The sequence below is a fragment of the Manihot esculenta genome, chromosome 13, assembly GCF_001659605.2.
Source record: "Manihot esculenta cultivar AM560-2 chromosome 13, M.esculenta_v8, whole genome shotgun sequence".
Classification (NCBI taxonomy): domain Eukaryota; kingdom Viridiplantae; phylum Streptophyta; class Magnoliopsida; order Malpighiales; family Euphorbiaceae; genus Manihot; species Manihot esculenta.
Genome location: NC_035173.2, coordinates 29,841,627 through 29,913,715, shown reverse-complemented (window position 1 = coordinate 29,913,715; position 72,089 = coordinate 29,841,627). Strand labels below are relative to the sequence as shown.

Below are 72,089 nucleotides of genomic sequence, written 5' to 3'. Positions count from 1 at the left end.
AATTTATATAAAAAGGCAGAGAGTGGCCCACATCTATTAAAGTTAGAAGCATTTTCCCGTTTCTCTGACTAAATAAATTAAACCAAACCCTAAGTAGAATAAATTTTTCAAATTGATTTTCTAAAAAGTCTACACTATCATCTCCCATTGCAATTAAAATTAGTATGTTCATCATTTTTAGTAAATTGGACCTATGAAGAGATGGTAGAAGTGCGTGATCAAGGGTATTGGCTAAGAGTTGTCATCAAGTGGAGTAGTACATATTATCAGGTAAAAACTAATGCATAAACAGTAACACTAGTTAAAAAATAAAAACCCTTTCATGTTGTTTTTGAAATATGTGATGTTACCTTAAGTTGCATATATAAAGTTCATTTAATAAGACAATAACTGTGTGGTTGTGACTTTTCTTGTCATAGAAAAGATAATGGAGTTAAAGGGAATCTATTGAAGGACTTAGGTCTTTGTGTTTGTGTTTATGGCATACATATAGCATGTAGTCCCATTAATATTAGTTTTGTGAGTGCTTATTTTCAGTACAACAATGACATATTTTTAATAGATTACAATAATATAATGATGTCATTTTAATATTACAAGTGCATATTAGAGTTATGTGGTTGTTGTGTATTAGTAATGGCATGAAAATTATAGTTAATTATGGTTGTTACTTTGTTTTGTAATATGCAGGATCTAAAAAATAGATATACATATGGACCTAATGTTTCACTATAGGGAGAAATGTATTAAGAAAAATGGAAAACTTGTTTATGAGGGAGGGAATGTATATATATGTTAAAGAATATTTTGACCCAGATTATTTATCATTCTTGGAAATTAAAAACATTTATAAGGATTAGTTGAAATATCCAAGTAGGTAAAATGTGGATATATGAACCATTTAAGTCTTTAGATGATGATTTATTTATGTTAACTGATGATAGTGCACTTATAGTAGTTACACCTTATATTGGCAAAATTAAGAAAATTTATTTCTACTTTGAACATCTTGTTGATAAACCAAGTATTAGATATAAATTGTCCTCTATGCCAAGTATTGTTAGCAATGTAGACATTGGACAATTATTTGATAATTTTGACAAACAAGGTGACAATGTAGGGGAGATTAATGGGACATAGGGTTAGATGAACCTTTTTACTTTTGATACTTTTTGTAGAATACAATGTAGTGGGGTTAACTTGGAGAAAAAAAATTTATAATATTTTTTGTGAAACAGAAGATATTGGGGCTAGTGAAGGGGTAGAGAGGGAAGAGAGAAATGTAGAGGATAGTATCAATCTTGAAGCATACATAAATAGGGAGAATGTTGGGGCAAATATACTTAAATGGTTATTTTTTAAATGAGAAAAATGAAGCTAATAGGAGATAATAAATTAGAAAAGGAAAGCAACCAATATCTGCATAAAGGGGTGAAGATGTTAGTGATAAGGATGAGCAAATGCATAACAATGATAGTGATATAGCAGTGGGTGAAGAAATAAATGATAATGATATGGTTGATGAAAGTAATGACATTGATGGCAGTGAAAGCAACCAGAGTGATTATATTTCTTCTGATGATTCTGGAGATTTTGAATCAAATGATGAAGAATCAAATGAGGGTAGGGGTGAGTATATTAAAAAAAAGAGTAAAAGGCTAAGGTATGATAGTGATACAGATCAACCTTGGTTTAACAAGGGAATTGAGTTTTCTAATGCTATTGAATTCAGGAATCCATATCAAAATATTCAATGATAAGGGGTATAAAGTTCAAGTATATGAAAAATGAACCTCATAGAATCACAGCAGTATGCCATGACAAGTGTCCATTTTTTATATTTACTAGTAGAAGTAATAAAAATGACCCTCTACATGTTAGGAGTTTTAATAATATCCACAAATACTATAAGGTATTCAAGAATCTGAAGGTGAGTGCTAGATTTCTTGCAAATCATTTCAAGAATAAGGTTTATCAAAATACATACACAAAGGCGAGGGAGCTTAAACAATATGCAAAAGAAGAACTAAAGGTTTATGTTTCTTATTCCAAGTGCAAAAGAGCAAAGAAATTATTATTGAGAGAGATGGATGGAAGTTATAAGGAAGAATATTCATGTATACATATGCAGCTGAGATTGAAAGATCCCGTCTATGATCTATTTGCAAGGTTGAGTTAAATAAAGATGGCTTTCTTCAAGAAAAGAGGATATTTGAAAGAATATTTATTTATTTCAATGCATATAAGCAAGGGTGGCTGAATGGTTGAAGGCCTATAATTGGATTGGATGGCAACTCCTTAAAGGGCTTATACAAAGGGCAAAGGGCAAAGGGCAAATCTTATGTAGAGTGGGAAAGGATGAAAATAATCACATGTACACAATAGCATGGACAGTGTGTTTATCAGAAGATAAATACAATTGGAGGTGGATCTTGCTTTGCTTATCAATAATTCTTGATTTAGGAAATGGATCCACAATAACACTTGCAAGTGACATGCAAAATGTTAGTAAAAATTGTATTTGTTAATTTAAAATGTTTAATATTATAGTTTTAGCTTTTCTCTGATATGTTTAATTTTAATTTTATTTGATATAGAGGGATTAATTCCTGCTGTTTAATAAGTTTTGCCTCAATTGAGCATAAATTTTGTGTAAGGCACATCTATGCAAATTGGTGCAAAAGGTGGAGAGGTGAACTCAAAAAAAATTTTTTTGGTTGTGCATGAAGTTTTTATGAGGAAGAATTTAAGGATAATCTTAAGAAGCTTGTTGCACATGGAAAAGAATGCGTTGAAGATTTATTACAATATCCACCTCAAAGTTGGATTAGAGCTTATTTATAACGACCCGTAAATTGGACCGCTATCAGCGCTAGGATCCAGATCGGCTTAAGGCCGCCGGGACCCGTAGCAAGCCTGACATACAACCTGTAAACCTGTTTAATCCCATACATGATCCACAACATACATAAAAATTTAAACTTTTCTTTACATTCATTCACCAAACTCAACCTGTGCATGCACTATACATAACATGATCATAAATATTAACTCCCCTTTGGAGTCCCAACAGTACCCCAATGGGGTGACATCATATATATTGAGTTTGGTTACATAAGCATCATAAAACATAGATCATGTTTACAAAAGGGATTACTATACAAACTCGGTCAAGCACAATTTCTAAACCTCAATCTCAAAATCAACATATACATGACATAACTATTCATAACTTTTACATCATTATACAATTTATCATGTCCACATTCTATCTATCACATACACATGACTTCATTCATCTTGACTTCTCTGTCTAGCCCGTACCTGCAACCCTGGGGGATTAGGGAAAGGGGTGAGCTACAAGAGCCCAGTGAGCAGAATACTAAAACATTTAAAATACATGCGATCATGGAATGCATCACATCACAAGTAAATCACATCAAGGATAGTGTTGTCACCTATAGTCCTCTACATTCCAAAGTGCCGGGACGTAGAATGGGTCAACCGGTCTTTCTCTTAACATAACATATCATAATATTCCAATGTGCCGGAACGTAGAATGGGTCAACCGGACTTCCATACCATACCATATCATATCACATCGCATCATATCGAGGACTAAGGATCATCCAACATCCATCCACATCCATCATAGAATTTTGCAATGCAGCATATTCGTGAATTCTAATGCAAACAACCTAGGATATCACATGGCATTCATGATGCATGAACATGCTCAAACTTATAATTTATTTGCTTTAAAACATAAAGGTTTATTCTACTCACCTCAGCTAGCTCTGACAATGACTGAAGCAGCTGACTCACTGCTGGGGTCCTCGGTTCCTCGGGTCCGAACCTACACAGGTGGACTCAAATGAGGGACCAACATACTAGAACATGACTCTAAAAACATCCCCCAAAAACCCCCTAAAACACCTCAAAACAAACATGCAATACATGCAAAGGAAGGCTGAACAGGGCACTTTCGGCGGCAGGTTCGGCAGCCGAAAGTCCCTCCAGAGCCGAAAGTCAGGCAGGTTCGGCGGCACCTTCGGCGGCCGAAACTCCCAGACAGAGACGAAACTCATGCATGTTCGGCGGCACTTTCGGCGGCCGAAACTGCCCTCCAGAGACGAAAGTCCTCTTTTAGGGGCAGGCTTCGGCAGCCGAAAGGTTGGCCTCCCAGGCAGGTTCGGCGGCCGAAAGTCCTTCGGCTGCCGAACCTGGTTTCTGCCAAAAGGGCAGAAACTCGGCTCCTCATGCACATTTACCTCCCAAAACCTTCAATCAAGCATACAACTCATCCAAAACATGCATAGATACATACATCAGCTCCTAGGGGCTTCAAACTATCCTAAGCCCCATCTACAACACATCAAACATGCAAAACCAACATACATTGTTCATAAAACACATAAAACCTAACAAAGCTCAACTAACATAAACATACATTTCTACCCCATGAATCAACTTAAAACTTGTTTAAAACATATAGTGAGCTCAAGATCGGCCCTTACCTCTTGAAGATCGAGAGGAAAACGACCCTAGCTCAGAAATGGGAGAGATTGAGTTTCTTGAACCTCAAAGCTCCAAAACTTGCTTTATACTCGAAAATCTTCAAAACAAAGTGAAAACTTGTGAAAATCGTGAAAGATTTGAAGGAAGGAACTCAAAATCGGCGAGGGATGGAGGAGAGCTCACCTTGGCCGACAATGGGGAGAAAAACTCGCCCATTTCGGCTAAGGGACCCCTTTATAGGTGGCTGGCCAAGCCACATTCGGGAGCCGAACGTGCCTCCGCATGCATGCCATGTTCGGCGGCCGAACATAAGGTTTGGTGGTCGAACCTGGACTTCTCTCACTTATGCTTTCGGGGGCCTAAAGCCCTCCCGAAGCGTATGCATGTTCGGCAGCCGAACTTGAGGTTCGGCGGCCGAACTTGGGTCTTCCTCCAAGATTATTTTCATGCAAATACTCATTTTCTTTCTTGATTAAAAACATAAAACTCATTAAAACATTTTATGAAAACATGGTTTTACCCTTCTAGAGGTCTCCGACACCCGAGATTCCACCGGACGGTAGGAATTCCGATACCGGAGTCTAGCCGGGTATTACATTCTTCCCCCCTTAAGAACATTCGTCCCCGAATGTTCACCAAACAACACATAGCATAGCTTACACATAACATACATACAAAGCACATAAAACTTACTTTAGAAAAGATGGGGATATTGCTGGAGCATGGATTCCCGTGTCTCCCAGGTACACTCCTTAATATTGTGGTGATTCCAAAGGACTTTCACTATCGGGATTTTCTTGTGCCTTAGCTTTCTGATCTAGGTGTCTAGGATCCATACTGGCTGCTCAACATAAGTGAGATCTTCTTGGATCTCCATATCAGGCTCACTAAGAACCTTGCCCGGATCTGACACAAATTTCCTCAATATAGAAACATGGAAAACCGGATGGATTCTCTCCATTGAAGCAGGCAAGTCCAGCTTGTACGATACATTCCCAATCTTTTGCAAGACTTTAAAGGGTCCGATGTACCGTGGAGCCAGCTTACCTTTCTTCCCGAACCGAATCACCCCTTTCATTGGAGACACCTTGAGCAATACAAAATCCCCCTCCTGAAACTCTACCTGCCTTCTGCGGATATCTGCATAACTCTTCTGTCTGCTTGCAGCAGTCTTGATCCTTTCTCTGATTATGGGTACCACCCTGCTGGTGATCTCTACTAGCTCAGGCCCTGCCAAGGCCTTTTCTCCAACCTCTTCCCAGCAAACAGGTGATCTGCACTTCCATACAAAGCTTCATATGGAGCCATCCCGATGCTAGCATGATGGCTATTATTGTAGGCAAACTCCACCAAAGGTAGATGCTGCCTCCAAGAACCGCCAAAGTCCAGCACACACATTCTGAGCATATCCTCTATTGTCTGGATGGTCCTTTCTGATTGTCCGTCCGTCTGTGGATGGAAAGCAGTGCTAAAATTCAACCTGGTACCCATGGTATTCTGCAGACTCCGCCAAAACCTGGAGGTGAACTGAGGCCCTCTATCAGACACTATTGAAACAGGAACCCCATGCAGCCTGACGATCTCATCAACATACACCTGTGCCAACTTGTCCACAGAATAGCCACTCTTGACAGGAATGAAGTGAGCAGATTTGGTGAGTCTGTCCATAATCACCCATATGGAGTCCAATCTGTTGGACGCCGCCGGTAACCCCACTACGAAGTCCATAGCTATGTTCTCCCATTTCCACTCTGGAATAGGTAGTGGGTTAAGCATTCCAGCCGGCTTCTGATGTTCCAGCTTCACCCTCTGACACACTTCGCAGGCTGACACAAACTGTGCCACTTCTCTCTTCATAGCTGGCCACCAATAAACCTTCTTCAGATCTTGATACATCTTGGTGGCTCCGGGGTGAACGCTGTATCTTGCATTATGAGCCTCTCTTATAATGTCTCCTTTTAGCCCTATGTCGTCTTGTACACACAATCGGCTCCCATAGCGGAGGATCCCCTTGTTGTCGAATCTAAACTCACTATCCTTGCCTGACTGAACAGTCCTGGCAATCTTCACTAACTCTGGGTCCTCATGCTGTTTCTGAGCCACCTGCTCTAGAAACACGAGTGTCACTCTCATCTAGGCAATTAAAGCACCTGTACCAGACAACTCCAACTGTAGACCTTCATCAATGAGCTTGTAAAACTCCTTCACCACTGGTCTCCTCTCAGCCGTGATGTGGGATAGACTACCTAGTGACTTCCGGCTTAGGGCGTCTGCCACAACATTCGCCTTACCCGGATGGTACTGAATCTTACAATCATAATCACTCAGCAGCTCTACCCATCTTCTCTGTCTCAAGTTCAAATCTCTTTGACTCAGGATGTACTGCAGGCTCTTATGATCTGTGAAGATCTCACATTTAACCCCATAGAGGTAGTGCCTCCACATCTTGAGTGCAAAGATTACTGCTGCCATCTCTAGATCATGTGTGGGGTAATTCAACTCATGCTTCTTCAGCTGTCTAGAAGCATAAGCAATCACCCTTTCGTTCTGCATTAACACACAACCCAATCCCACTCGGGATGCATCACAGAAAACTGTGAAATCTTCATTGCTAGCTGGCAAAGCTAACACTGGCGCTGACGTTAACCTCTTCTTAAGCTCTTCAAAACTCTCTTCGCACTGGTCAGACCACACAAACTTCTGATTCTTCCTGGTTAGTCTAGTCAGAGGAGCTGCAATTTTTGAGAAGTCCTGAACGAACCTCCTGTAGTAACCTGCCAAACCCAAGAAACTTCTAATCTCTGTTACTGAAGTGGGTCTAGGCCAGTTAGCCACAGCTTCTATCTTCTTGGGGTCCACCTCTATTCCATTTTCCAACACCACATGCCCCAAGAATGAAATGCTCCTCAGCCAGAACTCACACTTGGAGAACTTGGCATACAAGCCATGTTCCCTCAAGGTCTGCAGAACTAACCTCAGATGATGGGCATGCTCCTCTGCATTCCTGGAATACACTAGGATATCATCTATGAAGACAATAACAAAGTGGTCCAGGTACTGGCTAAACACTCTGTTCATGAGATCCATGAATGCTGCAGGGGCGTTAGTTAACCCGAACGGCATCACAAGGAACTCAAAATGCCCATATCTGGTTTTGAAAGCTGTCTTTGGCACATCTTCCTCTCTTATCCTCAGCTGATGGTACCCAGATCTCAGATCTATTTTGGAGAAACAACCCGCTCCTGCTAGCTGGTCGAATAGATCATCGATCCTTAGCAATGGGTACTTATTCTTGGTGGTGACTTTGTTCAACTGCCTGTAGTCGATACAAAGTCTAAGGGATCCATCCTTCTTTCTCACAAATAGAACTGGAGCACCCCAAGGTGAGGTACTCGGTCGGATGAAGCCCTTTTCTACCAGCTCTTGCAACTGTTCTTTCAATTCCTTCAACTCAGCTGGAGCCATCCTGTTGAGAGGGATAGAGATCGGTCGGGTTCCAGGCATCAATTCTATCTCGAACTCTATCTCCCTAGCAGGTGGTAAACCTTGCAGCTCGTCTGGGAACACATCTAAGAACTCTCTGACCACTGGCACCGAGGCGGGCTCTCTAACCTGACTGCTAAGCTCTCTCACATGAGCCAAATACCCCTGACATCCCTTCCTAAGCAACCTACGAGCCTGAAGAGCTGATATCAGAACTCTAGGTGTACCCCTCCTGTCTCCCCTGAAGACAACCTCTGACCCATCCTGACCTCTGAACCTGACTACCTTGTCTCTGCAATCCAAGGTAGCACCATGGGTAGATAACCAGTCCATCCCTAGAATGACGTCAAAATCAGTCAAATTTAAAACCACCAGGTCGGCGGACAAGCATCTTCCCTCAACAAACACTGGACTGCACTAGCAGACTGACTCTGCCACTGATGGATCACACTTGGGTCCACTGACCCAGAGAGGGCACTCTAACCCAGAGACCATTAATCCTAACCTCTGAACGGCTCTCGGAGCAATAAAAGAATGAGATGCATCAGGGTCCATCAAGGCATACACATCTGAACAACCAATGACTAAGTTACCTGTCACCACGGTGTTAGATGCATCTGCCTCCTGTTGAGTCATCGTGAAGATCCGTGCTGGAGCTGATGGACCTTCACCTCTGAAACCCGCTGAAGAAGAGGCTGACCCTCTCCCTCTGCCTCTGCCACTGGCCTGAGTCGTGGCTGGAGCTGCTGGCTGCGCTACACTGCCTGAAGCTGTCTGCTGGGACTGAGCCATAGGTACTGTCCTAGGACACTCCCGAGCCACGTGTCCCTCTTGCCCGCATCTGAAGCAGGCTGCTGTCCTAGCCCGGCAAACTCCCTTGTGTGGCTTACCACACCTTGCACAAACTGCATTATCCGCACCAGAGCTTGAGCCACTCCCTAGTCCCAGACTAGACTTGATCTTATTCCAGAACTTATTCTTCTTTGGCTTCCTAGTGGTGTTACCCCACCTTTTGCTACCTGAAGCTGCTGCACTCAGAGAAGAAGAGCCTGGGGTCTTAGAACCAAAGGGCTGTGCCACTGACTGTTTAACTGTCCCCTAAATGATGGCACTGGCCTCCATCTTCCGGGCCATATCCACTATGGCATGGAAGCTCTCCTTATCTGCTGACTGGATCAAGGAGGAATATCTGGAGTGGAGTTTCATGATATACCTCCTTGACTTCTTCTGGTCTGAGTCAAGATTTTGCCCTGCAAATGGCAACAGCTCCAAGAATCTGTCTGTGAATTCATTCACACTCATATCATCAGTCTGCCTCAACTGCTCAAATTCGATCATCTTCAGCTCTCTTGAACTATTGGGGAAAGCCCATCCTGCAAACTCGTTTGCAAACTCTTCCCAAGACATGTTATCCACCCTCGGGTTCACATAATTCTTAAACCACTCTCGGGCCTTCTTACACTTAAGCATGAACCCAGCCATCTGAATGGCTCTACTGTCATCCGCTCCAATCTCATCTATAATCACCTTGACCCTTTCAAGATACACAAACGGGTCATCCCCTTTTTCATACTGAGGAGCGCCCAACTTCATGTAGTCGGTCATCTTGACCTTGCTCCCACCAGATGAGCTAGGCTTAGGTACCGGGGTTTCTGGAACTGTGAGTTCTGCTGGTGGAGGAGGAGGTGCAGCATTCCCTGGGGTAGGGTTTGCTGTACCTGGGTAGTAAGGTGGAGGTGGGTACATGGGGTACTATGGGTATGGTGGGTAGTAAGATGGGTATGGCATGTGAGAAGGGTAAGGATTAAAGCTGGGGTAATCCGATGTACCTCCCATCGAATACCCGGGGTTTTGTGAAAAGGGTGGGTAGTGAGGTGGCTGAACAAATCCCGAGGCCTGGGTGCCTCCTTGGGACTCTCCCATTCCCTCTTCCGACATGCTCACTCCTAAACTGCCATCCCTCCTCTGGTCCACATCCATCTCATCCCCCATATCAACTGACATTCCTCCCTGAACTGTTCCCCTTACTGATCTGCTTCTACCCAGATCCAAAGACCTTCTAGGGTCTCTTACTGCTCTTTCCCTGCTGGACCTACTTGACATCGCCCTAGGCAATGCAGGAGGACGGGCGCTCGTGCCCTCATCCTCAAGTGGTACTCCAGTCAATTGTGCAGATCGACGAGTTCCTCTCATCCTATTTCTGAAAAACAGTACACATTGCACAAACATTAGCATCATATGGTTCATGTGGGAACACATGAACCCGCATCACATACATCACATACAAAACATATCATTAATGCACATGCACATTATCATGGCATTTCACATCATCATACAAGACAGGACTCCACATCCTATCCTAGTGGACATGACCTTTCCTATTGTGCTTGACCTTCTCTGACATCTATAAGCCCAACACACTATAGGTCCGACCATATGAACCTAGGGCTCTGATACCATTCTGTAACGACCCGTAAATCGGACCGCTACCGGCGCTAGGATCCAGATCTGCTTAAGGCCGCCGGGACCGTAGCAAGCCTGACATACAACCTGTAAACCTGTTTAATCCCATACATGATCCACAACATACATAAAAATTTGAACTTTTCTTTACATTCATTCACCAAACTCAACCTGTGCATGCACTATACATAACATGATCATAAACATTAACTCCTCTTTGGAGTCCCAACAGTACCCCAATGGGGTGACATCATATATATTGAGTTTGGTTACATAAGCATCATAAAACATAGATCATGTTTACAAAAGGGATTACTATACAAACTTGGTCAAGCACAATTTCTAAACCTCAATCTCAAAATCAACATATACATGACATAACTATTCATAACTTTTACATCATTATACAATTTATCATGTCCACATTCTATCTATCACATACACATGACTTCATTCATCTTGACTTCTCTGTCTAGCCCGTACCTGCAACCCTGGGGGATTAGGGAAAGGGGTGAGCTACAAGAGCCCAGTGAGCAGAATACTAAAACATTTAAAATACATGCGATCATGGAATGCATCACATCACAAGTAAATCACATCAAGGATGGTGTTGTCACCTATAGTCCTCTACATTCCAAAGTGCCGGGACGTAGAATGGGTCAACCGGTCTTTCTCTTAACATAACATATCATAACATTCCAATGTGCCGGGACATAGAATGGGTCAACCGGTCTTTCTCTTACATAGTGCCGGGACGTAGAATGGGTCAACCGGACTTCCATACCATACCATATCATATCACATCGCATCATATTGAGGACTAAGGATCATCCAACATCCATCCACATCCATCATAGAATTTTGCAATGCAGCATATTCGTGAATTCTAATGCAAACAACCTAGGATATCACATGGCATTCATGATGCATGAACATGCTCAAACTTATAATTTATTTGCTTTAAAATATAAAGGTTTATTCTACTCACCTCAGCTAGCTCTGACAATGACTGAAGCAGCTGACTCACTGCTGGGGTCCTCGGTTCCTTGGGTCCGAACCTACATAGGTGGACTCAAATGAGGGACCAACATACTAGAACATGACTCTAAAAACATCCCCCAAAAACCCCTAAAACACCTCAAAACAAACATGCAAAACATGCAAAGGAAGGCTGAACAGGGCACTTTCGGCGGCAGGGTCGGCGGCCGAAAGTCCCTCCAGAGCCGAAAGTCAGGCAAGTTCGGCGGCACCTTTGGCGGCCGAAACTCCCAGACAGAGACGAAACTCATGCATGTTCGGCGGCACTTTCGGTGGCCGAAACTGCCCTCCAGAGACGAAAGTCCTCTTTCGGGGGCAGGCTTCGGCAGCCGAAAGGCTGGCCTCCCAGGCAGGTTCGACGGCCGAAAGTCCTTCGGCTGCCGAACTTGGTTTCTGCCAAAAGGGCAGAAACTCGGCTCCTCATGCACATTTGCCTCCCAAAACCTTCAATCAAGCCTACAACTCATCCAAAACATGCATAGATACATACATCAGCTCTTAGGGGCTTCAAACTATCCTAAGCCCCATCTACAACACATCAAACATGCAAAACCAACATACATTGTCCATAAAACACATAAAACCTAACAATGCTCAACTAACATAAACATACATTTCTACCCCATGAATCAACTTAAAACTTGTTTAAAACATATTGTGAGCTCAAGATCGGCCCTTACCTCTTGAAGATCGAGAGGAAAACGACCCTAGCTCGGAAATGGGAGAGATTGAGTTTCTTGAACCTCAAAGCTCCAAAACTTGCTTTATACTAGAAAATCTTCAAAACAAAGTGAAAACTTGTGAAAATCGTGAAAGATTTGAAGGAAGGAACTCAAAATCGGCGAGGGATGGCGGAGAAGTCACCTTGGCCGACAATGGGGAGAAAAGCTCGCCCATTTCGGCTAAGGGACCCATTTATAGGTGGCTGGGCAGGCCACATTCGGGAGCCGAACGTGCCTCCGTATGCATGCCATGTTCGGCGGCCGAACATAAGGTTCGGCAGCCGAACCTGGACTTCCCTCACTTATGCTTTCGGGGGCCTAAAGCCCTCCCGAAGCGCATGCATGTTCGGCGGCCGAACTTGAGGTTCGGCGGCCGAACCTGGGTCTTCCTCCAAGATTATTTTCATGCAAAAACTCATTTTCTTTCTTGATTAAAAACATAAAACTCATTAAAACATTTTATGAAAACATGGTTTTACCCTTCTAGAGGTCTCCGACACCCGAGATTCCACCGGACGGTAGGAATTCCGATACCGGAGTATAGCCGGGTATTATATTATTACAGCAGCAGATGCAAGTTAGACATGCTGAATAATAATGTTTTAAAAACTTTCAATTCATGGATAAAGGAAAAAATAGATAAACCAATCATATTAATGGTAGAGCAAATCAGAGTGCAAGTTATAAATAGAATTATTGAGAACAGAAAATGTGTCAATAAATAGATAAATGGATGGAGTCCAGACTGCATGAAAAAGTTTCAGACTATTATGAAGATATCTTCTCAGTGTGTAGTTACTTTCAATAGTGATGATGAATTTGAGATAACTCACAAGGGAGTGGCACACTGTTTTTTTGGATAGTGAAGTGTGCACTTGCAGAGCATAGAATTTGACAGGGATTCCATGCTCTCATACAATATGTGCTCTATATCATGAGAAGAAGTATCCAATCCAGTGTATTGCTCATTGGTATCATAAAGACACTTACATGAAGAACTACAAGTTGGCAATACAACCTGTTAGGGGAAATAAATATTAGAGAATTGATGAATATGAAGCAGTTGAACCACCTACAAATAAAAGACAGCTATTAAGACCCAAAAGGAAAAGAACTTAAAGCAAATATGAGCCAAACAAATTTAAGAAATAAGAAAAACTAACCAAGAACGGAATCAAGATGAGGTACAGTATTTGGACATTATAGAAGTATTTGTCCAACTAAACCAGCATGAGAGTAATAAAATGTAGCAGACTCATCACTTGACCATGATTCTAATAATGAACCAGTTTAAAGGATAAGCAAACACCAACTAAGGAGGAGGATTTCAGTATATTTCTTATAACTCATATATCTTTCAGTATATTTTTTACATCTATATCTATTAATTTGTATATTTTCTTTTACTATTGTCACATATTTCAGGTACATTATGAACAATAAGGTGCTTCTGGTTTCTAACACTAAAGAATTCTAACACTAAAGACAACCATGTAAGATATTATATTAACGTAAATTTTTTCCTTATAATACAATTGTTTATTTTCCTTCAACTTATTATGTTAACGTGAATTGACAAAGTAGGAAAAAGCTGCAAAGAATCTTAGGGGAAAGTACTTTAGGAGAACAAGAGGACTTGTTGGTGGTATGGGATGCTATGTTGATGAAAATACTGGTGAAATGATATATAAGGTATAATTTATTTAGTTATTCATTTGAACTTATTGAGTTTACATAATTTAATGACTATATGGGCATTTGTTTGGATGAATGTGCAGCAATCACATAATAGTTGCTACCAACCATAATACAGTCCTAGGGCCAAATGGTACTCCAACCAAGTTTATAAACAAATTCAATAAGGAGAATGTTGGCAAACAACTCATAAATTTAGGGTTTAAACCACTTGGGCTTAAGTGGAATAGAATACCTTGTGTGACTAGTAGACAGCTTGATGAGCAAAAAAAGAATCATAAAGGAAAATATATCAAAAAGGCAAGGAAGGATTGAATTTCAAGTGAAGAATGCTAACAAATTTTTTATATCTAGTTTTTAGCTGTGTTTGAAGTTTTTTTGATATATTGGTTATGTTTGACATATTTTATAGTAAATTATGGTTAATGGTTGTTGGTTTTGATAAATTTTTTATCTGAAGAGGATAGCCATAGATTTGATAGTTTTGTATTTTGAGTAATTTGTTATCTTATATGACTTGTTTTGATCATGGTGATTTAAGGTCGAACATCAAATATAATCATCATGATATGTACTTGTTGTAAATATTGAAAATATTCTTATGAATTATAATGTCATGGTTATGATTAAGATATTTCAGTTATATATTTAAAATGACATTTAAATTACTGCAATTATCTTAATTGAATTAGTTTATGCACACAAGAATTATAACTTTATAATCAACCAAATCCACGTAGAAGAATACAATTTGAATAATAAATATGACTTGATTCCATTCAACTTCATCAAAATATAGACTTTTTTAACAATTAACTGACCCATACCACTAAGCCATTTAATTGCAACAAATTTTTGGATCAAACCATACCATATACTCCCAAAACATATTACACAGTAATTTAGATAGACTTAGATAGAAATAGCCTGCTAATGTTATCCAATACGTATTACTAATACAAAACAGACAACATATTAATAATACAATAGCAAGCATTTTCTAATTCTATGAGTTGCTATCTTCTTCCTTCATGTGCTCTTTAACATTGAACACATTTGCCAACTCAGGTTTATAAGTACACAATACTATTACCATGCAATACACTCATCTCTGCAAGCTCACGTTGCAACTTATTCTTTTCATTCAACAGTTTGTTTATCACATCAGTAGCCCAAGCCTATGCTTCTGAATCGATCCACTTAAAGTACCATATTCTCTGCATTCTGTGTTCTACCACAATTGAACACAATGAACACCCAAACATTAAATATATAATTCTTACTCAAATCAAAGAGAAAATTTACAATTTGATAATTAACCAAAAATTTGTGAACTCGAAAAATTTTCTCCCGAATTCTTTTCCTTCCAAGTGGTTTAAATCTTTTACAGGTAATTGATAATGGTACCTTACAACTCCTCCTCCATCATATATGTTATAAACCCTCATTCTACCGGTTGCACTTGCTAATCGGATTGAATAATTCGATGAAGAAAAACATGCCATTTTAATTTATTGATCTCTTTTTGATCTGATACTTCTCTTCCAAACTCGTTAACAGACATATAAGTAATTTCAATTTTTTTTTTCAGATAAAAATAAGAAACACTTATTAGTTAGAAAATAATATTCATTTACCGTGTTATTAGTAACACTTAGTCACATGACACTAATAATGACTAATTTGATTAAATTTCTATTATATTAACATTAAATCAACTTATTTAATAAATTTGAGGGCAGATTAGATTCAAAAATTATTTAAGGGTCTAATTAAATTTTTAATATTTATTTAAAGCCTTAAACGGTCTTTGGCCTTTTATTAAACTCAAAAATTGCTGAATGAGCGAAAAAAAAAAAGTCAATGTCAACATACCCAACCTTAACCTACTTCAGAAAACAAAACAAAGAAAAAATTAAAAAACTCTACAACACTCTCAATTTCCGCTTGTTGCTTGCTTCCTCTCTCATCCTCGAACGTAATACAGTTCCCATCAAAGCCCTAAACTTGCTCCTCCCTCCTCAGCGGCTCAGCTGCGACTACCTTTTCCGATTACCAAATCTCATACAAAGCCGGATACTGTGCTTGCGGTATTCTGCCGGGAGTAACGGCATTGGGACTCGCGTCAACCGTCATCTCCCTCTCTCACTGCTTCAAAGAGAAAGCTTTGTTCTATCCGAAACATAAATTTCTCTTCTTTTCCATCTCTAATTCTGTAAGTGCATGGCGCGAAACCGATACATGAAATATTGGGATTCATTTCTTGGGCATCGGATTCTTTCGAAGCAATTTTATGTGGTGACATGAAAATTCAGTGGTTGGCTTCAATCTCAGACTTGTAGAGGCGTCGATTTCAAGTGGTCAGTTCTTATCTTTCATTTTGTGTTTCAACTTGGTGTTAGTTTTGAACATTTGAAATGTGATTGAATTGACCAATTTTTCATACATAGTTCGGTGCAGCTCTCTGGAAAGTTGGATGGCTCTAAAGTGAAAAAAGAAAAAAAAAAAGAAATAAAATGTAAAAGGGAAGAGGGATAATCATTTTAGGGTAATGGAAATTCCTCTTACATGTAATTGAAGAAAAAAGTTTGATCTATTCTTTGTATCTTGGCTATCTATCGAATTTCTTAAATTGGAAAATAGTTGGCGAGTAAGGTTATTCTTTCTGCACTCGGAAATGGAAACTGAAAATCAAATGGAATACATGGGTCAGTACAAAATGCTTCCTCCAGAATCTGGAACTTTTCAAGATCGTGAAGAGCTCATAAAATATGTTCGTGACTTCGGGGCTAGTCAAGGATATGTTGTAACCATTAAAAAGTCTAGGAAGGACAGGAGAGTTATCCTTGGTTGTGATAGAGGAGGTGTTTATCGCAATAGGCGCAAGATTGAAGAAAGCCAGCGTAAAAGGAAAGCATGTTCACGGCTTATAAATTGTCCATTTGAAGCAATTGGTAAAAAGGAAGACGATGTCTGGGTACTTACTATTAAAAGTGGAGACCACAACCATGAGCCTTTAAAAGACATGTCAGAGCATCCTTATAGCCGTCGATTTTCTGAAGAGGAGGTTAGGCAAATTAAAATGATGACTGAAGCTGGAGTAAAACCGCGACAAGTCCTGAAAGCACTTAAGCAAAGCAATCCTGAGTTGCAGTCGACACCAAGGCATTTGTACAACCTCAAAGCTAAGATCCGTCAAGGAAATATATCAGGTCAGATCCTGATCAAAGCTTTTCTATAATGAATTAGTCCTCCATCGGTTAGGAAAAGGGTACTTGATCATCTCACCTCCTTGCGCCCAACAAAATGGAAAAGAAAATAACAGTAAGAACTAAGCAATGTGATGTGTACTAAACTTTAGGCTCCTTTAGTGTGATAAACAGATAATAACGATCTAACCTAACGTCTTTACTTTAGGTTTCCATATGCATGTTAAATAGTAAATACGCAGAATTCATGTGAGTTGCTTTCTAGTTGATTGGCAAAAATTTCAGATACTACCAGAAATCTTTTGAAATGAAACATTTTATATTCCTCTTCGATTTTGGTCATATGGGGATTTTTTCTCCTTCCTTTTCTGTTACTCCTTACAGAGAAGAGTTTGAAGTCATGGAGACCTAACAGATCTGTTCCCGTAAACACAAGCAGTACTTCCACTGAAGGGTCGCTAAAGCAAAACATCCAAACTGTATGGTTTGACATATTTTAATGGTTAGTTTGTTCTGTCTTTCAATCAATGATTTAAGGGATCTGACCTAAACCTTATTCTGAAAAATGAGTGCAGCTGAAGGTTCCTAATTTTATTGGAGGAAAATTTGTGGAGTCAAAAGGGTCTACTAAAATTGATGTGATAAATCCTGTAAGCTAATAGATACCACCTTTTCCTTTTCCCTCGTGATTGGGGTATTCCAAGTTAATGGTGTTAAAATAGTTCATCTTTTAAATTAGGCTACACAAGAGGTTGTTTCTGAAGTTCCATTAACCACCTATGAAGAGTTCAAGGATGCAGTTATAGCAGCAAAGAAAGCTTTTCCTTCATGGAAGAACACCCCAATTGCCACTCGTCAGCGCATCATGTTCAAACTTCAGGAGCTTATTCGCAGGGATATGGTTGGTTTATCAGTGTTGAGTTCTGGATACCTTGTTTTCTATAAATGTATTATTTTAATGTGTCCTAAAATTATTTCCAGGATAAGCTGGCAATGAACATTACCTTAGAACAGGGTAAGACACTCAAAGGTGCCCAGGGTGATGTACTTCGTGGTTTAGGTCAGTATTTATTGATGTTTCCCATTGCCCTTATTCCCTATGTTTTGAGAAGATTGGTTGTAGCATGTTCTCTAGTTGTTGAGATTGATCTCATTGCTTATTATTCATATAGAGGTTGTTGAGCATGCTTGTGGAATGGCAACTTTGCAAATGGGGGAGTTTGTTCCTAATGCATGCAATGGAATTGATACATACTGCATTAGAGAGCCACTTGGTGTTTGTGCTGGGATATGCCCTTTTAACTTCCCAGCGATGATTCCCTTGTGGGTATGTGCTGTACTTTCTAGTTTCTCTCTTTTCTTTACTAATAATTTTTCTCCATCCCTTTTCTTCTTACCTTTTCTAAATTCCATGTAGTGAAAGATGACTCTTACATCTAAATCTTTCCATGATTCCTTGAGATTTCACTCACCTGTAATGACAAATAATAAAGTTGATAAGAAATAGCTATGTGCCTAATTCATCCTAAAAGCTAGCTCAAAGGGGAGAATTACTCAAATCTTTATAAGATCACATAACCCATGTACCTAATCCATGTCTGATGCTTAACGCACCCCTCACATCCAAAGCTAACATCTAGAGCGTGAAACACTTACCCTCTGTTTGGATCCGTAGTTGTGCAGTGGAAATGGGGAGAAATTGCAGAGGAGAAATGAAGAGAAAAGAAATTAAGTTTCTTTTCCATTGTTTGGATATAGAAGCAAAATAAAAATCTCTCCTAATAGAATTACTTTGTTGCTGTAAGTTATGGTTTTCTTTTTATATGACATCAACTCTATCAAGGGTATGACAGTAATTGTAATATAAATAGCATTTGACAACTTCCATTTCCCTCCATTTCTCTCCAAATTGCAGAGATATTTTGGGTTAATGAAGGGAAATTGGGAAATCAGATTTCTTCCCTTTTCTACTACTTTCTCCACTTTTCTCTCCTCTAATTTATTGTCCAAACAAGGGAAAGGGTAGAAATTTAATTTCTTTTCTTTTCTTTTCTTTTCTTTTTTCTTCTCTCCATTTCCTTCAATCTAAACAGAGCATTATGGAAGGCCCAATGTTGGTTAGGGAGACTATAGTACCATGATAACAAAATAGACTTGGGTCTAATACAGCGGCTCTAAAAGTTTGCTCAATTTGGGAGGATTGCTCAAGTCTGTATAAGGGCAATGCCATCCACATACCTAACCTATGTGGATGCTTAACAAAAACCATCTTGATTAGTCTTTTGCCAAATTTGTAATTTTGTTTATAAATTGTCAGTTATCTTTTAGTCTTAGATGTGTGTTATAATAGTTTCTTGGCATAACCTAGGATAAAACAAGGAAAATACAAGAAGATTTGTGCTCTTTATTTTTTTCTTTTCATTATTTTTGCAGATGTTCCCCATTGCTGTTACATGCGGAAATACATTTGTTCTTAAGCCATGTGAGAAAAATCCAGGTAATTTTATCTTGTTGGTGGTTATTTTTCCTCTTATGATTATTTTGTCAGATGTTTAATATTGTTGGATATAGGAACCTTTAGTGGATCAATTTAATTATTCATTTAAAATAAGTGAATTTATCTTGCACCCAAACCCTATAACTTAGAATTTATTTCCTAGGTTGTCCATTGTTCATTGCTTAAAGGATTTCCTACCTGTGTAAATCTTTGGTTTAGAACAAGGAGTAAGACTGATAACATTTGCACTGCATAAATATTCCAAATTGTGAAACATGTTTCCTGATTGACTGTGAGAAACTCCTATTATTTAATACATTGCCAATGAGTTTGTTAACTCAGGAAGACCATATAAATAAAAGGAACCTAATAACTTTCAAGTAATATTGACTCTCGCTTTTCCCCCCTTTTGATATGTACGTATTTGTTTCCAGCAAGGTGGAGTTAGTCTAGTATAGAAAGTGCACAAAAGTCTCAAGTTATTTGCAGCCTTAATTCTTTAATCAAACTTATTCATCCTCTAAAACATATTAAACTTTGAGAATTAGTCTAGCTCCTAATGTTGAGCATCTCTCACAAAAACCATGGCTCATGCCATAACATCATCCGTGAAGGTAAGACAAGAATTCTTGAAGAAATTTCAAACCATAGCCAATAAAAATAGCCTTAGGACTTGGGTTTTTGAAAGGATCATCACCATACCTTTGTATGTCAGGGCAAGCTATCCCCACACCAAAAGTTCATGAAGGAGAAGATTTCTCCATCTTGTTTGAGCAGATATGCAGATTTACATGTATTATCATATAGGTTTTTGTTTTTACACTATTGACAGATTCATTTAATTTTTTCTTTGTATCTTGCAACCGGTGTTCTTAGGTTGGAATTTCTCTTGGAAATAATATGACTGGTAATATATCTTCAACTTCATGCTTTCAGGGGCCTCAATAATACTTGCAGCACTGGGTATGGAGGCTGGTTTGCCTGATGGTGTCTTAAATATTGTTCATGGCACCAACGTAAGCCTTGCTCCTTAGGAAGCCTTTTATTTATTTATTTGTTTTATTATTCACACATAATGAAGTCTTGTAGAAGTATTAATGGAACATTGTATGTAATATTGATGTTTGATATACAATGGGCTCTTTCTTGGGTTTGGAGCTTTTCCTTGCTTTTTTGCTCTATTGAGGGAAACCGGCCACGGGTTTTAGGCCAGAATCGCCGGTTCACAGAGCTTCATAGTTTGGATTGGTTTTGGTTCAAAATGGTTTCGGTTAAAAAGGGTTACAGTTCGAAATGGCTAGGGTTCAGTTCTGGATTCAATTTGGCCCTGGTTTGAAATTTTTTAAAATTACCATAATATTAATATTCTATATATTAAAATATCTAAATTTGTAACAATTTTTTAGATTTATAATACATCATCTGTTTAGTTCTATATTAAAAAAATCATGGGGTATCAAACCACCAAATGTAATTTTCTTTTTAAAAAAAAGATAGTAAGATTTATTTTTTGAGCCAGGCCAGTTCCGAACTGGTTTCAAGTCCTGTTCAGTTTGGGGAGGGGGTCTATTACTGGCCGCCCTATTAGGCGGTTACAGTTTGGTTTGTGAACCGGGACTATTTGACATGTCTGGTTCTGGGTTTAACTTGGGCCAGTTCTGGTTGGATTCGCAGTCTGAACCAGACCGTGGCTGGATCTGGTGCTACCCAGTTACTCCCCTTCCCCTTCTGGGATGATGGTGTGTGTCTGGGCACCAAAGAAAGCAAGTATCTGAATGGAATTGCTTTTTTTTTTTTTTTCCTTTTCCTTGAGAGGTATTTTCTTTGGTGTTAGACTTCCTTATTCTGTAGTTGACTTTGGTGTAGGCATTGTAGCCATATTTTGGAAGATAGGCGTTTGATGGATTGAATTAAGGCCATAGAATTTTGGAGAAGATGGTCTTTCTCTGGTCAAGTTCTTTACCCGGTGTTGCCCACTGGTGTGCCCAGGAATGAAGCATAACGCTCTATCGAATGCCTTTCCTATTGAAATGATTTGGTGTGCTTTTAAATGATTAGGAACAATTTCCGAAAGACTAATAATGGACAGGGGACTTTTCATTTGGGTTCTGTGAATTACTTACTGGACATTTCATTGGAACTTCTTATAACTTGGAATAAATCTGTGCAGGATATTGTTAATTATATATGTGATGAGGATGATATAAAAGCTGTATCATTCATTGGTTCAGACATTGTAAGTTTCAGATTCCTGTACTTCTTGCTTACAATTATATTTTTGCAACATATCACGTCATGACTTAAATATGAAGCACTTTTCATGTGTTAACACATGCTTGCAATCTTATTGGAGGATTATGTTCTTCAGTTGTTGTGAATAGTATGTTAACTTTTTGCTTTCATCCTTTAGAGTGATTCTAATTGAATTTTCCTCTTAAAATTAAGCGAACTTTTCATAATTACATTAGCCTCATTTAGTGCTGCTATTACTGCTATAGACTGACTTATTCTGATCTTCAGTAATACTAAAGCCATCAGAACCGACTTATTTGATGCTTACATGCATTTTTTTTTGTGGTCTATGTACCTGTTTCAAGGCTGGCATGCACATACATGCTAGGGCAGCTGCTAGAGGCAAACGCGTTCAGGTTAGCACCCTCGTTTAATTATATATTAGGCTCTCTCTCTGTCTCATACACACAGACAAATGGGCTTTTGTAATTTGTAGACTAGGTTGGGAATCCTAGTCCACTTAAATTAGGCTGTATAACTACTCATTGTTGTGTAATTGTGTTGACTCCTTAGTCCAATATAGGAGGGAAAAATCATGCAATTATCATGCCTGATGCAAGCATGGATGATACTTTGAATGCTTTGGTTGCTGCTGGTTTTGGTGCTGCAGGACAACGTTGTATGGCTCTGAGCACGGCTATTTTTGTTGGAGGATCAGTAGCATGGTACTGTGACTTTGTTTACTTGAAGACTTGTTTGGCATTCTTCCTTATGCTTAATCAACTATATTATAAGGCTTGCTTGAAATTAATGGTTCCCTTCTGGTAAAAAAATGATACCAATTGGGTTACTACAATTCTGCTTTCAAACTTCTGTGGAGATTTATCTTCAATTCGTGTATCACAGATTTTGGGTAAGAAATGGTATCTGTTAACAAGAGATGCACATGTGCAAAAAAGTGATTTTTTGTCAAGGAATTGAGGGCTAAAAATATGAAAGAGAAAAAGAAAAAGAAATAAGAGGCCTTAGATGTGTACTTTCATTCCCTTGCTTTCTTTGCCTTGTCATAGGCAAGATACTGTTCTTTCTCCACTAAAAGATTGGTCAAGAATCTAACTCTTTCTCAAGCTGCTAGATATGCTTGAGCTGTTTACTAAGAATGAATCGGTGTGCAACCCAGTTGTAAATATCTCTTATGTACTGTTGAAATTTAAGAGGATGGAAAAGATAGGAGAAAATAACAAGAGAATGATGCATGATTGGGTATTGAAAGCCTGCATCCATGAACAGAAAACCTCAACGATTTGCATTTTTTTTCTTCACTTCTGTGTGAGCATGATACATAATAGTCTACTTTATAATTAAAGATACAAGGTATTTATGTCATCCCCATAAATCACTTACTAATACAAGTACTAATCCGGCAACATTTTTGTTGATCAATCACTTGATTCTCATAATCATATCCCATGAATTAAAGGAAAATCCTGTCAATCCCAATACTTCTCTGTGATTAGTTTTGCTGAAGTTATGGATCCATCACTAAAGCTGCTTTTATTTTTATTTTTTTAATACTTTTAAGCTGGATATTTTGAAGAGACAGCTTTTTTTTTTTGGAGAAAATAGCTTTGAGATTTAAATCCTAGGCTAAAATTAAGGAGGAGGAGATTATGGGGGAGGAGACTCAATCCCTAGGACAAAATGAACGAGGAAAGTATGGGGCAGAAGTAGATATTGGGCTCGAATCCTAGGCTCTAATACCATATTGAAATTTAGAATGATAGAAAAAATAGGAGAAAATAACAAGGATTTACACAGTTTGGCTTTGGAGAGCCTATAATCATGTACACAGCCTCAAATTTATACTTTATTTACTTGTGTGTTAGCATAACACATAGGAATCCATTTTATAATGGAAGATTCAAAATATAAATAGCATCCCATAAATCATTGCTTAACACAAGCATTAATCAAGCCAATTATTTTGTTAATCGGTTAAATAATTTTCTCATAATCATATCTTATGAATTAAGGGAAATCTAATTAATTGTAACATAAACAATTAGGAGCACTCAACTATTGGCCTTGAAATCCAAGGTTGTTTTGCCTAGACAGTGGAGGAAGCGTTGATTTCTCCTCACGCTATCCTTGCCCTAGCATCTCTCAATATTGAACCAATTCTTGTTCCTGTTGACTGAATGAAAGAGCATAAAAGAAAATTTGGCTTAACAATGTCCAGTGAAATTTAGATTGTGCAGTTGCTGCCAGGATTCTCCATTTGCTTTGCAGTTTGAATCTGAGAAAATTCTTGCCTTTCTGTGCTTTTTATTGTTCATAACTTATTGCATCAACTTGGTTATTTTATTAATGTTTCAAGGGAAGATGAACTTGTGGAGCATGCAAAATCTCTTAAAGTTAATGGGGGAACTGATCCTACTGCAGACATTGGTCCAGTGATTAGCAAAGAGGTAAATACATAAATATGAGAAATTTTCTAGTTTACATGTTCTACAGAAAGGGAGCGGCATTGAGTGCTGACCTGTATGTGCAAATTCTTTTATGGCATTTCTAGTTTATCATTCATTAATGACAGGCTAAATTCTTGGATAGGATGCGATAGATGATACCTTATGCCTCATGTTGGGAGCTCCTTTCTTTTCTAGTAATGAAATTTCCTTTTCTTTGTCAAAAAAAAACAAAGTAATTCAGTTGTGTATGTCTTGGCAGTTAGTGTGCCATTTTGTTTTGAGTGCTCCTCTTGCTTGCTTGATTAACTGAAATGTGGAATTACTGGTTTTGAAGTTGTCTTATGGCATATTCTGTGATGCTAAATTCGCAGGTAAAGGATCGCATAAGCAGATTAGTTCAGAGTGGTGTTGACAGTGGTGCTAGGCTTCTTCTTGATGGGAGAAACATCGTGGTATTTATTCCAATGCTTTCTTTATAATATGTAAGTGACTGCCTGGTGTAGAAACACATATACATGAGATGCTGAGAACGTTTGCTGGCCTTTTATGCTATTACGATGTAGTTTTTTCTATCTATACATGAAGGCTTATTCCAAGTTTCACTATGTAGGTTCAAGGATATGAGAAAGGAAGTTTTGTTGGTCCTACTATCTTATGCGATGTGACAGTCAACATGGATTGCTACAAGGTATCTGTTTTCATGCTTTTAACTATGTCATGCTTCAGAATGAATGGACATGGTAGTTTATGATTCTCAGTTGAAGAGTTGAACCAAAGACCTTGCCTTATTCTTGACGGCAATGTTTGTGTTGAGCAGGAAGAAATTTTTGGCCCAGTTCTACTTTGTATGCAGGTATTCTGTTATTAGTATATTTCTCTTACTTTTATGTGACCACAATGCACAATAGTTGTAGACTGGTAAAAATTCTGTTGTTTGACCATTGACAGGCTGACAGTCTAGAGGAGGCCATAACCATTGTAAATAGAAACAGGTACTTTTTTCACTCTCTCAATTCTCAGGCAGCCAGGTGAGCATGTTTATAACTTTTTAATTATCTTAAATTCACAATAATTTTAGGTCTTATTGTGACTTCTTTAAATATATTTTTTCTTCTTGGCAGAATTAGATTAAATTTGCCCCATACGCTCACCTGTTTTGCAAAAAGTTCTAAAAAATTGTGATTAAGATGTAGCTGTTTTCTGCTATCAAAACCATGCAAGGAATTACAAGGTCTTAAACTGTACAGTGTTTAAAATTTAAGAAGAGGAGAAGAGTTGGTTTGGTGTCTTTTATACAATAATGAGTTCAAATGCACAATGCATATTACCTACTAGTTTCTGAAATTCCTATCTTTTTGAATTCTTCTAACATTGCTTTGGCAGGTATGGTAATGGAGCATCAATATTTACAACATCTGGTGTTGCTGCAAGAAAGTTCCAAAATGATATTGATGCAGGGATGGTAAGCTTTTTCTCCTCCCATACAGGGGCCAGGCTTGTTTTTGGTATTTTATCTTCTTTGTTCACTATCTAGAAGTTCTCTCTGTACTCTTAGTAAGTCCAGTAGGAGGGCAATTTGTGGGCTAAACTTTTTAAATTTGAAGCCGTTTCAGTTCTTACCATTCAAGGTTCAAAAGGCCATCATGGTGGGGAAAAAAGGTCTATCATGGGGTTTCTTGGGTTTGGGAAAGTGAAAGTTATGAACTCTGCATGTGATTGTTTTGTGTCAATTATGGTGCATAGATTTTGTCTAGAAATTAACACTGCTTGAGAGGATTTTGATCAGTCATATGAAGGAACATGAATGTGCCTTCCTATCCTGCTGTGCGGGCTTGTGAATGAATATCTAAACAGGATGTGCTCATGGTTGTCTTTCTTGATTCTGTAAATTTGAACTGCACATCAATTTCCAACGTGAAATGGGTATGGCAGGTTGGAATCAATGTCCCTGTTCCAGTTCCAGTGCCAGTTTCCTCATCTAATGAATCAAAGGCATCTTTTGCTGGTGATCTCAATTTTTGTGGTATAATCACTTGCAATCTCCTACTCTCTGTCTCCATGTCTGTTACATTTGGCATGGTTGGTTGAACCGCATTATACAGTGCAGTTATAAGGGCTTTATTCTCCTTTCTTCTATTGATGCAGGAAAGGCAAGTGTGCAATTTTACACCCAGATTAAGACAGTGGCACAACAATGGAGGGGGTTACCTAGTCTAGGAGGGTCATTATCCATTCTTACATCATGTGATGTGGAAGCAAACCGAGGAGTTTCTTCAGCACTTGAGAGAGATTTACCTAAAGAGAGAGTGCCCCCAAATATCTCAATGGCGTCTGAGAGAGATTCCCCTAAACATGGAGAGCTGCTGTCAGGGGATTTATCAAACTCGGGAGCATCATCTATGCCACAAATTGTTGACGAGGATTTACCCGGCCAGGACGAGTCTCTGGTCCTATCTCCAACTGTTGAGCAGGATTTATCTGATCGTGAGAGATCACTTGCCATACCTTCTGCAACAGAGAGGAACTCATCACGCCAAGGAATGTCGCTAAACATAATGCAGACATCTGAAAGCATCTATACGCCTCAACTGTCCAAGTGGAATGAAAATCTACCACTAACATCTCAGAGGACTGAAAGCATATCTTCAACTGCTCAGAGGATTTACATGCCTGCTTCTCAGAGGAATGGCAAAGTTGGTCCATCATCTAAGAGGACTGACGCAGCAATGGCTTTAACTTCTGATTGTGTATACATGTCGACATCTAACGAGAATGACAATATGGGTCCCATATCACATAGGAGTGTCAGTGACAGCATATCTCCAGCTTCACATGGGACGGATGCTTCTGTACATCCAGTTTCTGAGAGGTTATTTGACATTATATCATCTTCTCACTTGAATGACAGCATGAGTCGAAGATTTCCAAGATCTGATACAATTTTTCCTACTTCTGAGAAGCCATACATAGCTGCTACAGCTCACAGGAATGACCATATGGGTTCAGCATCTCAGAGGCATGATATTACTTCATATCCAACTTCTGAGAGGATTTTTGTTACCAGACAATCGCAAAGGGCCGACATGGTTCCAGCTTCTCAACAGGCTGATGCTATGCCACCACCGGAGACAATGTATTTGCCCACAATTGTTCAGAGAAATAATGGTGCGCCTGCAACATCGGAGAGGCTATATATGCCTCTAACGTCTCAAAGAATGTATGCGGAAAACTCGATAATCTCAATTGATGATTTTTCCAGCCAGGGAGCTTCCATGGCTTTGCCAACATCGCAGAGAATATAGGATGCTGACCAATGTTATTTATTTTCCAGTTTAGGAACGATGTAGTCGGTGGTAATGAACCAATAAGATATGTAATTTTTTAACTTCTAAATAGTGAAAGTAGTCCTTTTTTAAAGAAATTATAGTAGAATAGAGGTTGTAAGTTCAAGGTAAATTTGTTGGACTAAAGGGGTTGGCCTTTATCTGGAGTTTAAGGAGGTTGGATTGATAGCTTGCAGCTTGGGGTTGGTTAGGTGCGGAAAAGAATCAAATTGTTGAACTATTTAAGGTTGGACTTGATAAAAACTAACTCGATTCATTTTCTAAAAGATTTATTTTCTAAAGAGTTAATGTTGAATTTAGGTTTTAGGTTTGTTTAATGAATGTGTCAAATTTAAGTTTAACGGTATTTTAAATTTAAATACTAACTCGATTCATTTTCTAAAAGATTTATTTTCTAAAGAGTTAATGTTGAATTTAGGTTTTAGGTTTGTTTAATGAATGTGTCAAATTTAAGTTTAACTTTAAATTTTGCATAAATTTTTATGATTTTTTAAAATTTTAGTTTTGTATAGTTTAATTATACTTTTAGTATTTATATAATTAATTTATATATATATATATATATATATATTTAATTAAAATTATTTAATTTTAAGTTAAAATTTATTATATTTATAAATAAATTGAGTTATTTATAAATTATATAAATATTAAATTCAATAAAAATTTGACTCACCAAATTTAAAATTATTAATGTTTGGTTTGAGTTAAAAAAATTTTAATAAATCAAATTTAAACTCTTTAAAATTTAGATCGATCCGATTTATTTTTATTTATAATTAGAATACTAAAGTTATTTTTACATATTTTTATTTTAAACTATTATATAAGTTATTTTTACATATTCTTAGTTTAAACTATTATATATATGGGCTCATGTTTACGGCTACTTATTAAGCAATTCACAATATTATAGTAGAAGATCACATTTTTTATTTTCTTTTATTTTTTTACTATTTATTTATTTAGTTTCTATTTGTAAGTATAAGAATTTTTTTGATAGGCTCTAAGATAAATAAGAAAAAAAGACTAAATTATAATAGTTTAAAATAGCTAATAAAAGGTAAAACAAAAATGGATGGCTAAAGGTTTAAGAGGTTAAAATAAAAAAAATGCATATATCATTTTTATTTTAGTCTAATTATGTTAATACAAGCATATTCACCCGGAACACTAAAAAAAAAAAAAACACGTAATTTACTTATGAATATTTATCTAAAAGAAATTTGGGAGAAAACAATTTTGAGAGACCATGGTTCTCTCTCACCTTCCCGACAGGAAGGCCTTTGATGCTTCCAGGCTCCAGCACCGACTCTGATAGAGCTACCAAGATAAAGTCCTAGGAATCGCTGACATGGACCAAGATATCATAGTAGAGCAAAATACTGAGTTTGACTTTGATGAATCTGAGATCACTGCGGGTTTGACAGGCCCTTACCCCATCATCTCCTTTTCTGATGAGTTGGAAAACAACCTAGCAAGAAAATGGAACAGAGCCCTTGTCGTTCGTCTGTTAGGTCTAAAGATTGGCTTCAAAGCTCTTGATACACGTCTCAAGGAGCTCTGGAACATGGCTAAATTTTTCTTGCTCGATCTTGGCAGTGACTTTTCTTAGTAAGCTTCTCTGATGACGAAGAGTATTGGAGAAGCGCTTGTTGACAGGCCTTGGGTGATTCTTAGGAGTTATCTGTAGATTCAGCCATAGCATCGGTTATGGAGTCAGCGGTGGTCTGGATCAGGCTCCCGGACCTGCCGCTACACCTATATAATAAGAAAATGCTCCATAGAGTTGGTTCATCTGTTGGTAAGTTAGTTAAAATTGATGAAACTACATCCGTGGAGCTACGAGGAAAATACAGAAGAATGGCTGTCTCGATGAATTTGAAAAAATCCCTTGTCTCCAAGGTCGATATCGGAGGGCGGGTTCAATTGATCGAATATGAGAATCTACCTCATATTTGTTTCCACTGTGCGTTGGTCACTTCATGTCCAAGTGGTACTGACTAACCGGAGAGCTCAAAAGCTAAATTGCAAACCTCCTCTCCGATGCCGAAAACAGCCTATGGAGATTGGATGGTAGTGGCTCGCTGGGCAAGGAAAGCTCAAAATAGGAAAACATCGGATAGCCTCAATCAAGCAGGGAATAGATCCAGATTTGATTCCTTAAGAAATCTCACCGAGAAGGAAAATCCGACAAATGAAAACCAAGTTACAGAACCCCAACTAGTTGCAGATACTGGGCCATTCCTGCTAACAGCTGGCCGTGAAAAAAGGAAGGTTAACTCATTAAAGAAAGCAGAATCCTCTCGAATAGAGCCTCAAACCAAAGATTAAAGAAGCTACTGAAGGAACCAGAGGTGTATCGAGGATCACAAAAGTTGACCTAGCTGACCTCTAGAGTAACGTTAGCCTCATGCAATCTCCCATGCAGAAGTTACCTACATAGCAACTTCGTTGAACCCTCAAAATCACAATGCAGTGCAGGTTCGACGCACCACGGTCTTGTTTAACCGGGAACCTCTTACCTAAGCTCATGAGGGAGGGCCAACAGTCTCCAATGAACACCTCTTTATGCATAGCAAACCTTCGAACATGACTCCTGTACCCCTTCGAATAAGGACACACCTATGTTGAAGACTGATGCCAAAATCTTATCTCATGACAGCTGTCGCTGCACATTTTTCGTATTGCTGTTTGTTTATTTTCTTCTACATGTTAGCTAGTTTTACAAAACTGCTAGGATGTTCCTATTTTCATGCAAGATGTGATTTTAATTTTCTGTTGTTATTTCCCACGTTGTAGTACGTGTACTACACGTTTTATCTCCTGTTAACCTTATTTAAAAAGGCATTTTACATTAAATAAAAGTGCAGTGGAGTACAAACTCAAAAAGAAAGGTGTAGTATTATCTCTTTTGTCATATTCTATACTCATAATTGATCTAATCCCAACAATTTTTAGTATCAGAGCCAAGTTCTTTCACCTCTTCTGGGCGTTTGAGTGAGTAAGTGAGGCTGAGTGAATATGGCAGCAAATTCATTATCAACAGTGCAGCCATCAATTCCAATATTTACAGGCGAAAAGTACTACTTCTGGAGCATCAAAATGCGAACTCTTTTCAAGTCTCAAGATTTGTGGGAGTTGGTTGAAGATGGCTGTGCTGAGACAAATGAACCAACAAGATTGAAAGAAAATAAGAAAAGGGACTCGAAGGAACTATTCTTTATTCAACAAGCTGTCAGTGAAGACATTTTTCCAAGGATTATGACAGCAACTACAGCAAAAGAGGCTTGGGTGACATTGCAGAAGGAGTTTCAAGGTGAAGCCAAAGTAATCGTAGTGAAGTTGCAGACCCTTCGACGTGACTTTGAGACTATAATGATGAAGAATGGAGAATCAGTGCAAGAATATCTCTCCAGAGTTTCAATGATCGTGAGCCAGATGCGAGCACTTGGGGAAAAGTGCAGTGACCAAATGGTTGTTGCAAAGATATTGAGAAGTTTAACTCCAAGGTTTGATCATATTGTTACTGCAATTGAAGAATCAAAAGATTTAACAGTTTTTTCTTTTGATGAATTAATGGGTTCCTTGCAAGCACATGAGGTGAGGCTTAACAGGTCAAATGAGCAAACTGACGAGAAAGCCTTTCACATAAAGGAGGAAGCTTCGACACAAAAGGAAGTTTCCAATAACTTTGATGAATATGAATCGTTCACTGAAAGGGGTCATGGAAGAGGAGGATATCGTGGAAGAGGAAGAGGACGCTTCCGGTCAGTTCAATGCCACTACTGCAAACGTTATGGACACATTAAAGAAAACTGCTGGAAGAGGTTAAATCAAGCAAACTTTGTTGAAGAACCCGAAGATGATAAACAAGAAGAGGAGTTCAAATTGTTCATGACCAAGCAAGAAGGTGTGCAGGTTACAGAAGATATTTGGTTCCTTGACAGTGGGTGTTCAAATCATATGACAGGTATTCAATCTTTGTTTAAGGATTTGGATGAAACATATAAGGTTAAGGTAAGGCTGGGTGATGATAAACAAATACAAGCTGAGGGAAAAGGAACAGTAGCAATTGGCAACAGTGATGATAAAGTGAAGCTTATTTATAATGTTTTTTTTGTGCCTAGCCTTTCACAAAATTTGTTAAGTGTGGGTCAGTTGATGGGTAATAGATTTTCTGTATTGTTTGAAGATGATTCTTATGTGATTAAAGATAGAAAGACAAATAAAATGATTATGAAAGTGATTATGACCCGAAATAAGCTCTTCCCCCTTGAGCTTTCAAATTTCGAGATTCATCCATTGATGGTAAAGGAGAAGGAAGAATCCAAGCTTTAGCACATGAGGTTCAGCCACCTTAGTGAAAAAGGACTGAAAGTATTAAAGTGCAGGGAGATGGTGCGAGGCTTGCCCCATATCAAGACATTAGAGTTGTGTGAAGCATGCATCTACGGGAAGCAAAGTAAGAAACCCTTTCCTGTAGGACACTCTTGGAGAGAATCTAATAATCTTGATCTTATCCATGCTGATTTATGTGGCCCTATGAAAACTAAGTCTCTTGGTAGAAGTCGTTATTTTATGTTGTTAACAGATGACTTTAGCAGAATGAGTTGGGTTCATTTCCTGCAATCGAAGTCAGAAGCATTTGAAGCCTTCAGAAAATTCAAAGCTCATGTTGAGAAACAAAGCGAAAAGTACATCAAGGCATTAAGGACTGATAGAGGTGGAGAATTTACATCCGGTGCCTTCAATCTTTTCTGTGAAGAACATGGCATACGTAGAAAACTAACAGCTCCATACACTCCAGAGCAAAACGGAGTAGCCGAGAGGAAGAATCGTACGGTTGTTGAGATGGCAAGAAGCATGCTACAAGGAAAAGAGCTACCTAACCAATTTTGGGGAGAAACTGTAGCCACTGCTGTATATGTGTTGAATCTTTCACCAACAAGAGCCATACCTGATCAAACTCCATATGAAGTCTGGACTGGAAGGAAGCCTTCGGTAAGCCATTTAAGGGTCTTTGGATGCATTGCATATGCTTTGGTTGATTCCCATAATCGAAGCAAGCTTGATGAGAAATCTATTAAGTGCATTTTTGTTGGCTATTGTGCTAAATCTAAAGCATACAGATTGTATGATCCTGTTGGTGGTAAAGTTATTATTAGCAGGAATGTTGTATTCAATGAGGAGGGAAGATGGACTTGGCATGAGAATGAAAGGGGTAGCATTCAGTTTGAAGCTCCAATAGAAGAAGCACCTATGTCTGAAGATCCGCAACAAGAAGATCAGCAACAAACTTTTCCAAGTTTGCCATCTCAAGCATCACCTATGTCTCCATTTAGCAGTGAATCGTCACATACTAGCTGTACTTCTTCCTCACCATCACAAAGCTCATTTGATGAGGTACCCCCACGAGGATTCAAATCTTTAAGGAAGCTTTATGAAACCACACAAGCATTATATGTCTCAGATCCAACAATTCGAAGAAGCTATGGAGAAGAAGGAGTGGAGCGAAGCTATGAAAGAAGAACTTGCTGCAATACAAAAGAATGAGACATGGGAGTTAGTGGATCTCCCTAAAGATAAGAAGGCCATTGGAGTCAAATGGATTTTTAGAACCAAATACTATGCTGATGGAAGCATACAAAAGTACAAAGCACTCCTCATTGCAAAGGGATACTCACAACAGCACGGTATAGATTATGAAGACACCTTTTCACTAGTGGCTCGATTTGAAACAGTAAGAACTTTCTTGGCCTTGGCAGCTCAATTAAAATGGCCTGTTTATCAATTTGATGTAAAATCTGCTTTCTTGAATGGTGATTTAGAAGAAGAGGTATATGTCTTACAACCTGAAGGTTTTGCTATAGTTGGAAAAGAAAATCAAGTGTACAGGTTAAAGAAAGCACTATATGGTTTAAAGCAAGCACCTCACGCATGGTATGGAAAGATTGATTCCTATTTTCTGCAAAATGGTTTTGAAAGGAGCAAGAGTGAACCCTGTAATGACCCGAAAACCAGACCGCTACCGGCGCTAGGATCCAGATCGGCTTAAGGCCGCCGGGACCCGTAGCAAGCCTAACATACATCCTATCACCTGGTCAAATCCCATGCATGATCAAAATATTAACATAAAAACTTAAACATCTGATGTATATACCGAACTTGACCTGTATGCTATATAACTGGAAACATAAAAGAACCCCATACTAGAGCCCTCATCAATTGCTCTAGCTAGGTCAACATAACATACATCAAGCTTGGATCACATCCGATGAACCAAAACCTAACCTGTGCATGCATCAAAAATCATAAGCATAAGACCTCCACTAGAGTCCTCATCAAATACCCTAGCGTGGTAAGCATCACATGCCACAAGTTTGGTTCACACACAACTCAACATTAAACCATTACATACATCATGTACTAAAAAGGGACTAACCAAGCCTTAGGGCCAAGCACAACACTACTCCATAAACATAACTCTACTTTATGTTACATTACATCACATTATCTTACAATACATTATATCGATTTACATTACATGTCCACACTAAAACACTAATCTATTACAAAGCCATAATCTTTACCCTTGACATCTTCCTGGACTACCTCTGACCTGCAAGCCTGGGGGGTTAGGGGAAAGGGGTGAGCTAAAAAGCCCAGTGAGCAGAACAGAAAAACAATAATAAATCATGCTTTCATGGAATGCGTCACAGCACAAACATTTCACATCACGGATGGACATGACCACCAAAACTCCCTCTGTCTGTAACATATCATGGTGCCCGGTCCTCAAAGGAGCTCCTTAGGACTTTTGTAACATAATATAGTGCCCGGCCCTTCGAGCTCCTCAGGACTTCATTATTGCCCGGCCCTTCGGGCTCCTCAGGACTTCATTAACATAACATATCTAGGGCTATTGGGGTCGCCTTGGTCCATCCACATCAACAACAAATTATGCAATGCAACATCTTCGTGAAATCTAATGCAACATCCTAATACATATACATGGTATTCATGATGCATGAACATGCTTAAAACATTTGAGTTAGTTCTACTCACCTCTGGCAGACGCTGGACTGACTCTGCAACAGCTAACTCTGCTGGCCTCCTCGGTCCCTCGGGTCCGATCCTACACAGGTGGACTCGAATGAGGTGCCAAACACACTCTAAACAACTCATAAACAACTCCTCAAAAACCTCCTAGAACATCCTCAAAACATGCATAGAAAACAACCAAGAATGGGCTGGACAGGGCACTTTCGGCAGCACTTTCGGCGGCCGAATGTCCCTTCCAGAGCCGAAAGCCATGCAGGTTCGGGGGCACTTTCGGCGGCCGAAAGTCCTTCTAGAGCCGAAAGTCTGGCATCTTCGGCGGCAGGTTTGGCGGCCGAAGCCTCTCACAGATCCGAAAGTCCTGGCCTTCGGGGGCATGTTAGGCGGCCAAAGCTGCCTTTCATATAGGTTCGGCAGCCGAACACACCTTCGGCGGCCGAACCTGGTTCCCTCCGAACAGCAAGTCCGAATCCTACACAAGCAAAACTGACCTCTAAACCACCCAAAACCTCACATTCTCTCTCCCAAACATGCATACACACTCCCACATGCATAAAGGGGCATAAACTAACTTAAACCCCAACACAAACATCACATAAACATACATTGGGCATAAAACCCACATAAACCCTAACATGCATATCTACCCATACTCAAGCATTAAAACTTCCTTAAATTTACTTAAAACTTTATGAAACATAAAGGAAAGCAAGGATCTACACTTACCTCTTGAAGATCGAGGGTTGGTGCGATCCCTAACTTGGAGATGGGAGGAAATAAACTCTTTGGGTCTCCAAGCTCCCAAAACTTGATTTAAGCTTTAAAACTTCAAAACCCAAAAGGAAACTCGTAAAAATGTGAAGGATTTGAAGAAAGGACATGAAATCAACCAAAGGAGGACATGAACACACCTGAGCTCGAGAATGGGGAGAAAACTCGCCCATTTTCGATCTGAGGGCCCTTTTATAGGTGGCCAGTCAATCACCTTCAGCAGCCTAAGCTGTCTCCACAGCTCCACCACCTTCGGCAGCCTAACTTGCCTCCTAAACTATCCCATGTTCGGCGGCCGAACTTGAGGTTCGGCGGCCGAACCTGGGTCCTTCCTCCTTGGCCTATTCTTTTCAAAACTCCATTTCTATTCCATTTAAAACCATAAAATCATGTGAAAACATTTTAGAAACACATTTTACCCCTCTAGAAGACTCTGGCATCTTCAGAATTCCAGATTTCAACGGAGATTCCGCCGGAAGGTAGGGATTCCGATGCCGAAATCTAGCCGGGTATTACAGAACCCACATTGTATGCAAAAAGGCAAGGTAAAGACTCCTTTTTTATTTGTCTTTACGTTGATGATACGATTTACATGGGATCATCATTTTCACTGGTTGATGATTTTCGAAAGAGCATGAAGAAGAATTTTGAGATGTCAGATTTGTGGTTGTTGCATTTTTTTCTTGGCATTGAAGTAAAGCAAGATGAAAAATGAATTTTCATTTCCCAGAGGAAGTATGCAACTGATCTGCTTAAGAAGTTTTATATGTCTAATTGCAAAACAATAGCTACACCAATGAATTTAAATGAGAAATTGCATGTTGATGACGGAACTGAACCAACAGATGAAAGGTTGTTTAGAAGCTTGGTTGGTAGATTTATATATCTAACACATACAAGACCTGATATCGCATTCTCAGTTGGAGTTATCTCAAGATTCATGCATTTTCCTTCCAAACATCATTTTGGGGCTGCAAAGAGGATTCTGCGTTATGTAGCTGGAACGATTAATCTTGGCATATGGTATAGTTGTGACTCAAATTTAAAATTGATTGCATTTACTAACAGTGATTGGGCAGGATGCATAGAGGATAGAAAGAGTACTTCTGGGTATGTTTTCAGTCTTGGCTCAGGAGCTGTGTCTTGGAGCTCTAAGAAACAAGCCACCATAGCTCTATCATCTTCAGAAGCAGAGTATATGGCTGCTACTTCATCAGCATGCCAAGCAATTTGGTTAAGAAGGATCATGGAAGATCTTGGTCACAAGCAAGATGGAGCAATTGACATTTTTTGTGATAACCAAGCTACAATTGCAATGAGCAAGAATCCAATATACCATGAAAGAACGAAGCACATTGACATTCGAGCTCATTTTATCCGGGATCAGGTGGCAAATGGAACCACAAAATTGAGGTATTGCAGCACAAATGAGCAGGTGGCTGATATCTTGACAAAGGCACTTCCTAGAGAGAAGCATGAGCATCTGAGATTGTTGCTTGGGGTCTATGATTTTGCATCAAGGGAGAGTGTTGGAGACTGATGCCAAAATCTTATCTCATGACAGTTGTCACTGCACATTTTTCGTATTGCTGTTTGTTTATTTTCTTCTACATGATAGCTAGTTTCACAAAACTGCTAGGATGTTCCTATTTTCATGCAAGATGTGATTCTAATTTTCTGTTGTTATTTCCCATGTTGTAGTACGTGTACTACACGTTTTATCTCCTGTTAGCCTTATTTAAAAAGGCATTTTATATTAAATAAAAGTGCAGTGGAGTACAAACTCAAAAAGAAAGGTGCAGTATTGTTTCTTTTGTCATATTTTATACTCATAATTGATCTAATCCCAACAACCTATGCATGCATATAAGGTTACCCATCGCACTCATGTAAAGGATGATGAACCTTTAAACACCCCTCTGTTAGATAGGGTAGAGGACATGGGTGAGGACAAGAATGGTAATAGTGAGGACATGGACCCTGCCAACTTCGAGAGCGATTTTGAGGAGAAGCCATTTATAGATCCATACTTACGGGATTGAGGACTACATTCCTTTCAGGTTTGCTTTCCTTCTCTCTTTTCTTATCTATGTCTGTGTTTGTTTAGAACTGTCAAAGGGGTCGAAAGCCCCCTTTTCCTTAATGCTTTCAGGTTGCTTGTGGAGAAATATAAGCCGAAATTAGTTGTCCTTTTAGAACCACGGATCAGTGGCGACAAAGCTAACAAGTTTATTAGTAAAACTGGTTTTCTCCATTCACACAGAGTTGAAGCTTAGGGCTTCTCTAGTGGAATTTGGCTCCTCTGGAATAGATGTTGGGATATAAAAATTATCTTTAACAACAAGCAGTTTGTATACACAGCAGTTTACAAGAACTCTAAATTTCTTATGTTCTTCACAGCAGTGTATGGTAGTCCCGTTGCTCATATAAGAAAAATGCTTTGGAGTAATTTGCTTTCTCTCAGCTCTTTCATATAGGATTGTTGGTTGATAGTTGGTGATTTTAACTCCATCCTAAGTGCTGAGGAGAGAAGGGGTGGATCAACCAACAGAATATGGATATCTCGGGAATTTGCAAACTAGTTCCTTAATTCCCACCTTCTTGGCATGGGGTTCAAAGGTCCTACCTTCACCTGGCAAAGAGGAAATCTTCTGGAGAGGCTGGGCATAGCTATCTATAATGACCATTGGAGAACCAAGTACTCGGAAGCAAGTGTTTTTCATCTTCCGCGTGTTCATAGCGACCATAAGCTTCTCTTCATTAGCATTCAAAGCCTCCACTAGACTCCAAGTCTTGAGAAGCCCTTCAAATTCCAAGCTGTCTAGCTAACCCATAATGATTTTCACTCTTTTCTAGAAAATATCGGAACTCCGGTGACTTAGTCATGACGAGCCTTAAGGCCTTGAAAGCTAAGCTGAAAGATTGGAATATGAGAGTGTTTGGGAATGTTCTTCGGCAAAAAGGCTCCTTCTGGCACGCCCGCATAGAAGGCATACAGCGAAAATAAGAAATTCTCTTTTCCAAATACTTATATAAGCTTGAGTTGGAGCTTTGTAAGGACCTAGATACCATAATGCTCAGAGAAGAGATCATCTAGTACCAAAAATATAGAGCAGAGTGGATTCAATGGGGTGATAGAAACACAACTTATTTCCACGCAAAACTTTGTCCAGAAGGAAAAAGAATCGTATTGAGTTGCTGCAAAATGACCAAGGAAATTGGATTGAGGATCAAGATAGCTTTGCAGACTTTCTTGTAACTTTTTATGCTCTCTTTTCTAGTCGAATGATGCCTGGATCACTCCTTATAATATCACAGGTATGTTTCCATAGCCTTTCCCGAATATTATGCTTGACCTTGTTTTGAATGTAGGAATGGAGGAGGTCAAGAAGGCCTTGTTTGAAATGAAGCCTTGGAAAGCTCCTGGACTTGACAGTTTTCATGTAGGTTTCATTCAAAACAAGTGGTCCCTGGTTGGTAGAGATATTTGCGTGGATGTGAACAATGTTTTGCAAGGAGGAGATCTTTGTGGTGATGTTAACAACACCCTGATATCTCTTATTCCAAAAGTTCCTTTGCCTAATACTCTAAACAGTTTAGACCCATTACTTTGTATTCTGTAATATATAAAATTGTTACTAAGATCATCGTCAATAGACTTAAACCTTTGCTCCCTTCGTTGGTTGGACCTAATCAAACCAGTTTTGTTCCTGGGAGAAAAATCACGGACTACATCATTGTTGCTCAAGAGGTCATTCATACCATGCATCAAAAAAAGGAACAAAAGGTTTTATAGCACTAAAAGTGGACCTAGATAAAGCTTATGACAGAATCAGTTGGACTTTTCTGGAACTCTTATAGAAGCAGGGCTACCTTCCCATTTTGTTTGCCTTGTTATGAAATGTGCATCACTATTTCGATGCAGGTCATTTGGAATGGTACCCGCTGAGAAATTCCATCCTACTAGAGGTCTAAGATAGGACAATCCCTTATCTCCATATTTATTCGTCCTTTGTATGGAAAGGCTGGCCCATGGCATTACTGATTCTGTTCACAAAGGCTTATGGAAGCCCATTTTCCTTGGTAAGGACAACCCTCCCATCTCTCATTTATTTTTTGTTGATGACCTTATTCTCTTTGTAGAAGTCTCTACCTTATAGGCAGATACTATTCTTCCAGTGTTAGAGGACTTCTGCTTTAGCTTGGGTCAGAAAATAAATAGGGACAAAACTCGAGCTTTCTTTGATAATATGCACATTTTTTACTTTTAATATTTTAAAACACTTAGATATTGAGTTTGATTTTATTTAAAACAGGTTAATTCGTTTGAATTTTGATATCTTGGTAGGATTAATAAGGATTGGAGAATAACAAGAAAAAGTCCAATTTGGACTTTGTATTCTGAATTCAAAAGAATCATGGGCGTAACCAAATTTATAAAATGATAAGTGGCAGAGTCATACTTGAACTCTAACTTCCAGACGAACTGTGTTATGAACATAACATACTTGACAGTTTCAAATCCGAGAAACAAACAGATAACTCTCGTCTGCCAAGATGTACTCAATTTTGATTTTAGCTACTTGTATTTAGATTAAATTAGGACTCTTAACACTATAAAAAGAGGATATTCTGATATATCTCATCTCTCATCTCTCAGCTTTCATTCTTAATTAGTTTAGGAGGCTGAAAACACTCTTCTCATTGTGGTGTTTCAGCCATAAATATGTGTGGCTAAGTTTTTTCTTTCAGTTAAAAGATAATTAAAGTTTTAGTTCAATTGGTTGTGAGATTTATGTAATACTATTGTTTCTTTAATTGTTTTTGAAACTTATATTGTTTCTGTAACTAGTGTTTATTATTATTCTATTGATTATTGCAATAAAGACCCGTTGCACAGTTATTAGAATAATATATTGCTATTCAGATTGATTAAATCTGTAATTATTTAATTTAATATGAAACAAATGGTGAATTAGGTTGCGTAAGACCCTCCTAAGGAACAATATAATATAGCTTAAATGAATCGAGCGTCTCACGTTTATTAATTAGAATTAGGTCTTCTAAATCTTAATACTATAATTGGATTAAATTTTAGGAGCGTCTCTTATGGTTGTCTAAGAGTTAGAACCAGCTAATGAGCGTCTCTTAGCTAATTTAAAATCTAAGGAAGGATCGGATATCTGAAACATTTTCGATATCTATAACTGGTTTATTAATAATTAATTTTGGATTATTTTTATATTTGTGAGCAACCAATAAAACAGAAACTAAGATTATTCCTTTGACTGAATATTTTTCATCTTGATTCTTTCTCTTAAATTTAATTGCTTTTTTTTTTTTGAATTAGTTTTATTTATTTTCGCTTCTCTACATTCAAAACCTCTCCCATTTTATTTTATTTTATTTTATATCTTATTCATTCAATAGAATTAATTTACTTACAAGTCTCTGTGGGATCGATCCTGCTTACCATTATCATAAGTTTTATTCTAAACAGGAATTTATTTTTTGTGGTCTCGACACCCATCAAATTTTGGCACTGTTACCGGGGACTGGTTTAGATTTATTTATTAATTCTTTTGGATGACTTAGATTTACTTATAGGGATGTATTGTGGCAACGTGATGTATCCGAATTTAAGCTGTTATGGACCATCTTTTTCTTTTCTTGCATCACGACTTTCAAATTTGACCACTTTGATTCAAGGTATTGCTCTAAGAAACTTGCAACAGCAAGTAAATGTAATGAGTGAATTTTATATTCCTCCTCAAAGACAATATAATGCTTGCTTGAATACTTGAAATCAAAGATGGGGGAGATCATTCAAATTTCAACTATAGAACAATGCCTACCTATTTCCAAAATTCTCAACAACCTCAGCAACAACTAGCATCTTCATCAAATTCAGGTATATCGTTTGAGGATATTGTCAAAAGTTTAGCAATTAACACTAAAAAATTTCAGCAGGAATCAAGGGAAAAAATTCAAAATTTAAAAATCCAAATGAGCCAACTAGCTACGTCCTTAAGCAAATTGGAGTCTCAAGAGGGATTATCTTCCCAAATAATAGTCAACTCAAGGGAGAATGTAAGTACTGTTACATTAAGAAGTAAAAAAGAGTTGTTATAAAATCCTCGTGAGGTAAGTCGTGGGCACGGTGAAAGTGCAGACCTGAAGATTGATATTTCAGCATCTGAAACAAATAGTAGACCAACGCCAGTACCTGTTGAACTTGATACTTGGATAATCAAACCTCCTTTTCCAAAAAGGCTAGCTAAATTAAAAAAAGAGAAATAAGAGAAGGAGATCCTTGAGAGATTTCACAAAGTAGAGGTAAATATACAATTACTTGATGCAATTAAATAGGTACCTCGCTATGTGAAATTCTTAAAAGAATTATATACCAAAAAGAAGAAGCTAGTAGGTTAACAAAAGGTTTGTATGGATGAAAATATTTATGCTATATTCTAAACAAAGGTCCTACTGAATGCAAAGACCAATGTATGTTTTCTATTCCTATTAAAATTGACAATGATGGTGTGAAAAAAGCAATGTATGATTTAGGTATATTAATAAATATCATGCATTTGTCAGTTTTTCAATTTTTGAATATTGGTCCATTAAAAGAAACGGGTGTAGTGATTCAATTGGCTGACTGCTCTATTGTTTATCCTAATAGAGTATTAGAGAATATTTTAGTATAAGCAGATAATTTAATATTCCCTGTTAATTTTTACGTTGTTCCTATGGAGGATAATAAATTCTCAACTTCTAATATTTTGCTAGGAAGACCCTTTTTTATCTACTGCTAGAACAAAAATAAATATTTATTATAGTACTCTCACCATGGGGTTTGATAAGAAAGTCATTAAATTTAATGTTTATAATAATGTGAAACACGTTAGTAATATTTCTAATGTGTGTAGAGTGGATGCCAGTAAACCTTCAATTCAACAAGTGCTTAAATTGGAATATAGAGATGAGTTGAATACTAAATTTTGTGAGAATTTTAAAAAAATGTAGCTAAATGAATATGAAGAAAAATTTTGATTGTTTAAAAGAAGTGATATATGAATTAAAAGCAAACAAACTATTATACCATATTGCTTCTATTGAGGAATCACCTATTATCCATACTCAATTTTCACATTCTATTGTGTAGAGAATAAAAGTAGAACTGAAATCACTGCCCAGTCAACCACCTCCATTTGTAAATAAGAATCGCACTTTATACAGTTTGAATTTATCATTTCAACAAATATTTCGGAAGCCATTTTATAAAGGGTTCAAGATGGAACCAACTAAGGAGGTCACTTTTAGTGATACAATGCCAATTGTCTAATGGCCATGATATCCAAATAAAGTCTAGTTAAAACTATAAATTAGAATTATTTCTTCTCTTATTCCTCTAATTATTTTTTTCTTTTGTTACTTTGTTTTTTAATTCAATTTTTTTTTTCTTTGATAGCCTACATTTTACCTTTTTATTCTCTTAGAAAATAGGATACAGTAAAGTCAATGATGTATTTTGAGAGTGCTTAATTCACTTACGATACTCACAGAGATACGTTCATATTTTTTATTATGCCCATAACCAGACCCACGATACATACAAAGCTAGAATATTTTGTTCAAATTTTTATCTCTATTTTATTTATTTTATTTTAAAATCAAGTCTTCTTCTCCATTTATCTGATCTGATAGGTCTAAACTTTTATATTATACCCAAAATGATATATTTTAGTGCAGGAGTTAATAGAGACTTATTTTATTATTTATTCCTTTAATTTTATTCTTATTTTACTTTTACTTTTTACTCTTCATACTTATACAATCCTAATCATTTTATTTTTTCTTCTTACCACGTTGCAGCCGCACATCACATTCTCCATAGCTCCGGTCAATCATTCACTCTTCCTCCATTGACGATCGATGAGCGAAGATCTTCACCGGGCAAAATCTATCGTGTGATAGATCTCCACCATCAGCCATTGACAACCACGATGTGATACCACCAAATTGCGATTTAAATTCTATACCCAACCTATTGCGCAATGTCCACCATGCCCTACCTTAATGGATGATGATTTCTCTCTCTAAGTCTATATCGCAACTACAAGGATATGAAGATATAATATGTACAGGACTTTCAAGATGATTTCATTAAGTTTGTGCCTTTAGTTATGCCCACAGCTAAACCTACGACACTATAACTTATCAGCAGATCTTCTCCACCCACTAAGGAAGTACTTGAATAGCTATTGTCTATTATTTGAATGTGAATTTTAAGTGTGGGGGAGGAATATTTTTGATGGCTTGCTTTATACGAATTTATTCCACATTGAGGGCAATGTGACTTAAGTGTGGGGGAGAGTATGTCCATATACATGCTGCTCATATGTTTTTGTGTTCTTTAGTTTTAGTTTTATTTTCTTTTGTTTTAATTATTTTCTGTTCTGTTTGGTTTGTTTATTTTTTTTAGTTGAAAAAAAAAATAACTTGCAAAGTTAAATTAAATTATTTTAGGTAGCTAGCATAAATAGTATTCTTTTATCTTTTTATGCAAATCATGAGAGGATCCTAGCATTTTTCTTTATAAGTTGAAATGTGTAAACTTATATTTAAGTAAAATGATATTGCTTGATAAAAGACCAATAGTGCATTTTGAAACTCTACTTTAGCCTATTACAGTGAGTCTCAATACTATCTCAGAAAACTTAGGTTTCAGTTAATAATAGTTCAAAAAAATATTAATAATATTGAGTAGTTTACCAACATTGGCTGGTTCAAGTGATATGATATTTATTCCCCTTAAGCAAATGATATCAATTGTGGATGGAGAAAACTTAGTGATTGAGAGAATTATACCCCGTAGGGGCCATCAATAGTTTGAAACATCCCACTAATGATATGGTTTACTATCACCGATTGGTTTGGGTGGTTTGGGCCCATTCTCCTTAAGCAAGGGATGTCCTTTGCGAATGGAGAAAACCGGTATTGGGAGAGTATACCCTCATAGGAGCTAATAAAAATTTCGAACCAAAACTATAAAAATAAATATAAAAAAATAATAAATAAATAAATAAAAACTGGATTCTTGTGTTCCTTGGTGATAAATATAACTTTAAGAAACTTCCTTGGTTGGTTGGATATGTGTTTCTTTATGCACAAACTTAAAAATTTATTAAACTTAATTGCATGATCATACATTAAAAATGAGTTTGTTGTATTTCAGCTTTGAAGATTGTGTTGGTATTTCTTTTATGATTGGTACACATTGATGAGATTTTGTTGTGGCATGCTAGTTGCTTAAAGTAAATTAACTTAACTCTTTGAGCCATTGATTATGGGTAGCTTTTGTGAGTCTTTTCTAATTAATGAATACATACTTGAGGACAAGTCTGATTTAAGTGTGGGGAATGGATAATATGCACATTTTGTAGTTTAATATTGTAGAACACTTAGATATTGAGTTTGATTTTATTTAAAACAGAATGATTCGTTTGAATTTTGATATCTTAGTAGGATTAACAATGATTGGAGAATAACAAGAAAAAGCCCAATTTGGACTCTATATTCTGAACTCAAAAGAATCATGGGCGTAACTAAGTTCACAGAAGGATAAGAGGCAGAGTCATACTTGAACTCTAACTCCCAGACGAACTGTGTTATGGACTACATTATGGGCATAACATATTTGACGAAGAGTTCAGTTTCAAATCCGACAAACAAACAAATAACTCTCATCTACCAAGATGTACTCAGTTTTAATTTTAGCTACTTGTATTTAGGTTAAGTTAGGACTCTTAGCACTATAAAAAGAGGACATTTTAATATATCTCATCTCTCAACTCGCATTCTTAATTAGTTTAGGTGGCTGAAAATACTCTTCTCATTGTGGTGCTTCAGCCATGAACATGTGTAGCTAAGTTTATTCTTTCAGTTAAAGGATAATTAAGGTTTTAATTCAATTGATTGTGAGATTTATGTGATTCTATTATTTCTTTAATTGTTCTTAATATTTATATTATTTCTGTAACTTGTGTTTATTATTATTCTATTGACTATAGGAATAAGGGCCCGTTGCACAGTTATTAGAGAGCTGCCTGCTTGTGGAAAATCGTCCCACATCAGCTGATTACAGCAATTTCGAATTGTATATAATAGCTAGCACGAAACTACTAAATAACTTGAGTTAACCATTTTGGGCCAAGTAAAAAGTGGGTCCAAAAGTTATTTGGGCCAGTTTGGGCCGAGTTGTTTCAATTGGTATCAGAACCATCCTAGGTCAGACAAATTGTGCAGAGCTAGTGGACCTGCGAGGAAAGGGCTACCCATGTGAGATGAGGTGGAGCTGCCCGAAGTACTAGCGAACCACAAATTGATTAAATTCATAATTGTTTAGTTTAATCTAAAACAAGTGGTGAATTAGGATGCGTAACGCTCTCCTAAGGAATAATATAATCTAACTTAAATAAATCAAGCGTCTCGGGTTTGTTAGTTAGAATCAAATCCTTCTAAATCTTAATGTTGTAACTGGATTAAATTCTAGGAGCGTCTCCTATGGTTGTTCAAGAGTTAGAGCTAGTTAACGAGTGTCTCTTAACTAGTTTAAAATTTAAGGAAGGATTGAATATCTGCTAATTTAAAATTTAAGGAAGGATTGGACATTCGATATTTATAACTGGTTTATCAATAATTAATTTTGGATTATTTTTATATCTGTAATCAACCAATAAAACTGAAACTAAGATTATTCCGTTGACTGAATATTTCTCATCTTGATTCTTTCTCTTAAATATAATTATTTTTTTAATTAGTTTTATTTATTTTCACTTCTTTACATTTAAAACCTCTTCCATTTTATTTTATATCTTGTTCATTCAATAGAATTAATTTATTTACCGGTCTCTTTTGGATCGACTCTACTTGCCATTATCACAAGTTTTATTCTAAATATAAATTTATTTTTTGTGGTTAGACAGGAGGTCTATTAGCAGTAGATTGAGTGTTTTAGAAACAAATAACTTGGGAAAGTACCTTGGAGTTTCCCTCCTACGCTCTAGAGTCACTAGAAAGACATACCAATATATCATTGACAATATCAAGAAGAAGCTTACAGCATTGGGAATGCGCAAGCTTTCTTTAGCAAGCCGCATTACTCTTGCCCTGTCAGTCATTTCAGCCATTCCAACTTATGCCATGCAAACTTCAATTATGCCAAATTATATCTGTGAGGTAGTGGATAAGTTGTGTAGACAGTTCATTTGGGGAAGCTTAGAGGGGGTAAGGAAAGTTCCTCTAGTACCTTGGAAGCAAGTGATGAAGCCTAAAGAATATGGAGGTCTTGGGTTCAGAAGTGCTAAGTCTACTAATCAAGCTTATATGATGAAGATGGCCTGGGAGTTGCTTACAAATGAGCATGCTATGTGGGTGAAGATCCTCAAAGCAAAATACAAGTTTAAATGTGAGCGCCCGACTTTTTTACTGCATAAACCCAACTGCTCCAACCTATGGAAAGGAATCTGCTCTATTTGGAATGATGTCAGAAAAGGTATTGTTTGGTCTCTAAGTAATGGCAATTCTATCAGCTTTTGGTTGGATGCCTGGCTTCCAGATGGACAAATCCTTCCCCAGCAAATCACTCTGTCACTTAATGAGAGTCTGCTCACAAGAACGGTCTCCAGCTATATTTGTGAGAATGGACAATGGGACTGGGAGGTGTTAGGAGGTCACTTTCAGATGTCCACTTTGCTCAAAATTGCTAATGTCCCTGCACCAAGTTCCAGGGGAATCTCAGGACTTCCTTGTCTGGAAGCTGATAAGTGAAGGGAAGGCCACGCTCAGGTCTGCCCATCTTTTGTTATCCAACCTCAATGAAAATGATAAAGACACAGTTTGGAAGCTAATGTGAAAATGGAGTGGCCCTCAGTGGGTGAAAACCTTCTTGTGGCTGGTAAATCATGATAAAATCTTGACAAATGTTGAGCGCAGGAGGAGACACCTATACATTTCGTCTCTTTGTGAGTTGTGCAACCTGAAATATGAAGCTAGTTTACATGCTCTGAGAGACTGTCATGCCGCTGCATACGTGTGGAAAAGATTAATACCACCCGAAAGGATAAATGCGTTCTTCAATGAGAACTCCAGTAAGTGCTGGCTGCGATGGAACCTAGAACTTGTGATGAACACCCGTGCTGGAGTTTTCTAGCCTTTAATGTTTGGTCTGGTAGTTTGGAAATTATGGAATTGTCGGAATACTTATATTTTTACGAAGGAGAGTGTGGATATTAATACCCTCTTACATCTTGCTCTCACTGAAGCCAAGAAGACTCGACAAGCTCTAAACCAACGGAACGCAACCTGGCAAAAAATTTTGGAGAATGTCCTCAAGCTTAACACAAATACCACAGTCACAAGACAGAGACATTTAGCTTTTGGGGGAGGGATCTTTAGAGATTCGACAGGGGGATGGGTCAAAGGTTTTATCGTGTCTTTGGGTTACAAGAAGTTACTGGTGGAATGTGACAACCTCAATGTTGTTAACATGTTAATTAAAGGGTCAAGCTCAAGTGAATGATATCACTGCGTCTATGATCAACACCATCATAGCCTTAATGGACCGTGTGTTTACATTGGAGTTCAATCATGTCTTGCGTGAGGCAAACCGAGGGGCTGATTTTATGGCTGCTACTATCCAAGTTCAGTTGGAAATAGTTGATCGATCTCCGATCAGGCGCTAGTCACAACTGAAGCTGCTGGTACAATTAGTCTAGAATCAGATTAAGCGTATTTGGCTTTTCTCTCTCTTTACCAAAAAAACAAAAAATTTAAAAGCAGAGAATGAATTAAGCTAAAAAAAATACAATTATAGTGATTAAAAAAAAAAGACTAACACAATCATTAAACTAATCAAATACACAAAATTTATTATTATACTAAAATTTTATACATAAAAAGAAAAAAAAAATACAAAACTCTACTCTTAAATTCTATTAAACAAAAATTATTAAAATAAATTTAAAAATAAATAAAATAAAAAATAATCAAATAAAAATAAAAATAAAAATAAAACTTGAGGTAACTCTACAAAACACTTAATTTATAGTCTGTCTTCTTATTAAAAAGTGACTTTTATTCATAGTAAATATTAAATGATACTGAATATGAATCTTGATTTTTTATTTCCTCAAAATTGATAATATTATGAATAATTATGTATATAGAAAGAACCACACCTGATTTGAACTATAATAATTTATTTTTAATTGTTTAATTTTAATTTTAAAAATAAAATATATTAATAAATTTATATAAAGAGTTTTTAACGAGTTAACCTTTTTTTTTTTTTTTTTGAAAAATATTTTGATCCATAAAATAAAGCACCTTAATTATTCATTTTCTTCTCCTTACAAGAGCAGAGGCGCAAAAGTATCCTTATAGAGAGATCCTTGTGCGGAGCCCCAATGGCCGAAACTATCTACTTCGAAATTGGATGTGAATATTTAGACTTTTGAGTTTTGAGTCTTAAAAGAGGGAGAAATGCAGAGCACATACATATCCTGGGTTCCTGCAGTGTCTCCTCCACCTCTCAGCCTCTCTAATTCAAAGCCCAGGCTATCTACTGCTTCGCCAAATCAACCTCAAACCCAAAAAATCTCTCAGTATCGTTATTATAATAGTGATGGGGATATTGATAATCCTGCAGAGGTGAAGTTTACATTACCAGCCCATGTAAAATCCATAACAAGTACTTCAAACCCATTTGTGAAGCACTGTGTCAAGCTCCGTAAGAGCTCCTCTTATCGCCATTTCCATGGTTCAGCTATTGTTGTGGGTACTACACCTATCAGGTATTTTCGTATTCTTTCTGAAATTTTTGCATATTCACTTCCTGAACTGCAACATGGTTTTTTTTCTTTTAACGAAAAAAAAAAAACTTTGTTATTAGCAATTGAGTCACAGTGTGAATGCTTTGCTTTTCTTTCAAATTGTTTGATTGCAAATTTTGTGTGTCTGCCAATGAACCACTTGCTGAAACTCTCTAGAGATGTTAGGTTACGTGATATAGATTTGTGGGTATAATTTTTTTCCCTGTAAAACTTTTGACTGGACGAGTAGTTGATGATTTAGCTTGAGATACATCTCTGTTTCTCCTTCTCTTGGGCTTATCTGATAAACAAGCTCTATTCGAAGAAACTCTAAAATCTAGGGGATCTCCATTTTTTTTTTCTCCTAATCTTTGATTCTTGGTGGAATTCACGCTGCCTTGGTTATGTGATATGCAAGATAGATCAGTTGAACATGCCAAAGACGCATATTCCACAATTTGTGGTAAATATTTGTCCTAAAACCTTTTTGCAGTACCTGTCCAGTCATGCTTATAACAATTCATAGTATCATAAACTTGCTCAGAAACAATTCTGAATCGAACAATGTCCTGCGTGTTGAACTATTGATTTTTCATGTCTCAAATTGGATTTCTTTCCTTAAAAGCTTGAGGGGACAGCATTTTCTGGAGTTTAGGAGGTTCAAATTTCAATCTTTGCATTAGCAATTATTCAGTTGAAGTTGTTCATCTTATGTATTTTACTCGTCTGCATCTTGGTTCAACTTTAGCCTCGTGCCTATCAATATTACTTTTGGCTTGTAAAGTGCTTATGAGACATGTACTCGCACAGGGAGATATACGACTTTCAGAAGTCATCAGAAGAGAGGACTGTTGAGATGGAGTGTCTAATTCTTCTTGATAAAGCTAAGATCCCTGAAGGATTTGATGATTCCTCTACTCGTACTTTGCGTGTGAGCGCTTTGGTGATGAAAAGACTTTCACAGTTGCAATCTACTGAATCTACTGAAGCAATTGCCCTGATGAGATTTCCTACCAGCTACTTTGTTGTAGGTAATCATCAAAAAGATGCAGATTGTCGGAAATGGTTCCCAGCTCCACATCGAATTCTAGTCCTTGAGGGGATTCAGGTTATTCTAACTCATCTGAAACTCCTCTTTCTGTTGCACAGATGTTTCTTTCTCTTCTTCCATTGAGTATAGTCCTACAAGTACAAGGAAAAATATACATTAAACAAGAAAAGAAGAGAGCAAGAAAGAGCATAAGCAATTTGAACATGTGTGATTATCTAACAATTGTACTAAAGTCCAGTTTACGTAGCCAAGTCCTGATAGAATGTAAGAGTGAACATAATAAACAGTGAAGTTATATGGTCATTGCTTGACATAACAATAGAAGTATTGGGCTTGCTACCTCAGGGGGCAAATTCAAATCTTCATGCAAAAAAAGTTTCTTTGTTCTTTTTCTTTTTTTTTTTTTCTTTGGGGGGGGGGGGGGGTGGAATGTCTATATCCAGAGTTTTTCTCTAGAAAAGCCCACTAAAGGGTAAGAAACCAAAACAAGAGGCTACTTTCCTTTCTGTTATCTTCCTTTTTTCTCCACAAAAACTTGAAACTCAATTTTCTAATTGTACTTTTTGTCATTTTGCAAACAATGAGCCCATTTTTAAAAAAGCTCATCTAGTGAATATAAAGCACGAGAGTATGTTGATCATAGCCACTCCTTGTGCAGAGGAACTGTAATTATTTAAAGTTCCTTGCATATTAGTTAATTACTCCTCCTGCTGCCTCACAAAATATATTCATTTGGTGATTGAGTTGCAGAATTTTATGATTGCATCTGCTGGAAATGATTTAAGGAATTGCCTGAACATAAATATCACTAACTTGTGAGTTCTGTTCCTTGTAGGATCCAGGTAACCTAGGAACATTAGTCAGATCGGCTGTGGCATTTAGATGGGTAAGCAACAACATCAAAAGCTCATGTTTTCCCCTTCTACTTTTAAGCTGTTTTGCTGATTGTTTGGCGCATTCTATCCTGACAAAGCTTTCTTTTTCGTTTTACCCACTTTATAAGTTTAATCCACAAAAGTTGTAGCTCTTTTTGTGCTATTAAGGATTAAGCTTAGATCAATGTTCCCAATGAGGGTTACAACTTGCATTCATCCTGATTGGCTTGATACTCCGGTGCTCAACTGAAATAAGACTTGATCATAATCAAGTTGTACATGTACAGATTGCTGTATTCTTACTTTGCTATAATTATTTTAATTTAAGATGTATGGATTCATATAATTTTTTATAATTCTTCGGTTGAATATATTTATTTCATACAAATGTATCCACTGCAATTATACCCTCAATTAAATTTTCCTCTGAATGTTTATTACATCAAATGCATTGCTTAGGTTGAGATTCTAGTTGAGTAGTTACTTTCCATCTGTAACTTTATAACAGAAGATTTGATACCATAGCTAATATGAACAGGGTGGCATTTTCCTTCTTCCTGGCTGTTGTGATCCATTCAACGACAAAGCGCTCAAAGCGAGTCGAGGAGCCTCCTTTCAGGTCCCTATAGTTGCAGGCAGTTGGCAAAATCTTGAAGCTCTCAAAAATGAATTCCAAATGAAATTGCTTGCTGGCCACCCAGCAAGTAATGATGAACTGAAGCCAGTATCGCAATTATCTCAAGGGCTTGCAGATTCTTTAGCTGATGTTCCATTATGCTTGGTTTTGGGCAGTGAAGGACGTGGCCTTTCAGTGCAATCTCTGCAAGAATGCGAGCTTGTAAGCATACCCATGGCAAGAAACTATGAGTCTCTTAATGTTGCTGTTGCGGGTGGCATTTTCTTGTACATGCTTCAGCCTCAAAACCAGAGAATTTTTTAACCCGAGCTTGAAATCAAACATCTTACGAGAATTCAATTCAATTTATTTCATTGCTATCAATTTTCTTGTTTGAAATAAAAGAATTCGTATTTTTTTAATTTATAAAATTTTTATTTTTAAAAAAAATAAAATTATGCATAATTTTGTTAAAATTTATTTGAATTATTTTTTTCAATAAAATGATTCATACAAAATTGGGAAAAGGCTTTTTGTTTGTTTTCAAATAGCTTGCTTAGATAGTTAAGAGAGCAGCAGACCAACAGCTTGCATGGCAGGTTTCAAAGACTTGTTGACATCTAATCTATGTAAGATTTTGGTGTCTTGGCTGTCGTGAAATTCTTCTTCTAGTTGATGCTGTCCTACGTCCTGAGAGTTTAAATCGGGTTTTTTGTTTCTTTTAGCCGAAACCCTAAATCAAGATTTTCGATCCCTTGAGATCAAAACCAAGGACCGAAACCTTGGAGTCTTGGTCCCTTGAAGAAGGGCTTCAGTCTTTGAGGCCAAAATCTTGGGGTCTCGTTCTCTTGTAGACCGAAATCATCGAAACCTCGATCCTTGAAATGGAAAATATGGATGGATACTACCCGTCTTTTATTAATTCCGGATTTTGGGCATTTTAATATTGAATTGGTACAGGATTGTATCATTTAGCTTTCACCAAATAATAATAGAAGCCTTTATAATTACTTGTATGAATATAGTTAAGTTAAAATAGGAAAACAACAAATAAAAATAAGAAACTCGATTTAGGAATTTTGACCACCTTTTATTTATTAATTTAATCTACATATCAAAAATTTGACCACCTCCTATTTATTAATTTAAATTAAAAAAAACTCGATTAAATAACAGTTTTTTTAGTTAATTGAGTTTAAATTTAAATTTAAGATGCGACGTAACAACAGTCCAAAGAACTATGAGCTGTCATTATAAAATAAACCTATATAGCAAGAATTTAATAAGCTGATATGTGGTCTCATATGTGAAAAGAAAGATCTAAACAATATTACACCTGATTCTTTATTAAAACTCGCCCTCTTCTGAGCAGGACGAGACTTCACAGAAAGTTACTATTAGCAGACACAATTCAGCAGATCTCTGTTATACCTATAATTGCGGAATTTCTTATCCACTTATAATTGCGGAATTCCTTATCCACCTATAATCGCGGGATCCCTTATCCACCTAGCCGGTGTTAGTCGGATTTTCAGAAGATTTGATAATCAACTCCACTTTCTTACAGTATAAAAGCTGATGAACACAGAAATCAAGGTACGCATTCTTACACAACTATTCTTGAGTTCTAAACAATTCATTACATTCGCCCATTTACTAGTTTACTGACTTGAGCGTCTGGCTATTGTAGGCGCCAACCACCTCATACTTTCTTTATTGCAAATTGACCAATCAGAGCTAAGCTCCGGTTCAGCATCATCATTTGGTTCCATTGTCAGAATCTTCCATTGAATTCTCTCTGTTCATTTGGATTAAAATCAGTCTCTTATTCACTTTCTCCAAAAGAAAACTTTTTTCTCTTCCATTCTCTAAATGGTTGATATCTCACGAGCTGCTGTTAAGGCTACTGCCAACAAGAGCGCTATCATTTTCTCCACTCCTGGTAGTGGAAAAAACACACCTCAATAGTTAATGAGGCGGATCTAAACAATTTGAATAACGCGCAAATGCTCAAGTATATTAAAAGGCTGCAGGCCACTCTTGAGCAGTATAAAACTTAAGAGGAGGCCTCATTTATGGCTCCCAAGATAAGGGAGGAAGTCTCCATTGATACCCCCAAAGACTCGGACAGAAGCGATCCAAACACAGTCCAAAGGGAAGGCCAAGCTAGAGAAAGAGGAGTCGTTGGACGAGGCTCTAAAGGACATGGATTGGAAGTTGATACGGGCTGTGCAAAGGTACTAGAAGGAGCAGAAGGAAGACTATGGCCTGGACGATATCTCGCCCCTGTTAGAAGGGATCTTGGCAAAAACTTTTCCAACCAAGTTCAAACTGCCAAGTTTGGACAAATATGACGGAGCAACAGATCCTAGGAGTCACTTGGTGATCTTTAGAACAACAATGCAACTGCAAGACATTAACAATTTCGTGCTATACCAAATGTTTCCGTCCACACTCACAAGTTTAGCTAAAAATGGTACTAACATTTGATTCCAGGTTCTATTGAAAGCTTTAGTCAATTTGCCATGTTGTTTAAATCTAGGTTTATCATTTGCATACCCCCTAAAAAACTCTCCTCTGACTTGCAAAAGATCCACCAAGGAGAAGGTGAGTATTTAAGGAGTTTTATCTCACGTTTCAATGCTGAAGCCATACAGGTGAAAGAATTAAATTATAAAATAGCGTGCGAAGTATTAAAAAAAGGAATGCACAACATCAAATTCATGGACTCTAATCAAGAACTCTGCTGCTACTTATCATCAGCTAATAGACAAGACTCAAAAGTACATAAGGCTGGATGATGAAGTCTAGGCACTGCAAGAAGACAAGAGGACGAGTCAAAAGCAAACCCAAAAGCTGGAGAGGCGAAGGTATAAAGGAGACCTTAGGAACTACCCAGTGTTCTAAGGAAGGGATGACCGAAGTAAATATAAGAATTACACTCCATTGAATGACTCACGAACACATATCTTAATGTGGATTAGGAAAAATGATAAAGAGGTCAGATGGCCTCCCAAGCTCAACCTTGAGAAAGCTGGAAGGCGTGATAGGACTAAGTACTTTCATTTCCATGAAGACCACAGGCATACAATGGAGGAATACTGGTAGCTGAAAGATGAGATTGAGAGATTAATAAGGGACGACAGACTTTGAAAGTTTGCTAGAAAGAATAGAGAAGAAAGAAGGCCTGAACTCGAGGAACAACTCCTGAAACTACCCCTAACAATGAACTTGTAAGGGTTATACATGTTATTGCAGGAGGAACCAATGATGGCAAGGGAAAGAACAAACGTGTCGCTGAAGACATCTTGTTTGTTGAGCAAGAACCACGGGAAAAATAGGAGGTAAGGTTCGGATCTGAAGATAAGGCGATGGGATTTTTTCAAAATGACCTGCTAATCATTAATATCCAATTGAACAGGTATGAGGTGAGGCGAGTTTTGGTCAATACAAGTAGTTTTGTCAATCTCCTCACCCTAGATATCTTTAATAAGCTAGGCTTAGATAAAAATAACCTTAATAAGGTTTCCTTCTCGCTAGTGGGATTAGAAGATAAAATCGTGGCAGTATTAGGCACCATCAACCTCTCCCTTATGCTAGGTGATGAGAAGCACAGGCGGGAGCTGTATGCAGAGTTTGTGGTAGTGGACATCTCACTCGCCTACAATGTAATACTCGGTAGCACAGTCTTAAATTGTCACATGATAGTTATTAATATGGGTACTATGTGTTTTAAGTTACTAGCTCTAAGAGGATTAGCCATTATCTGAGGTAACTAGAAGTCAACACAAGAATGCTACAGACACTCCACAAAAAAGTCTCAAAAAGCGATGATGCACATCAACCTATTGGAAAAATCACTCCTATATAAAACTAGAACCAATAGACTCGGTGGAAGAAGTCCAATTAGGCATAGATAAAAAGGTATGATTCGAAACTGCATTAAATAGTGAAATAAAGAATTAATAAAATTACTAAAATGCAAAGTGACCACTTTTGCTTGGTTTTCAGAAGATATAACAAGTGTGTATCCGACTCTTATCACCCATAAATTGTCTATCGATGAGACAATAAAACCGGTACAACAAAAGAAAAGAAAGTTTTCACTGGAGAGACAACATGTGATTAAGGAGGAGGTTAATAAATTATTAAGTATAAGATTAATAAAAGAGATCCAGTATCCTACATGGCTCACCAATATAGTACTGGTTAAGAAGGCAAACGGGAAGTGGAGGATGTGCATGGATTTTATCGACTTAAACAAAGCATGTCCGAAGGATCACTATCCACTTCCATCCATCGACAAGTTAGTAGACTCTACCTTGGGTCATGTAGTAGTTTCCTTTCTTGATACTATTTCAGGTTACCACCAGATCATGATGGACGCTGAAGATGTAAAAAAAACTGCATTTATCACCGATGCAGGAGTCTTCTGTTACAAGGTAATGCCGTTTGGGCTAAAGAATACAGGTGTGACTACCAAAGGTTGGTGTCAAGGTATCTTTAAAGACATGGTGGAGTCAACAGTCGAGGCATACATGGATGATATAGTGGTAAAAATACGATCCTTAGAAGATCATCCAGACGATATCCAAAAGGTCTTTGACGTACTGAACAAGGCAGGTATGAAACGTAACCCTAAAAAATTCACCTTTGGGATAAAAGCTGAAAATTTTTTAGGGTACATAGTCTCAGAAAGAGGCATAGAGGCAAACCCAAAAAAAATTAATGCCATCCAAAATATGGAACTACCTAGAACCATAAATGATGTACAGAAGTTGAATAGGCGTATCACTGCTCTTGGCCGATTTATATCATGTTCGACTAAAAGATGTCTACCATTCTTTAAAGCCTCAAAAGACAAAAATATCTCTTTTATTATGCCCTCCACTTCATCAACTTGAGCCTTCAGCTTCGAGCACTCCTCTTGCATGAGACATTTGTCTGTCTCCTATGCCCGAAACTCTCGCTTTAGAGCCTTGTTACACTCCTTTGCCATGTATGAACAGAGGACACTCTCTATGGTAGAGTGAATTACGTTATTGTAGAGGTCATCCGTCTCGACCTCATTCAAGCGATGATGGTCCCTGGGCCTCAAGGCATTCTTGGCTGTGAGGACTAATAGTTAGGGTTCCTCGAGAACCAATGCCAAGTGTTGGATACTTCGGGGCCATGGGGATTTGACCCTAGCATTTTCAAATGTTGGCTCCACAAGGACAAGGACTGCAGAAGCGCCCCTAGTGGAAGACTCAGGCTAGGAGGCGGATGTTCCCTCAATTGCAGGCGTAAGAGGAGGGAGGAAGGATCACAATAGCCTCCTCTTTTCTGGAACATTTTTTAGAAGGACCGGACCTCCCAGTTGAAGCTTTTCCTCTAAGGCAGCACGCACTGCCTTGGTAAACTTATTTTTCTTTCTGGCCATGTCTGCACAAAATAAAAAGTGAGTAAATAAAATAATATCAAAAGTAAAAAAGGATAAAAATAAGAGTACCCTACTCAACAAATGAAGGTAAGGTCATAAGAGGCATCCTCTGAACGGGTGAGCGAGGAGCCTGCTCTATCCGGGAGTGGTTTTGCCAGGACAACATGGCGTTCCTCACCGCCATATTAATGTCCATCCTTTGAGTCGAATCCATCTTTTGGAGAAAGTTCAACCCCTCTTCCTTATCCCTTAATGGCTGGACCCCATCCTTCTTTAGCTCTATATATACGTTCCAGCTCATATAGAGAGGACCGAAACCCTCGAACACCCGGTGGTGGAGAATGAAAAATTTATTCTTCCAGCACTTCAAAGATGAAGAGATTCGGTCGAAAAGCATATGATGTTTCTTCCTGCTGAAAAAGTAGAACTCCTCATTCTTTCGTGTATCCAGCTGGTACAGTTGGAAGAAAAGCGTAACACTCGACTCTATATTATTGTTAAAACAGATGAACCGAAAAGCCATCTGAATCCTCTAGCTGTTTGGGTGCAGTTGGGTGATTGACAGCTTGTAAAACCGGAGGACTTCAATGAAAAATGGGTCCATGGAAAAGTGGAGACTCACCTTTAGTTATTCTTCATAGACCATAATGGTCTACTCCGCTGGGATCTCGTCATCAACATGAACGTGCAAAGGAGGAACATAAACTCGAAAGGCCTCTCGAGAAATCTGATAGTGGTCGTAGAGGCAGTCCACATCCTTCTCAGTTAGTATGGAAGGGATGTTATTTACCAAAATGTTTTCACTATCATGAATCACCCTCAGCAGGATAATGGGGCAGGAGCACGAATGAGGTTGCCAGAAGAGGAGTTTAAGGTACCAGAAGAAGAAGAAGAGGAGGAGGAAGATTTCCTATTCATTTTTTGTGAAAGAAAGCATGAATAGGAATTACCTTAGGAGAGTGTGGGAATGAATAAGATAAGTGGTTGAGACTTTTCTAAAGTGTAGAGATCAGTTGTGAGCAAAGATGAGAATTAGAGAAAAAGAAGAGTTTTTATATGATGATTTTGATGGTAGGTTTTGAATGTGGCTCGAGAAATAGGGTAATAATCATTTATGACTAGGAGTAGGCAAAGAGACGCGAGCATTGAAAGTCAATCTAGACATGCCACGTGCCCAAGATTGTGAAAACAACTGTAACATTCGAATTCGAAGAATCGAAGACCAGCAGAGGAACTCTGATACAACATAACAACCGCTCAAAGTAAGCAATGAGCTGTCATCATAAGTCAAAGGCATGTGGCAAGAGTCTAATAAACTGATATGTAGTCCCACTCGTGGAAAGAAAGATCTGAACACCGTTGCACACAGTTCTTCGTCAAGGCTCGCCCTTTCTTGAGCAGGACGAGATTTCATAGAAAGTTACCATTAGCAGAAACAATCCAGCAGATTTCAGTTATATCTATAATTGTGGGATCCCTTATTTACTACCCAATATTAGTCGGATTTTCAAGAAATATAATAACCAACTCCACCTTCTTACAGTATAAAAACTGATAAATATAGAGATTAAGATACATATTCTCATACAACTATTCTCAACTTTTAAACAATTCATTACATTCATCCATTTACCAGTTTACTGATTTGAACGTCGAAATAACTGCTGTAGACGCCAACCATGTCTTGCAGATTGACCACTTCATTTCAACCTATCACTAACTTAAATAAAAATTTTAAAAGTTAAAATTTTCAAAAAATATAAAAATAAAATTAGGATTAACCCAAATCAATAAAAGAGTACTAATTTTTTGTGCAAATGTTATCTTATGGGATTTAGATATATAAAACTATTGCTTTTTTTTTTTCCCTCTCATAAAACTATATTTATATTTTTACATAGTTTAAAAAAAATGTTAATATAATTGAAGTAGCAAAAATTTGTTGACGTGTTTCAAATACTTTTTTACTTGCATACTCGTTAAAAGTTATTAAATTATGAAAATAATTTCAAAAACCGTCTCTTTTTTATTGGATGTCAAATAAATTTTTTAATTTTTTAGTCAAATAAACCTACAATATTAAACTTAAGAATAAATATATCCTAATATATTAAAATATTAATTTTTAAAAATTTTTAAACCTCAATAATAATTTTATTATTTAAATTTTTTCGTTCACTAATAAGTGTAAGGATTAGTATTAAATTTAATATTTTTCAGGTTAAACAAATAAATAGATTATGTCTTATTTTCCCTTAGAAAAATCATTATTTAATTTTTATAATATAAAAAATCTAACTAGTTAGTTTTTATTTTAAAAAAATAGAGAGATTTATGATTTAATATTTAGATATTGTTATTATTTATAGGTTAACCCCTATATTTTTAAAAATTTTATTAAAAAACCTTTACAATTTAGTCTTCCGTTCATATTTCCTCATTTCTGCCCTTAAAAAACTATAAAATGATAAAATTATCTATTAATTAGTTTTACCTTCTTCCTCAAACTTGGCCTGAATTTTTTCTTCCGATTTCAACAATCAATTTCCTTAAGCAGCAGCAACACCACCCCACATCCCTTTGGAATGTTGGCCGTCCGACCCTTTCCTTCATCAAATCCAGCCCAACTACCCTCTCTCTCTTCATGCCACGCATCAATAGTCCCACCATACTATATTGCGACATCTTCTTCATTCTTTTCAGAGTTGCATGTCTGTTTCCTCCTCTCCATCGCTAGCACCTAAGGTTCTTTCTGAGCATTATGTTTGTGGACTAGCAGGAAGTCTCTGCACAAGGATTTGGATCATCACATCAAACAACTGATAGAGTGCAAGCCTTTGCCAGAAGTGGTTGAATTGGTTTGCTGATGTAAAGGTTGAATTAGTTTGCTGATTTGCTCCTAGAGATTTGAAAGCCACAATTGGAAGGGATGCAACTGTATATCCACAAACCTAGCTGGTGATGAGCCTGAAATAGAGTGTTTTGAGCAGTTTATGCGCTAATTCACCTTTTCAAACAACTCTGTGCTTATTAATTCATTCATATTCTACTTTTAGTCTGGTAATTTTGATTCATTTGTCATTCTAGTTTTGAATTGTATTGTAAGTTAATTTTTTGGTAATTTGAATGAAATTTCTTATAGGCATTAGGGATTAAAACTTTTGTTTTTATTGACTAAGATTGTATGAAATTTCTTCTGCCCATTAGAGATTGAAGTTTTTGTTTAGAAGGTTGATTCAGTAATGTTTTGTTCCAATAGTACCTGATTTAGTTTTAAATAATTCCGTTGCTATGAAGAAAAAATTGTGAGAAACAAATTAAGAGAAGGGTCGCTGATGTTTCTGGATTTTGAGTTTCAATTTATAAATTTTAATTAATCTGAGATTTTTGATTTGAGTTAGAAAATATATATTATGATATAAAAAATAAAAATATTTTAATAGGCTTATAAAAATATATAATTCTACGTGTAAATAATAGAAAAAAATTTATATTTAAAAAGTATTTAAAAAAATATTTACCTTGAAAAATATCTTTTAGAAAATAATTTATTTTTTATTTAATTTTAATTTAAAAAATAAAAAGTATTTATATATTTATATATAGTTTCACTAATAAAATAAGAACACTTATTTTACATTTTAAATTGCATAAAAATTACTATTTATCTAAGAAAGGTGGAGGTTTTAATTAAAGTGTAGAAAATAATTCAATTGAAAAAAGTTTTTTATTATTTAATTTATTAAAAAGTATGAAAAATATTTTATCATTAGTATTAAAAGTAATGAGAAGGATATTTTAAATGGGTTAAATATTCAGTTGGTTCGATTTAAAATTAAATCGAATTGAATAAATTGAAAATTAAAATTTTAGTATTTATGAAAATCGAATCAAATCGATTTTAGTTAGAAATTAAATTGAATTTAACCGATTCGATTTGATTCGACTTAATTTGATTTGATCGATTTCAATTTTTAATAATTTTTTATTTTTTATATTTTATTTTTAGTATTTTGAAATTTAATTAAAATATTTTAATTGTAATATAATTTAATTTCTCAATATTATTAAAAAAATATTATTATTACTAATTAATTTAATTTAATTTTTTTTGATTTTTTTCTGTTTAAAATTAAATTAAATCGAAATAATCAAAATTTTTAAAATTAAAAATTAAATTAAATTGAAATAAATAAAAAATTAAATTAAAATTTTAAATTAATTCAATTTGATTAATTTTTTTTACAATTGCTCACCTAAACTTGAAATTATAGCAAAAATTTTTTAATAGACTTTTCACAACTATATGCATAGTTTAAGGCACTTTTTAGAAACAAAAAATTAATTATTCAATTTTTCATATTGTAGGATTAAATAATATAATTTTTTAAAAAAATAACTAGTTTCATCAAAGGCATTTTCTTTTAATTTTTTTTTTTTTAATCGATTTCTCTTGTATTAGCAAGGCAGGCTGAGGCTGAGGCTGAGGCTGAGTAGCAACTAGCAAAAAACCCAACTCCCACGCTAAACTACACTGAACCTTCTCAGTTCATTTCATAGATTCCGATTTGGTTTCTTTGCTCCAAAACCAATTATCAATCCCTACTCCAAACTCCATCTCTACCTCATTGCCATTGCCGGCAGACACTGAGCACTTTTTATCATCGGAATCCATCTTCTAAATCCCCGGCGATGACGGCCGGAAAACTCCAACAAGCATCACAACACATGTGTTCTCTTAAAGGTTCACTCCTCACTCTCGCTATCCTAACTCTAATCTCCTTCACTTACCTTTCCATCGATTTTCTCCACTCCTCTTCATCGTCTTCTTCTCCTGTGGTCTCCAATTCCGTTGTAAAGCTGCCACAGAGAGGGACGGGTGTGCAGACGGAGACAGAGACAGAGAAGAACGAGGTAGGGAAATCATTTCACGATGAGCTGTCGGATCTGTACCACCAGCCTCAGATTTTCAAATTGAATTATGAATCAATGGAGAGGGACTTCAAGGTTTACATATATCCCGATGGGGATCCCGATACCTTTTATCAAACACCTAGGAAATTGACTGGCAAATACGCTAGCGAGGGCTACTTTTTCCAGAATATCAGAGAGAGTCGCTTTCGGACTGAAGATGCCGATCAGGCTCACCTCTTCTTTATCCCCATCTCTTGCCATAAGATGCGAGGCAAGGTAATTGTTTCTTGCTCAAAGTTGAGGTCTTTATAAGTGAGAAGTTGCGCGGATTTTTGTATATTATTAGCTTTCCTTCGGTAGAATTCCTAGTTTGCAGTGAATTGAGATCAGTTACAACACAACTGTTGTAATGTGCTAGCTAATCATTTCTTTTGCCTTTTTTTTTAATGAAAAACCTACCTGTGAGTTAAATGTTAATAAATGATACTTCTGTAAAATGGAGAATCCTACTTCAATGGTGGGTCACATATAAAGCTTTTCTATGTTAAAGTGAAATTGGATAGTATTTTTAGGAATGTATACGGTAGTATAATTCAGGGGGATCCTTCCCCTTTTTTTTTCTTCTTTTCTTCCTTGCCAAAAACGTTTCAACCTGGGGAGTTTGCAGTAGCTTAAACATGGTCATATCTAGCTTCATTATGTTATATGTTGTCTGCTCTTTTTCACTTGTGTTAGTTAAGATACCATTACTACATGGAAATTCAGCCACAACTACTCAACTAGTTAGATTTTTCTTTTTTTGTTTACCTCCATGCACAAAAAAAAAGGTAAATTGCTGATTCTTTCATAAAGATGATAAAAATTTTTAAGTTTCCAATTCTTTGATTAGGTGATTATTCCTTTGATTTGAATAAAGGTCTTGAAAATTAACAATGCAGTATTGTTTTCTTGTCCCTGTGATTTGGCTGACCATGTTCATCAATTTTGCTTGTTTGGTGTAGTCCTACTTAGTTTGATATGAGCGTCTGCAACTTATGGGGCAAACTTTTGTTGATGACTTTGCTGAACCTTGTGTAGCAGTGTTGGTTTAATGGATTAAGTTCCTTATCTAACCTTTAATTAGGTTCCTTTCTGTAACAGTATATTATGTTCCTTTTTTTATTTTATTACAGGGAACATCCTATGAGAATATGACCATAATTGTTCAGAATTATGTGGAGAGCTTAATGGTTAAGTATCCCTATTGGAACAGAACATTGGGTGCAGATCACTTCTTTGTAACTTGTCATGATGTTGGTGTAAGGGCAACTGAAGGAGTTCCATTTCTCGTAAAGAATGCAATACGAGTTGTGTGCTCCCCAAGTTATGATGTTGGATTCATTCCACACAAAGATGTTGCTCTTCCTCAAGTACTGCAGCCATTTGCACTTCCAGCTGGAGGAAATGACGTAGAAAATAGGTAACATAATGGAATATCAACTTATGAACATTCATGTTAGAGGTCCTGATCAGTTGTATCCTTATCGTGTTACCAACTGATTATCTAACTCAGATGCTCACTGCATTTTAAGAGCTTAGTTCATTTCTATTCTTGTTCTGCTGCAAACCTGGACCACTCCATAGTTTTGTCAGGTTTCTCTGAATTCTAGTCTTCTCCTTATTTCATTGTCAGCCTTCTGTCTCTTTCCATTACCTTAGGGTTGGGAAATTACGGTCAAGATTTTGTTCAAGCAGCAATAGGATTAACTGCAGTATCATCACTTCTTAATGATGAATATAATCTCAGGAAGTTCAACACAATTGATGTTAGCATCTATACTGTTGTTTCTATAGTTGTTTCTAGAAAATATTATTAGAGTAGCTTTTTTCTAATCGAGTTTTTACCTGTTTTAGCTGCTTTCAGTGAACATATGATGCATAAGCTGAAAGAATATTAAATGTTTTGAACAAAAAGGTCTTTCCTTAAGTACTTTGCATAACAATAAGCATTCATTGCAGAACGACACTTGGGTTTTGGGCTGGTCATAGGAACTCTAAAATTAGAGTTATTTTGGCGCGCGTTTGGGAGAATGATACAGAGCTTGATATTTCAAATAACAGAATAAGTAGGGCTACTGGACATCTAGTGTATCAGAAGAGATTTTACAGGACTAAATTCTGCATATGCCCTGGTGGTTCGCAGGTTAACAGTGCTCGTATAGCTGATTCAATTCATTATGGATGTGTTCCTGGTAAGTGTTTGCGATTCCATTTTTGTTTCTTGAACATGTTTAAGAATAGCATTCATATGTATATACCTTTTTACTTCTTAGATGGTGAGTCAATGTTTAATACTCTTTCCATCCTATAATTTTCATCTATTTTTCCTTTTTTGGTTATCTCAAAATTATTTTCTACTTTCCTTTTTTGGTTGTCTCAAAATTATTATCTACTTTTCTTTTTTGGTTGTCTCAAAATTATTATCTATTTTCCTTTTCTAGACTATAGTAACATATGAATTGACTATTATAATCCTATTTAATTTTATTTTATTTCTAAAAAATCTTCTGAAATATCTCTTAGTATTTAATAAAAAGTTAATGTATTTAAGATGGGTGTAATTGAAAAGTTAATAAAAAAAATTGTATTTCTTAACATGCGTGAAAAAATAAAGTGGACAAATTATTAGATGGAGGGAGTATATAGCCAAGTCCCTTCCTTTCCCCAATCCATTTTCAACTGGAGGGGAAAAGAAAAGTGATCTATGCCATTTCATTTTCCTTTTATTTTTTTCTCATTGCTTACTCACACACTATGTTCGTTTGGCCAGATTCCATTGGGGAGTCTAGCCAATTGCTGTCATGGCACCTCCAAGTTGACATTTTCACAATTAAAGTTTTTCTCTCTTCCACATGGCAGCGACGCTAAGTCCTCTTGAATTTCTTAATCTCCTCACTCAGTTGGATTTTTCTTACTCATGCCTTTTTAGTCCACTTTACTATTGCCTTTTTTGTCCACTTTTTTTCCTCTTTTCTCGGTAAACTTCAATTCCTTCTCATTTAAAATCATCTTCTCTTTTCGAAGAATTGAAGAAACCTTAAAGCTTTTTCCAAATTTTGGAACATCGTACCCCTACTTCTCTAGGTCCAAAAACCTAGAGGCCACCGCGCTAGGAATTATGCCAACTTGGATTGATTGCAGCCACCAAGCCTTAGGCCAAGTCTATGATTTTAAATCGTGGTCGTGGCTGTATTTGCTGTCACATTTATGAGTAATGAAAACAGGCCTACAATGGGTATGATTTAGCAGTGACGGCCTGGCACTATGCAAATTCTCTTGAAAAATTTGCATAGTCCATCAAATGAAGAAATATTGGTAGATATAAGTAACATTAAGATACATACTATATAATAAGTCTAATATTAAGTAAAGACTATAAAACTATCATTCTTAAATATCATTATTATTAATAAATTTGTAGCTAAAATAATTATGTAGACAATAAAAAATTTTTAAGAGGTGACTTATTGGTAACAGCTGTTATCATTACGTAATGGTCATTACACATGCAAATTATAAGGGATCTGTAAATAATGGTGAAATTTGTAATAGATCCCCAAAATCCCGTTACATAACGGATGTTATGTTATTTGATTCCATGGCCAAGTCCCCAAGCTCTGCTTCAATTTTGCTAACACCACCACTGTTGCCTCCTATTCTTATTCACTGCATTATCACCCTCCTCAATGCCGTCGTTGTTACAAGTTTTATGAATTTGTAGCTAAAATAATTATGTAGACAATAAAAAATTTTGAAGAGGTGATTTATTGGTAATAGCTGTTACCATTACGTAATGGTCATTATACATGCAAATTACAGGGGGTCTGTAGATAATGGTGAAATGTGTAACAGCTCCCCAAAATCTCGATATACAACGGATGTTATGTTATTTGATTCTATGGCCAAGTCTCTAAGCTCTACTTCAATTTCGCTAACACCACCACTACTGCCTCCTATTCCTATTCACTGCATTATCAGCCTCCTCAATGCTGTCGTTGTTACAAGTTTTATGATCATTCTTTATGAAGAATTTTGGGGAGGAATTTTTAATTTTATTCCAATTGAAGATCTTTATAAGGTTTTAGTATTTATACACAAAAAATCAATCTATTTTAGGAATGTTTATAATAAAGATAAAATTCCTATAATGAAACCTAATTAGGATCCCAAAAATTTGAATCCTTCTATATTGGTCAACACTCCCCTTCAAGTTGGTGTTGAGATATCACACATACCCAACTTGCAAACCAAGATTTAATAGGTCTTGTTGTTAAGCTTTTCGGTAAACACATCAACTAGCTGTTCATCGGAAATCACATGATCTAATCTCAAAGCGTCATTTATTAACTTCTCTTTAATGAAGTGCCGATCAATCTCTATGTATTTCGTTCAGTCGTGTTGAACTGGATTGTGAACTATACTGACGGTAGATTTGTTGTCACAGTATAAGAGCAATTTATCCCTCTCCAACAGTTTTAATTTCTCCAACAACCTCAGTAACTATAAGAGTTCACAAACACTTTGTGCCATTGTTTTATATTCTACTTTAGTACTTGATCGAATAACAACACTTTGCTTCTTGTTTCTCAAAGTGATGAGGTTTCCTCCTACAGGTGTGCAATAACCATTAGGAGAGGATATGAGTAGGGTTGTGAATCATTTTTTTTTAATTTAGTTTACTAAGTTGGTTTGTTAAGAACTGGTGCATGGTTTCCTTATTTTTCTCTCTCCGCTCTTCAAGTGGACGTGCATTATTTGTCAAAGTGAGGAAAAAATCAAAGGGCTTTAGTTCATTTCCCTACCAATTTGTTGGTGTTTTGCAGCTACACTCCTTTCCTCATCACTTTTTCTTTTTGGTATTTCCAGATCTGGAAAATCTTAGGCTATGTTCACTTGTGGAAAGCTAGCTTAGAAAATTTTTCAAAAAAAAGAAAAAAGAAAAAAGTTGTGTTCACATGTCCAAATAGAAAATTGGAAACGAGTTCAGTTTTTCCAAAATGTAACTAAAATTTGGAAAACGACAGGGAATAAATTATTTTTTAAAAAAAGAAATATTCAATTAGAAAATCATTTTCTGTTATTGATAGGTGAATTTATTTTTCATGTTTTTCCTTATTTTCTATGGAAAACGAAAAACAGAGACAATTTCCATGATTGAACGAGACCCTTAGGATTTCTTTTTTTCTTTGAACTAATGAGACGGTTTTGAAGGGGAAGGAATAGAAGGTCATCGAGGTAGAGATAAAAAAGTGGATTAAACAAGGCAAGAGTGAGAACCCAGCATTTGAGGAGAGATAAATTCCAAAAGAGGGTGTCAATGCCACGTTGAAGAGAGATTTTTTTTTTTTTAATTGCGAAAAAGTCAGCTTGGAGGCATTGCGCCAGCTGACTGACTAGAGTCCCTAATGTAATCTGGCCAGGACATCATGAAATATCAAATCGAAGTTAGAGGATTTTTAAGAAACAAATTCAAGTTGAGGAATAATGAGATAACTGTCTACATGAGGGACAAGAGTTGAAAGCTACGCTAATTCGATTGATGTTAGAAGCTTGATAGTCTATTAATCTCTCTTCGATATTCTACATTTTCAAAGGAATTGCAATGCATTGGTTTGTTCGACTAAGATTTTGCTTTATCTTGAAAATGTGCAATAATCTTTTATTTTGCTGCATTGGTGTCACTTCTTTGGCAGTAATATTATCCAACTACTATGACCTGCCATTCAATGACATTCTTGATTGGCGAAAATTTTCGGTCGTACTTAAGGAGCAAGATGTATATAGGCTCAAGCAAGTTCTCAAGAACATATCTGATGATGAGTTTGTAGCTTTGCACGAGAATTTGGTTGAGGTATAGTTTATAACTTGAAAACTTAGCTCATTTTGTCAAATGAATATTCCTTCTATCCAAACTCAAGTGATGTTTTAGAAAAATTCTTTTTGTTCCACTTCAATTGCCAGTTTAGAAAAACATTAAGCATTTTTTTCCCCCTAGTTTACCCATTTCAATTTATTTTCCAATGTATTTTTTTTTTAAATGGGGTCATCCAATCATTTTATTAGTACTTGCATAAAAACCATAAACATCACTTGAAATGGGACCAAGGGAGTATACTTCCGTCATGATGTTAGATGTCTTAGACTCGGTAACTTCATATTTCTACAGCAGCTACTTGTGTTACTGATGAAAATTTATTATGGCATGTTATATCAGGTCCAGAAACACTTCCAGTGGAATTCTCCTCCAACCAAATATGACGCATTCCACATGGTGATGTATGATCTCTGGCTGCGCCGCCATGTTATCAAATACTAACTGGATAACAGGTGTGTTGCCATTTAACTTTTGTATACGCTTGAAGGTTGCATCGTAACAACCCAAAGCCAAAGCTTGTAAATTACCAATCTCATACATCATGGCTCTTTCCTCTATGTTAAGTGGAATCTGAGACAATTAAATTCATTATTTAATTTGTTCTTTACATGCATGTTTTGTATGAACTTACCAACTTTTTTATTCTTGTTCTTGTTTCAAATTCTGTATCTAGCTCCATTCCTGCTTTTTAGAGTCTATTTTTGTTTTTTGAATTATCAAATCAATACATGATTAAAATTAGATGAGAAAAAACGTCTTTAATAGATTAATGTATCACAAAAAAGAAGAGTTTGAGATGATCTTAATCAACCTAGAAGGAAAATGATTTAGAGAAGATAAGATGAAGTGGTGATTACTTATGAAAACTAAACCTCTTCCTTTCTCAAGCTCATGAATCATGAGTGCTTTATAATTAGGTTCATTTTAAAGCAACATTTGGAACTAATATTAATATTAATAATATTGTTCATTTGCATGATGGAGTGCTTTAAATACTGTCATAATCTTAGAACTAACTGGACTCATGTCCTCAACAGAAGTCTGTATTCTATTCAAATTGCATCTCCTGTACCCAAAAGAACTCTAAAATTGACCAGACTTGAGTCTTCTAATACGAACAGTAATCATATAAGGGGTCTCCTAAACCAAACAATTGTGTGCATCCAGTGCACATGAATCGACAACCTTCTGGTATGATCTAATTTCTTAATTTTCTTACTCTTTATTTTTTAACAAAGCCTTTATTGATTTAAGTATAGGAGATTTTACTTGCACCAAGCCACCCGATATTCTTTTCCTCTTTTGAAGATTTATACCCAATTAGAAGAGATAGAGCAGTATCATTAGTGTAAATATTTGTATTTCCTTATAGAACTACAAATTATATGTTTATTGTTCTAGATCCTTTTTCCACAAACAATAGCCTTTAATCTTATAAATGTTGTTGATGTCAACAATAGCACAAGTTAACGGGATTGCCAACTTAGGTAATGGCATCACCAATGAAAAATATCGAGAATTGAAAAACCTGCAGATTGATGAAACAATAACTCAGCTAGCAAGAAATTAAATCTGATGCAAACTGGATTATTGAAAAAACGTGAGAACTCTAGTATTTTTTAGGGGAGCCAAAACCGATACGATCAGCGTTACGATAGCTTATACACAACTCCTCACAATAAATCATAGATGGGTAGATGTCGTCTTGCCCTTTAATTTGTTTGCGCATTACACAATAGCTTAGCAATGTGTCTCTGCGTCGTTCCCATTGGCTTTGGATTATACACTTACAACCTCATATTCAACGGAAAATTATATAATACACCAGATATCACGTGGCATGACGAGGTGTTACTTCCTAGTAATTATATTATGATAAATAAAAATACTTAATAGATTGATAATTATTTATATTCAATTGATATATTTTAATAATAAAATTATAAATATTTTACTTTTATTAGTTAGGAATATCACACTATTTATGCCACGTGGTATTATAAAAGTATTAATAATTGCTCCACATTTAACTTATATATATATATATAGGTTTGAAAATTCTTTAAAAGTTCAACATATATGTTACACCTAGTCAATTGATTGCGCATATACAGAAGAAAAAAAAAAAAGCAAAATTTTACATTTTTAAGAAAAAATAAGATAAAGAGAGATTGATGTAAAAAAGGAATTAAACTTATTTTTATGCGACTTATGAAATAGTTATTTATGAATAATATTTGCATATAACATAAATTCATAAAATAATTAAATGTAAGTTAAAAAAAAAAAAAAACTACTTGTGACTTGTTATTTTATTTCCATAATATTCAGCGACTCGAACATGCGTTAAAGAAATTGCCTCCAAATTGAGAAACCCTAACTGCTCTGTATTTTTTTTTAGACAAGCTTTATAGTTCGAAACCTTGCATTATGAATTTAATAATAATAATAATAATAATACTCATCTGTTTTATAATTTTTATTATTTTAAAATTATTATTTATTTTTTTATACTATAATAATATATAAATGAAGTATTATAATTTTATTTTATTTTTTAAAAAAAATTAAAATATTTTTTAATATTTGATAAAATTTAATGTTTATAATTGAAAAGTTAATAAAAACTATTTTTTTAAATATATGTAAAAGTATAAAATAAGTAAAATTTATGAAAGGATTGAAATAATAATTAAGAGAGTCGAAATAAAAATGCAAGCTTAGAACGGATAAAAACGACATTAACAATTCAACAATTGATATTCAACAGTGTCTAGTCATCTCATCAATGGTACACATGAAGAAGAGGAAGAATAGTCTCATATAAATTAACTTGACCTCATAATTTTTTTTTTTTGAACAGTACAAGTGGCATTTATCATGGCATAGGACTAGAACTTGACCTCATAAATGGCAAATGGGTTGGCTCCATCAACCTATTTGACCCTATCTTTGATTTTTTTAGAAAAAAAAAAGTTTTTTATTTTTTATTTAATTATTTTAAATTATTTGTCATTTAAGATTATTTTTTCAGCAAGCCCATTTAAGTTATAGATAAATTCAATTTAATAAAAATAATATATTGCAAAAAAATAAATAATTAAAATTTAGCAATGCTTAAATTAAGATGACTTAAAATTTGGAAAAAGGGAGGCGATGAAGTGACAATGAATTCAACTTGCTGAAATATCAAAATTTGCTATTACTTTGACTTCCATGCATGTGCCTAATATTAATATAATTTCTTACATCTAAATCAACTTTGCCAACTTTAGTTTTGTATACTTCGAATTATTTTCTTGTCAACCAGTAGACCATCCATTTTAATTTATAATTTTTAGTAGTGATAAGACAGGGAAAAAAAAATTAGCAAAAGAACAAACGGATTTTGGTTATTCGAATAATCCATACTGATCCAAGAAGTAGGGATGTAAACAAATCAAGCTGTTCGTGAATTATTCGAGATTCGATTCGATAAAAAGTCGATTAGACTCGACTCGTTTTCTAAACGATCTGAGCTCAAACTCACTTTTTAAACTTTTTTAATAAACGAGCCGAGTTTGAATTTAGCAGTATTAACTCGTTTAAGTTCGCGAGCTTGTATCGTTTTCAAGTTTATCAAGTTTATGAAGAAACTCGTGAACAGACTTGCGAACAAACTTGTAAACAGATTCGCGAACAAGTTTATGAACATGCTTGTTTGCCAATACTAATCCCACATCCAACATTGAAGAGATATGAAAAATTGTGACTTTTCTGAAAAAGTAAAATTCTTATATATTCTTTTTTATTAGTTTTAGATTTGAGAGATTTTAATTAAATAAAAAAATTAATTTAAAAATCTCTTAATCAACTTATAATTTAAATTTATTTTTAATTTAAATAAATTTAAATTATATTGAGGTTATTTATAATATA

At 36.4% G+C, this 72,089-nt stretch overlaps 3 protein-coding genes across 6 annotated transcripts; all 3 read left to right on the top strand.

The window, feature by feature from the left end:
- Positions 1-15,808: 15,808 nt before the first annotated feature.
- Positions 15,809-27,749, top strand: LOC110630327. 3 transcript variants are annotated; one of them, XM_021777768.2, is made up of 20 exons: positions 15,809-16,282; positions 16,383-17,134; positions 17,516-17,610; positions 17,707-17,781; positions 17,871-18,032; positions 18,113-18,191; positions 18,304-18,458; positions 19,565-19,628; positions 20,565-20,644; positions 21,799-21,864; positions 22,226-22,276; positions 22,434-22,585; positions 24,238-24,328; positions 24,700-24,780; positions 24,939-25,016; positions 25,146-25,181; positions 25,277-25,320; positions 25,712-25,790; positions 26,261-26,351; positions 26,474-27,749. In XM_021777768.2, the coding sequence occupies exons 2-20, from the start codon at positions 16,600-16,602 to the stop codon at positions 27,628-27,630; spliced, it is 3,171 nt and encodes a 1,056-aa protein (XP_021633460.1). In that variant the 5' UTR covers positions 15,809-16,282; positions 16,383-16,599; the 3' UTR covers positions 27,631-27,749. The 3 variants fall into 3 exon arrangements, with proteins under 3 accessions (XP_021633460.1, XP_021633459.1, XP_043805897.1); XM_021777767.2 differs by having other exon boundaries at positions 16,373-17,134; XM_043949962.1 differs by having other exon boundaries at positions 15,809-17,134.
- Positions 27,750-48,908: 21,159 nt separating this feature from the next.
- LOC110629437 (uncharacterized tRNA/rRNA methyltransferase slr1673) lies at positions 48,909-52,305 on the top strand. The gene is made up of 4 exons (XM_021776407.2): positions 48,909-49,361; positions 50,190-50,487; positions 51,266-51,316; positions 51,844-52,305. Exons 1-4 carry the CDS (start codon positions 49,051-49,053, stop codon positions 52,243-52,245), a joined length of 1,062 nt encoding a protein of 353 aa, XP_021632099.2. The 5' UTR covers positions 48,909-49,050; the 3' UTR covers positions 52,246-52,305.
- A 9,489-nt stretch (positions 52,306-61,794) lies between these two features.
- On the top strand, positions 61,795-68,832 carry LOC110630366 (probable glycosyltransferase At5g03795). 2 transcript variants are annotated; one of them, XM_021777825.2, is made up of 5 exons: positions 61,796-62,533; positions 63,430-63,716; positions 64,256-64,488; positions 67,990-68,147; positions 68,511-68,832. In XM_021777825.2, exons 1-5 carry the CDS (start codon positions 62,036-62,038, stop codon positions 68,610-68,612), a joined length of 1,278 nt encoding a protein of 425 aa, XP_021633517.1. In that variant the 5' UTR covers positions 61,796-62,035; the 3' UTR covers positions 68,613-68,832. The 2 variants fall into 2 exon arrangements, with proteins under 2 accessions (XP_021633518.1, XP_021633517.1); XM_021777826.2 differs by lacking the exon at positions 67,990-68,147 and having other exon boundaries at positions 61,795-62,533.
- Positions 68,833-72,089: the final 3,257 nt, after the last annotated feature.

What these genes read in the sequence shown, in the direction of transcription:
- LOC110630327 (XM_021777768.2), top strand. Translation starts at nt 16,600, where the DNA reads ATGGAAACTGAAAATCAAATGGAATACATGGGTCAGTACAAAATGCTT. An exon ending in CTAGAGGCAAACGCGTTCAG is followed by an intron (nt 22,277 to 22,433) that starts GTTAGCACCCTC and finishes TTGACTCCTTAG; the next exon opens with TCCAATATAGGAGGGAAAAA. An exon ending in CAGTTCTACTTTGTATGCAG is followed by an intron (nt 25,182 to 25,276) that starts GTATTCTGTTAT and finishes GACCATTGACAG; the next exon opens with GCTGACAGTCTAGAGGAGGC.
- LOC110629437 (XM_021776407.2), top strand. Translation starts at nt 49,051, where the DNA reads ATGCAGAGCACATACATATCCTGGGTTCCTGCAGTGTCTCCTCCACCT. An exon ending in GTGGGTACTACACCTATCAG is followed by an intron (nt 49,362 to 50,189) that starts GTATTTTCGTAT and finishes GTACTCGCACAG; the next exon opens with GGAGATATACGACTTTCAGA. An exon ending in CGGCTGTGGCATTTAGATGG is followed by an intron (nt 51,317 to 51,843) that starts GTAAGCAACAAC and finishes TAATATGAACAG; the next exon opens with GGTGGCATTTTCCTTCTTCC.
- LOC110630366 (XM_021777825.2), top strand. Translation starts at nt 62,036, where the DNA reads ATGACGGCCGGAAAACTCCAACAAGCATCACAACACATGTGTTCTCTT. An exon ending in GCCATAAGATGCGAGGCAAG is followed by an intron (nt 62,534 to 63,429) that starts GTAATTGTTTCT and finishes ATTTTATTACAG; the next exon opens with GGAACATCCTATGAGAATAT. An exon ending in TGCACGAGAATTTGGTTGAG is followed by an intron (nt 68,148 to 68,510) that starts GTATAGTTTATA and finishes ATGTTATATCAG; the next exon opens with GTCCAGAAACACTTCCAGTG.